The 72089-nt window shown below is 38.1% G+C and overlaps 2 long non-coding RNA genes and 1 other non-coding gene across 3 annotated transcripts; 1 reads left to right on the plus strand and 2 right to left on the minus strand.

Annotated features, from left to right (window-relative positions):
* Positions 1-7071: 7071 nt before the first annotated feature.
* Positions 7072-7176, minus strand: LOC112862958 (U6 spliceosomal RNA). The gene has a single exon (XR_003223818.1). It is a non-coding gene; the product is annotated as a U6 spliceosomal RNA (small nuclear RNA).
* Positions 7177-26146: 18970 nt separating this feature from the next.
* LOC147581005 (uncharacterized) lies at positions 26147-34541 on the minus strand. The gene is made up of 3 exons (XR_015251311.1): positions 34357-34541; positions 28369-28474; positions 26147-28250 (listed from the first exon to the last, which is right to left on the minus strand). It is a non-coding gene; the product is annotated as an uncharacterized LOC147581005 (long non-coding RNA).
* Positions 34225-48025, plus strand: LOC147581006 (uncharacterized). The gene is made up of 3 exons (XR_015251310.1): positions 34225-34557; positions 38948-39065; positions 47839-48025. It is a non-coding gene; the product is annotated as an uncharacterized LOC147581006 (long non-coding RNA).
* Positions 48026-72089: the final 24064 nt, after the last annotated feature.

A 72089-nucleotide genomic window follows, 5' to 3' on the forward strand; every position in this document is an offset into this window, starting at 1 on the left:
AGGGAGACACAGAATCGGAAACAGGCTCCAGGCTCTGAGCCATCAGCCCAGAGCCCGACGCGGGGCTCGAACTCCCGGACCGCGAGATCGTGACCTGGCTGAAGTCGGACGCTTAACCGACTGCGCCACCCAGGCGCCCCTGAGTTTTCGATTTCTTACACGAACTTTGGTAGTTTCTTACATCAAGAGAATTGGCCTAGTTCATCTAACTTTCCAAATTTATTGTCACAAAATTATTCATAATATTTCTTTATTATTCTTTTTAAAGCATCTGAAGGAACTGTTACAGTGTCTCTTATTTCATTCCTAATATTAGTAAGTAATCTTTTCTCTCTCTTGCTTTTTTTCCCCTCTGTTAGTCTGGCTACAGAATTATAAGTTTATTGACCTTTGTAAATAAGTGTTACATTCCATTGATTTTTTTCTTTATATTTTTCTGATCTCTATTTCACTAATTCTTTCTCTTATTTTTATTATTTCCTTAGGCTTACTTTGTACTTAATTTGCTTTATTTATTTATTTATTTATTTATTTATTTATTTATGTTTTTAAATATTGAAGCTTCTATCATTGATTTGACATCTTTCTTCTTTTTGAATATAAGAATTTAATGATAAAATTTTCTGACCAAGTACGGTATAGGTGTGTACCCACAAATCTTGATATGTTATATTTTCGTTTAATTTCGTTATTTCGTTAACTCAATTGTGATATTTGCTTTCTTTAGAGTATATTGCTTAATTTTCAAATATTTAAAGATTTTCCACATATTTCTGTTACTGAGTTCTATTTTAATTTCCTTATAGCCAGAGAACATAATCTGTATTATTCTATTTCAATCCAGTTAAACTAATCAAGATCCGTGTTATGGCCTAGAATATGGTCTATCTTGGTGAATGTTACATGTGCACTTGAAAAGAATATGTATTCTGATGCTGTTGCATAAAGTTTCCCATAAACAGTGAATAGTTCAAATTGGTTGACTGTGTTGGTGAAATCTTCTATATCTTTACTGATTTTCTATTTTGTTCTATTAATTACTAAGACAGAGGATTGAAATCTCCAATTAGGATTGTGAATTTACAGATTTCTCACTTCAGTTCCATCAATGTTTTTGTGTCAGGTATTTAAAAACTCCGTTTTTAGTGGCACCTGGGTGGTTTAGTTGGTTAAGCTTTGGACTTCAGCTCAGGTCATCTCACAGTTTGTAGGTTTGAGCCTTGTGTCGAGCTCTGTGCTGACAGCTCAGAGCCTGGAACTTGCTTCAGATTCTGTGTTTCCCTCTCTCTCTCTGCCCCCCTCCTTCTCATGCTCTGTCTCTCTGTCTCTCAAAAATAAACATTAAAAGAAATTTTTTTTAGTAAAAACTGTTTTTAGGTTCATGTACATTAAGGATTGTTAGATCTTCTTAATGATTTAACCCCTTTATCATTATAGAATATCTTTCTTTGCCCCTGATAATATGCTTTATCATAACATCTACTTTACCTGTTATTAATATAACCACCCCAGCTTTTTTGCTTTGTTTTGATTGTTTTGTTAGTGTTTGCATTGTATATTGTTTTCTGTCTTTTTATTTTTAACCAACATGTTATTATATTTAATGTCCAAAACAACTCTATGAATTAGGTACTATTATCATTCCCATGTGAGAAAATTAAGATAGCACATTCAACCCTACCTTGCACTGCCTCTCCACTCAGCCTGTTTCTAAAGCACCTGGTTGTCTTCTCCTGATGCAACTTCTCAAATATGTCTAGATCATAATATTTTCATTTACATTTCAATATAAATAAAATATGAAAATAATGTAGACATTTTTGTATAATCACCATGGAACCCAATAAGGTTATTACCATCTTGCATGAGGAAAATAAAAACATGGTTTAAAACATTTTTGTTCTCCTGAATCGGCTCTGGGGGAAAAATCGTGGTAAGTTTTCCTCACTGCAACTAATTTCTGTTTAAGTTAACTAATTATGTATTGGCAGATAATAAACTTAAGGCCAAGATCTAAACTAGAAGTTTCCACGGTTATTTTATTTAAGGAACTAAGCCAAAGCATCCCACGAATAACACCATCTGGATCTCAGTTACTAGTTTATGCCTCAGAAGAGAGTGACACTGTGAGCAGTGGCCCCCTGGAATATGCCACATTGCCCGACAAACTCAATGGAACCTCCTCATCTGGCAGGAGCTCCTTAGAGCTTGGGCTCCAATCTGTCATGCCACATTGCCTCTGCCCCTAAGAAACTGAAAGTATGATGGTGGGCCATTAGCTCTGGCACTAGCCAGGGAATAGGGGTTTGGAAATTGATATGTAGAGGCCCTTTTATCAAGCAGAGAAGGGAAGAAAAAGTTATTTTGCCACAAGATCAGGCCCTAGCCCATTGTTGTCCAATAAGATTTAACTAACACTTTTACATGCTGACCATAAACTAGGCAGTAGGTTGGAAACTTTTATTTATGTTAGAGTAGTAAAATGCCAAACTGATATTCTCACACTTCTTCCTATAGAGGCTATTAGTTAATTTTATCAAGTGACCAACTATAATAGCATTGGAAATAAAGGATAGCACCTATAATTTTCTAAATTTCTTCACTTTAGGTTCTATAACTATGACAATGTTGTTGTATTTCTATACATCTTTCAGATACTTCTTAGTATCTTAAGAAGAACCCTGAGTTGGGATCCTAAAGACCTTGGTCTTAGGAGGAGCTAAGGTTGGGTAGAGGACTCTGTGAAAGTCATTTAAGCATTCTTGGTCTCATTTTCACCACCCATGACATTAAAAATTAGACTGGGTGTTCACCAGGGACCTCTCTAAGAGTCTAAAAATCCTTCAGAGAAAGAATGTACTTTGGAAACAACCAACCAGGTATATGTTTTTTGAAGTGTTAATGATTGATAGGTTGTGACACTGAAATCAGTAAAACACGAATCAAATATTTACACATACCTCCCATGCAGTGTATTTTCCATTATGGGAAGGTATTGGGCAATGGAAAATTTCTCAAATACTTTTACTGGAAGAGACTAATTAGGCTCAGGTTCTTTGTTACTATTATGTAAAGTTCATACCAGAGCAATAATTATATGTGATGCCCTCTGTTTATTCACAGACTAAAATATTATATTAAGAATTATTTAGCAAGTTGCTCTCAGACTAAGAGGCTTATGATTTGCCAAAGAATGAAGTGCTTTACATAAGATGGTGATTTTACCTAAAAAATATATATCTCTTGTTGTTAATATTGTTAACAATTATAATTCAAAATATCAATAGTGTTCTCATGAATTATAGGCGCTATTCCCTAAGTCATCCTAAAATGGAAGTCAGATAACAGGGTTTATATTCTTAACTCAGCTACTGACTTAGGAGACTGTAAAGTGTCAAACCACTTGAATTTTCTCAAAAGATGGAAACAATGCCATTCAACCAAGTACCCCAATTCTGTCTGTAGACAGATAGAGACCATATTAATTGTTCCCCGTGTGTTAATATAGAAAGATTTGAAAAACACCAAGCTGCCTAAATGTTCACTAAAGTTTATTACAAATTGATTTTCATGCTCTTCTAAATTTTAAATTTGATATTTAAGTTTTCAACCTGTTCAGGATAAATTTTATATATATAGTACTCACTTTTTAAAATAGATTTTCCCTTTATTTGTCCTAAATTAAATTTTTTGAAGCTTTAATGATTATCTAATAATGCTGGAATTTTAGGGATTTGATGACCAAGTCCGCACTCTCCCCATCCACACCCTTTATTGTGCAATAGACTTTGATTCTATCTCCTGGGTCTTTGGGTCTTTTCCACATTAGACTCCAGTCTTTCAAATCTGCTTCTACGTGGAAGGTTTCCATTCTCTAATTTTCATTTCCTTCTCCCACCGACCTTTATTTATTTTTAGCTCTATTGTCTTCCTTGAGTATGTTGCCAAAAAAAAAACACACCATGGTTTTTTGAATAAAAGAAAACTATGCTTTATTTTCTCATTATAATAACTTCCCTAACTTCCCAATATTTCACTTGCCTTGTATTAAATGAACACATTGAGTGATTACTTGAAAATCTACCCTTGAATTCAAATTGATATCTCAGAATCCTTTACCTTGAAATCATACTTTGTATTATTCATTACTGGATGCTAACCATTACCCTTGCCTATACTGAATATTATTTGCCACTTTCTTGTTTGTTTCTATTATTCAGAGAAATCTTCTTACTTCCTTCCCTTCCACTATTACTTAAGTGGAAACTATGTTTCCCAGAACACACCAGCCCAAGGGAAAAAAATAATCACAATGGTAATCAAGCATCAGGATTTTTCTGGTTCTGTCCTAGCATGCTCTGGGGAAAGCTGAGCCACCAAAAAAATTAAGAATGTGTTCTTCTGAATATTGTATTGGCTGTACTCTTCTGTTCTAGCTTACTGAAGTGATGTCTCCTGTCGCCCTTGACATCCAATGCAGTAGCCAGAATGGGGTTTACTGAGGGGGTCTCTACTGTCCCACACAAAAGCATGCACACTATTGCAGCCCACTGAAGTTTACACTGAATGCCTGGTATTGAAGGGGCCAAGTGTTCCCCAATGGAGCTTGAACTTCTATAGCTATTGGCACCACTGCCACTGCCATCAGGAAGTATAGATACCTCTGCTTTTTTGACTTCCACTTGTCCTCCATTTGTACTCCCTCATCCTGGAATTTAAACCTGAATTCCAAGAACCTAAACTAGAGGATAATTCCTCCCTCAAAACATTGGCTGGCCATTCCCAACCCACACATAATCTAACCAACAGTGGTAACTTTTCCCACATAACAAGTTATTTTCCATAAAGTTCTTTGTTGCCAGAATGTGTTCTACATATACATGATCTAATTTAATCTTTATGACCACCCCCCAAGTTGGTGGTGCCACCAGTTTTACAAATGAAAACACAAAGGCATCAAGAAATTAAATTAATTACCCACATGTCACAGTTGGCAAGAGATAGAGCCCAGAATTAAATCTGGTCTCCAGACCCCAAAACCCCAAAGATTAATATGCGGACTTCTCTACTTTCTAGTGATTTGTATTCCAAATATGTTATTTCCTAAACATGACATTATACTCTCTCAATGTCAGGCAATCTTGGTAGCCCCACATCACTTCGTCATAAGACAAGCCCAAACATGATAGGCTCTTGAAGCAAACACAATTCTAGCTCCACCTCCAATTCTTAAGTGTAAAAGTCAAGGGAGTTTGAGCTGTGGAGACAAAAGATTCAACATGGACACATGTTCTGCATGTATTGGCATAGATCCCTTAGCTGCAATTTTTTTTTTTCCTCCGTGCGATTGACTAATGGCACTGTTAGGCTTTTCCCTTCTTACCCTTCTGCAAGATTCAAAGTCTTTCTTCCACATTTTCTCTAAAAGTCATAAATAAGCCACTTCTTATTCTCCCAGACAGAACATGAACACTTCTTACCCTACAAACTTACTATCTTTGCAAACCCTTCTCGAACTCCATATCACATTGCTCTAAAATATCTACAGATCTGTCTTGCCCAGTAGGCTCTGAGGTACTTGAGAACAAGGACTGTTATTCAGGGTGTTATCCCTAGTGTCAGGAAATAAGAACTCCTGAGAAACCCCATGACCAATATCCACTGTTTACAGATATGTATCCCTAGATTTTGTCTTTCGGGTTTTTTTTAATTTTTTTAACATTTATTCATTTTGAGAGACAGAGTGGGAGTGGGGGGAGGGGTGGAGAGAGAGAGAGAGAGAGAGAGAGAGAGAGAGAGAGAGGAAGACAAAGAATCTGAAACAGGCTCCAGGCTCTGAGCTGTCAGCACAGAGCCCAACGTGGGGCTAGAACTCACAAACCATGAGATCATGACCTGAGCCGAAATCAGACACTTAATTGACTGAGAAACCCAGGTGCCCCTGTTTTTTGTTTTCTAAGCCTCAGTCCCTAAGCAGCTTATTTCACACTTCTTACACACATTTCTGACAGCAGAATAATGTGCCTAGAAGGCCCAACTCTACACAACACACTTGCCATGAATTCAAATTTGCCACCTTAATTACCGATTTGTTTCAGTTTTGCTGCAGTCTATTCCATAATCCAATGCGTCCAAGATCATGATAAATGAGATCATCTGGAATGAAGTACATGTAAATATACAGGTGGCCCTTGAACAACACAGGTTTGAACTGCATGGGCTCACTTATATGCATATTTTTTACAGTACTGTAAATGTATTTTCTCTTCCTTATGATTTTTTCAATAACATTTTATTTTCTCTAGCTTATTTTATTGTTAAGAATACAGTATGTTGGGCACCTGGGTGGCTCAGTCAGTTAAGCATCCAACTTCAGCTCAGGTCATGATCTCATGGTTCGAGGGTTTGAGCCCCATGTCAGGCTCTGTGCTGACAGCTCAGAGCCTGGAGCCTGCTTTGGATTCTGTGTTTCCCTCTCTCCGTGTCCCTCCCCTGTTCACGCTCTGTCTCTCTATCTCTCTCCAAAATAAAAAAATAAACATTAAAAAATACATATTTTAAAAAAGGAACACAGTATGTCATATACAGACCAAACAAAATACGTGTTAATCTGGTTATATTATCAGTAAGGTGTCCAGTCAACAGCAGATTATTAATAGTTAAGTTTTGGGGAGTCCAAAGTAATACACAGATTTTCAACTGCATGGAGCCTGGTGCCCCTAACCTTCATCTTGTTCAAGGGTCACCTGTATTTCTTTTTATTTTAGTAAATATGAATTTATTTTCAAGTGTGTCTTAGAAGCAACTGACCAGTATGTGGATTTCCTGAATATTTTTTATGAATAAGAATTGCAAAGGGAGTACTTGAATACCTAGATGTTTGAAAGCCATTGCTTTATTGGTTCCTTTTTCCTTTCTCTTTCTTCTGCTTCGTCTTCTTTTTTTTTTTTTTTTTTATTTACCCAAAGTCGTTTATTTAGTAAACCATGATATATGACCTCTCACCCAAATATTCTAACTTAACAGCGGAGCATGACTACCACAAATACCCTGAACTTGGCATCAATCCAGAAAAATACGGAATGCTTCATGAATTTGCGTGTGATCCTTGCACAGGGCCCATGCTAATCTTCTGTGTAGTTCCAATTTTAGTATAGGTGCTGCTGAAGTGAGCCCTCCTTTTTTTTTTGATAGGAGAAATAGCACAGCAGCAGAAGCTGCTCTAAAGCAGACACCTGAATTTAAATGATGGCTTCCCCACTACCTGCTCTCTGACACTGACAAATTTCTTAACCTCGTTGTACCTCTGTTTCCCCAACCGCGATGGAGATAATTGCATCTACCTCATAGAGTTGTGAGTGTTAAATGAACTAATATTTAAAAACATTTACAACAGTACTGGACACATATTAAGAACTCTAAAAGTGTATGTTGATATGATTATTATTATTTAAAAGAATGTTTTATGTTATTTATGATGGAATACAATTGAGGCTCCATGAAGGTGTGCCTCTCATTTTGTTCTGTCTCTCATCCTTGTACAATGTTACATACATTTAGACTCTTATTTGGGAAGCAAGTTGTGATAGATTCTTGTAAATATTTATGATGCTCAGCAGCTTTTCTTTATTATAATATAAAAGTAATACTTTATTGTTTTCTCTTAAGGCTTTGCAGTCTTGTAAGGACTGATACATTCCATGTAACTGCTGACTCTCTGTAAGAACTCTGGCGTATTTATGAGGCATGATGTTATTTGAGAAACCACATTGCTGGGAAAAAGCAGGTCATGCTTGTCTGTACTCAGCCAACCTAGGCTTTGATGTAGAGCCTTTAAGTGTGTGAATAGCACAATGTGGGTAATGACATAGGAGTTGAAAACCCAACCTTTATATAATGTTTTGTAGTTGAACGAAGTGTTTTGAATATATTGCTTTAATCAATATTCAAAAAAAAATCTGAGAAAAAATAGTGCATCCATTTTGCAGATGAGGAAACTTTATTTCAGAAAAAAATTAAATAGCACCCACAAACACTAGGCCAAAAATGGATAGTACAAAATTTCCAACCAGAATGTGGATTAGTATTTATTTTTTAGAGATAAACATGGAAATATTAATAAAATGATTATTTGGATTACTTTCAAAATAATCTAGTCAGGAAAAGGAGTGTAGATGAAAAGAAATTGGCCATGAGTTGATAAATGTTAAAGTTGGATGATGGATATTTGAATTTCATTATTCTATTCCATCTACTTCTGTACATTTTTAAATTTTTCAACAATTAAAAAAAAAAAAAAAACCTTTTTCTTTATTGTGTTGTTTCTGGAACCAAAATGTCAGAGTGTGAATCCTGGCTGTGTTATCTGCTATTTGTCATTGGGCAAAGCTGTGCCCTGTTGCCTCATCTGTAAATGGTAATAATAATAATACTTCCCTCATAGGGAAGTTGTGAGAGTAACTGTTGCATGCAGCGACTGCACAGAATAGTATTCTGATTCCCAGTTCTTTGCTTTTTTCCATAACAAGCTAATATCCATTTTGAACAAAATATTAATAAACTCATCCATTCTTTCAATACATAAGCACCTAAGGGCTGTGCAAGACCTGTTCTAAGCACTGGGGATACAGAAATGAACAAAATAAACAAATTTTACATCCCTCAAGTTTCAGTGCCAAGAAAAAAAAAATGTGTGTGTGTGTGTGTGTGTTAAATACTAATGGAGAAAAATATAGCAGGATAAGGAGGATAAAGAGTGATTGGAAGGGGATAGCCATTTGATACAGGATAATAAGCAAAATTGCCAGTATTGTACCAGAGCCCACTCTTGCCAGCTCACAAAAGCAATTATTTAAGTTTCCAGGAATTTTGCAAGCCAGTTGTAAAACAGTCGTCACTAAAAATTAAATTCTATCAACCTAAAATTAAATTAATTTTATAAAAACAAAGGTAATAAATATTTAAAACTAATCACTTCCTAACTATTTGGCTATATTTTATTATTATCCATGCTTTTGAGGTTATGCATGCCTCCTGAATCTGAATGGTAGAAATGCTGTGTAAGGGAGTGCTACTGCTGTAGTGTCTTCCCAACTCCATCTTAAATAACAGCACTCACTGTAGGGGTGTCTGGATGGCTCCCTTGGGTGAGCCTCAGACTCAGGCTCAGGTCACAATCTCACTTCATGAGTTGGAGCCCCACATTAGGTTCACTGCTGTCTGCGCAGAGGGACAGAGGATCTATGTCCCTCTCTCTCACAAAAATAAATAAAACATTTTTTAAAATTAAAAAATAATAAATAAATAAATAAATAAATAAATAGGAGCACTTTAGAAGTCTGAAATTGGTTGGCCATGGTGGGAATATTTACACCAGGAAATTTGATAAATGCATCAAATCAGGACTTGATTTATTGTTTGTTGATGGACATCCTAAACTTCAGACGATGATGAGTAAAATGTCAACAGTTCAGATGAAACTTAAAATTGGAGATGAAAGAAAGGAAAGTCAAAGTTGACTCCAAGGTTTTAGGTTTAGACAACTGGAAGGATGAGTCGCTGTTTACTGGGATGGACAAGACCAAGATGGCGTTTATCAAAACCCTAGGGAGGGATGAGAAGAATTAGGAGCTTGGCTTGGCTTTGGACAGATTAAATATGAGATGCCTGTTAGACATCCAGGTGAAGATATTGAATAAACAGTTGGATATTTGTGTGAGGAGTTCAGGGGAACAGTTTAGGCTGAATGTATATATAGCTGGTACTTAAAGTTTCCGGAGACTGACCGAGATCCTGCAGGAAGCCGGTTTACACAGGACAAAGTTAAGTTTGAGCCCTGCAGAACTCCAACATTAAAGGGTCTAGAAAATGAAAAGGGACCAGCACAGGACACTGAGAAGGTAAGCCTGTAAAAGAGGAGAACTTACAAGGACAAAGAATTCATTTAAAGTGTTATTTATTTCTTTGTCCTGGTTCTGTCCTGCAAGGCTTTCAGGCAGTAAACAATGAAAACAAATAATAAGCTAATAAAATTTAAATAGAAAAAATCTGTGTCACAAAAGAAAGGCCAAAAACATGTGAACAATGAGAAACAACAGTATGGTTTATATGAAATTCATGTTTGGTTCTGAGTTTTGTAGAACACACAGCAAAAAGGAAACACAATCAATGTATTAGTTTGCAAGAGTTGCCATAAAAAAAAAAAAAAACACATATATTGAGTACCTTCAACAAGAGGAATACATTTTCTCACATTTCTGGAGGCTGGAAGTCCAAGATCAAGGTGTCAGCGGGTTTGATTTTTCCTCTGACCTCTCTCTCCTTGGCTGGCAGACCGCCACCCTCTTCCAGTGTCCTCAAGTGGCTTCTTCTCTGTGCATGAACCACCCTAGTGTCTCTCCCTCTTCTTAAAAGGACAGCAGTCCTCTTGGATTAAGGCCCCACACTTATGACCTCATTCACCTTAATTACCTTTTTTTTTGAGTCCCTATCTCCAAATAAAGTCACATTGGAGGTTAGGAATTCAACACATGAATTTGGGATGGGGGTGGGGCCGGGAGACACACAAATATTATATTACTCCTTTTAAGTCAATATTATTATAGAATTCTTGGTTTGCCCTACTATCACTTTTCAATGATTTTATTGAATGTACATGTGAGAAAGTGTCCAGAAGGAATGTTCCTGAGCTGAGCAGAGGAACTAGGAACTTGGTATGCACCAGTGTGCTGTCTTCAGAAGTGCAAATGTCCTAAGAAATAAAGGCTGCTGTTTTTCTGATTTGATTGCATCTTTAGGCTTTGATACTGAGAAGAGGGGTAATCAGGAAGGAAAAACTCTACATAATCCTCACTAAAAGCCAAGCCAGATGCTGGGAGGTAATGCTGCAAATATCACTGTCAGAAATAAAAGTAAAAATCAAAGACCTAGAAAAAGTCTGTGGAGCAGGAACACTAAGATTTAAGATATGATGGGGAGTCATAAAATGTATTAAGAAAATTATCTGTTGAAAACATGACTCCTTTATTCTTTAGGAGATGTTTAAACACATGTATTTATTTTAACCCCCAAAATAAATGTGTAAAGATGCTAGAGACCTGTGACATCTTGTGCTGTACTAGGGCATTTTTATTTCCTTGCTCTGATAAGCCATAAACCTTAAAAAAAAAAAAAAAAATGAGCTTGATGTTTCTAATTTGCATTAGCATATTTATCGTTCAAAAAAATACTTGAGAGGCTCCTGGGTGGCACAATTGGTTAAATGTCCAACTTTGGCTCAGGTCATGATTTCGCAGTTCATGGATTCGAGCCCTGCATCAGGCCCTATGCTGAAGCTTGAAGCCTGAAGCCTGCTTCAGATTCTGCGTCTCCCTCTCTCTCTGTCCTTCCCCTGCTCACACTGTCTCTCTCTATCTCTCAGGAATAAATAAATATTAAAAATATTTTTTTAATTTAAAAAAAGAAAAAATACTTGTTAAAATTGTTAAAAGACTTTAAATTTGTTTACAGGGTCAAATTTACTTAACCAAGGAACAGTTTTACTTAAACTAAAAAAAATTTTAGAATAGTGACTTAATTTTCTAGCACAATCCACAGTAAATATGTTATACATTATAACCCATTGCAATCACCTCATATAACAAAATCTTCACAAAAAATGCTAAAAATGTGAATTTTTTAATTTATTTCTCTTTTTTTTCCAACACGAGTAACAATGGCCTTAAATGGTTTCATGTACTGTTAAACCATTGTAACTCACTGTTTAAAAAGTACCACTTTTGGTGATGATGCTCACTCATTGATGTAAGCACAGACTGATGCAATGACACAATGATATTAATGGATATACAAAATGTTTCATTCCTTGGGGTGCCTGGGTGGCCCGGTCGGTTAAGCGTCCGACTTCAGCTCAGGTCATGATCTCACGGTCCGTGTGTTCGAGCCCCATGTCAGGCTTTGTGCTGACAGCTCGGAGCATGGAGCCTGCTTCAGATTCTGTGTCTCCCTCTCTCTGACCCTCCCCCATTCATGCTCTGTCTCTCTCTGTCTCAAAAATAACTAAATGTTAAAAAAAATTTTTTTAATTAAAAAAAAAAAAAAACGTTTCATTCCTTGACCTTTAAAATCATCTGATCCATCCACATGACCATGCACCTACTGCCCATTAGAGGAAGCCTAGACCACTCTTTGATGTTCCTCCCTTGACTCTCAGACTTTCCCACTGAAATATCCTTTATAATAACAAAGGAGAGAGACTGGGCATGCCACCCTGATGGCTTTAGCACAACCCAAAGCAGCCTAGGCAAGGGTAAATTGTCTTTGAAGTCCTATGTTTTGGCTTAAAAATTCATGCAAAATTTGCATTTGACTCTGTAATGTGGGAAGTAATGTAATGTAAACTACCATTAAACAACTGACATTCTAAAAAAGTGCTCCAGGAAGGTTTTTCTAGCAGATTTTCTTGCAGTGCCCACCGACAGGTTTTGTCACACTCTTCTAAGCAATTGATCAGAATTATTCTTACTCTTCCACTCAATCACACCCCAATTTGATCCAGGATTTTTTCTGTTTCTCCATCTCTAATCCTCAAATTCCAACTTATTTCCTGCCTCTGCAGCCACAGATTTAGCAATCTTCCTAATTCACCTCCTCTTTGTAATTTTTTACAGCTTTGATGGTGCACAATCTTATCAATTCTTGTGTCCAGTGAGAAACCTTATTCTAGTTCCCTAAGAAACCTATTCCAAACACCAGCCCATTAGTTCACACTTGACTCAATCAGGCTTGACCCCTTTTTGGTTGAGAATTTGTTAAAAACTGGAGTTGGAGGCAGCACCCAGTTAAGCAACTGACTCTTGATTTCAATTCAGGTCATGATTCAACCAACAGTCAGTGAGATCAAGCCCCTCATTGAGATAGAGCCTCTCATAGAGTTCCCTGGTGAGCGTGAAGACTGCTTAAGACTCTCTCTCTCTCCTTCTGCCCCTTCCCCGCTTATGCACATGCATGTGCATGTGCCTTCTCTCTTTCTCTCTCTCAAAAAAAAAAAAAAAAAAAGTAGAGATGGCGGTGGGGACAGCTGGTAGAGAAATGTATCAAGATTCTAAAGTTCCTCAGGAAAAAATAGACTGGATTTTAGTGATGCCTGAAGTACTTCAACATTAGGTGCTTAATAGAGGCACTCAAAACTACCATCTTCATGAATCAGTGGAATCTCTTACCTCTGTCAGGTTCCCAGAGAGATTCAAGGATAAATTTATGGAACACCCATAGATACTAGTGCAAGACCACATATATATCTACAACCCACTATTTTAGGAGAAGCCTCTTATTCCACCAACCAGTAAAGGCAAAAAGGCAGCTCTCTCCTTGAAAATTATGTTCAATTCCAGACTATCTTTTCAAAGTGTTGGTATTTCTACCAGTCAGGATGTGGTAGAGGATGGGACCTCCCAGTTTAGCCAAGTCCACCAATTAGCTGTGCTCCGGGAAAGATAGTTTGACACATTGTCCTGGACTCAATTTAGGGGAGGCCACGTTAGACCTTCCATCACAAGATCTCTTACTGAGACTCCCAACTCCAGCTCATGCTTAAGTTTAGTCTTTGACCAACATCTCATCTGCAGTATCTCTGCTCTCCTGCCCCAACCACATACCCCCTACATACATAATTTTCTGAGAGAAATAGACCACAACAGATTTCATATCAATTTTTAATTTCTCATCACCATGTAACAAATGAAAAGACCCTTGGCCAATGTGGTTGAATGGAGTCTCTTATTGTCTTTCAGACTGGGGTCCAGGTCCTTCTCATTCCATTTATTCCTCTGCATATGCCACATGGATTTCTTTCACACAAGTCCTTAGGATGTCACTTCCCTATTTGAGTCTCATTCTGTCTCTGGAAAATTTTCCTTGGTTATAATTGCTCAGTGTTAGCTGAAAATAACAATATGCATCATAATTATGTAGAAAAGCTAAGAACTAAAATTCTGTCTCATAACCTTCCATATTCAGATATAGATACATGCTCTAAGCCAAGATCCCCAATAGGCAGCCCTCATCCATATATTGCCTGCACTGTGTTTCGTTTGACCCATACATTTGTTTATAAGTTGACTTGGTAGCCCATATTTGGATCAGAAGATTTTTATCCAAATATCTAACCTTTTATGAAAAATCAGAAGATCTGGCAAAGCTTGGCCCATATTCTGACATTCCCACATGACACATCCAGAGCTAAGTGGCAATGCCTCCTTTAGATGCTGCTTCCTTTCTCCAATTCAATCCAATAATAACCACTTTCCATTTTCTCTCTAACTCACAAACCCAGTGTGAACTGCCATTTATCATTTATACTTGTGCGGCTGATTTTCTTAGAATACAGAAATATGTTTTTGCATTCATGCCTACATCAAAGGCAGAAAAATGAAACATAGGATTCCTCATAGATTTTGTAAAAAATGAGATAAAAGTATATACTTTGGTGGAAGTAAAAAATCATCCCTATGGGTTTATTCTCTCTCTCTCTCTCTCTCTCTCTTTTAATGTTTATTTATTTTTGAGAGAAAGAGAGAGTGAGAGAGAGAGAGAGAGAGAGCAAGTCGGGGAGGGGTAGAGAGAACACAGAATCCGAAGCAGGCTCCAGGCTCTGAGCTGTCAGCACAGAGCCCAATGTGGGGCTCAACTCCACAAACTGGGAGATCATGACCTGAGCTGAAGTTGGATGCTTAACCAACTGAGCCACCTAGGCATCCCTATCTCTATAGGTTTAATAAAAAGCATGTTTTAAGTTGAAGGCATTCAACTTAGGACATTATTAGAAACCACTATAAGAACTATGACATCTACAAGGAAAAATCAATTGTGATGAAATAGAAATAAATAATAATAAAAGGAACTGAGGTTTCAGGGTTTGTTTGGGGTTATAATAATGCTGCTATGATATACATTTACAAAGCGGGCTGTCTTCATTCGTATACCTCATCATACAGCTCCCTACACCCTAAACTCCCACCTTCATTCCCATCCTACCACACTGACTTTTCAGTTTGCAACTTCTGCTCTAAAAGAATAAACCTAGAGGCACCTGGGCGGTTCAGTCAGTTAAGCATCCAACTCTTGATTTCATCTCAGGTCATGATCTCACAGTCCTGAGTTCTGTGCTCTGCTCAGAGTTGGGCTCTATACTGACAGTGTGGATCCTGCTTGGGATTCTTCCCCTCTCTCTGCCCCTCCCCCACTTGCAGTGTCTCTCTCTCTCTCTCTTTCAAAATAAATAAATAAAATCTTTAAATTCATTAATCAACTGATCTATAAAATGAAGTGACACCCAACTACCTCCTATTAACCCCATGGACCCACCATACTTCTCATCTAAAGATACCATAACAACGTGGTATTTTTCAGGTTACTAATGATTACAAATCATGGAGAAGTCACATGTGTATACTTTCAGATGCCTGGAAAAGCTCAGTGACTTAATGGTGAAACAAAACCTGAGGCATTTATACAACTGGATGCTTCAAATAGGTTGGTGGTGAATTTTATCTCTTGTCCTAGACAAGTGAAGAAGCATATGGAAATAAGGACTGAAATATGCTTCAAACTTGGTATAGAGTATTTCAGACTTGATACAGAATATAGACAAAGGCTGGTTGATATGGCAGCAACACATTTCTAACATTTGGGCTAATGATAGTGAAATAAATCCTTTAAGCACTGATTAGGCAATAAGGAGGAGGAGGAAGAGGCAGTGGCAGTGTAGGCGGCCTGGGAGAAAGTCAAAAAATGTTTTGGGCAGATCAACATGTAGTCACACACAGTGTTGGGATGCCAGCAGGTCATGCTAAGAACAGTCTGCCCTGGAATCAACTATGAGCCGGGGCTGCCGAAATCCTGGCAGGCCCAAGGAGTGCCGTAATCAAAAGCAGCCCTTCCCAGGACGGAGAGAACAGGTGGTCTGGAGCAAAGTTCAAGCAGGTAGAGTACTAACTACTTCTGGCTAGCATCATTCAGATAAAGAACATAGTGAAGATCATGGACATTGTTATGTAGATTTATTTATTTATTTATTTATTTATGCTGTTAGATGTAATGAAGACATAAGAGATAGAGGCTTAAGGAGAGATACTTCACCTAGCAACAAAATCATTAAAAGTTCACTTTGGTGTTATAGTACCAGCTCATAATTATATGATTTGTCTGTTGCAAGTTTCCAAACCCGGTTTCTCCTATTCTTGGAAACCCAAGAAGCTCATCATCAAGCCGATGTGACAGAAGTCGCTAGAGCAGTCTGACAAAACCAGGACAGCTCTGGTTAAATCTTAGGGCATAATAAATCACCCCAAAATGTAGCAGCTTAAAACAACCATTTATTGGTTACAATGTGAGGTGTCAGTAATTCAAGCAGGGCTCAGTTGGGTAGTTCTCCTTAGAGACCCTCATACAGTTGAGGTCCAGATATTGGCTGGACTACAATTATTTGAAGGTTCGGCTGGATAGGATGTCCAAGACAGCCAGCAGTTTGCTCTGGCCATCCGCTGAGAATCAAAGACTTTGGCACTATCTTTAATCCACCATAAATGCCTTCCCATCATGCTTCTGTAAATCTTCCATAATTGCTTTTTCTACCTTTCTTATGTTATCCATTCCCATTTAAATTTGTAAATGGATATCATTTACATTAAAGCCATGGTCTTTAATTGAAACCCTTCCTACTAGTCAAGCCTGAAGATACAGAAAACATGTTCTAGATATGTTTTGTTTGTTTCCAACATTCAATTTGCTGTGTTAAAATACCAAAATTTTTAGAAGCAACATTTCCCATCCACAGTTTGTGACAGGAATGGTATTTTTGAGTTAAATTTAATGTATAGAATTTCAGTTAATCTCCCTTGAAGAAATAATACAAACCGAAGTTTCTTAAGCTTGGGAATCAGGAAAGACAGGCAGTAGACTTGTCTTTGTTACATGTTGTTCTAGTACACTTGGTGTTATGTAGTCTGTTCCTCATTCATCTCAAATTACCTTTATACAATAAAAGCTTATCATATCACTTTTAATCAAATTCTTTGTCTTTTGTTCTCATGTAAAAAGATGTTTCTGATCTCCAAAACCTTAAAAAGAGGAAAAGGATGTTCTTATTTTCCCCCAAATGATGAAACTGCTGTATCTTCTTTCCTCGTGGCTAATAAAGCACTCAAAATCCACACCACAAATCAGATGCCTTATTGAAAGGAATTAGAGCTTAACATGGAAATGGAGACTTCCTTTCAAATATGCCTTGGGGGCCCCTGACCTAGACTGTGAAACAAAAAATGTTTTTCATCATGTATGATCTCGTTGTCTTTTTTCATCCTTTTTTGTTTGTTTTTGGTCTTGGGGTGGTAAAAGATTTTTTTTTTTTTTTTAAGAATCAGTCAGCGGCTGTTTCTCAAGTTTCTTCAGTATAATTTCTTTTCTACGTTACTGTCATATCCCTCCACCTCCTCCCCCTTCCTCCTCCTCCTCTTCCTCCTCCTCCTCCATATGCTTCTCACATTTTCTTTTCCCTTTTTTTCGTATCCTGTATCCTTGAATTGGATTTCTATTAAAGGTAAATCAAAATAAAAGAGGAAAAACAAAACGTGAAGCTTTGTATATCTTTCACTGTAAGGATTTGTGGAATCAAATGTATGGTTCTTCACTAAACCTTAAATTAGGAGAGTTTCAGCTTAGTAGACAGTCATTTAAATTAAACTAAAAAGACTATTTAGGGCAAAGAGAGAGGATTTTAAAAGGTTAGCAGAGTATTAAGCCAAAAGAGATTTAAAATATGTAGTAGGCAATAGGCAAAGCTATAGTCACAGAAAATAGATCAGTGGTTGTCAGGGACTGGGGGAGGGACAATGGGGAATGACTGTTAACGGGTCAGCATTTCTTTTTTGGGTGATGAAAATGTTCTGGTAACAAAGTTCAACTCTTCATCTATTGTTTTTCCTAATACTCCCATGGACCGTAGGACTTGTTCTAATTTGACAAAATCCTAAATTTCTATCATCAATCTTAAATAGGTTGTGTTACACCATCCTGGTGGGTTTGTGAAAGGCAAGTAGGAAAGAAGTGTCTGAGGAACAAAGAGCCAAAAATAATCCCAAACTGAAAGTGCTCATTTTGTTTAGTCATATAAAATTCAAACTGTGTGTAATTTTCATGCAAACCTTTTCCCTGTGTCCTATGTAAATAAAGAGAAGACACTGTTGGAATTATTTCCCTTTGTAAAGAAAATTTGGTTCTTTAACCATCTTCTCTTTGAGCTTGTTTCAAGGCATTGTGCTTCATTTTGTTCTGCGGGCAGGGGGATGAGGTTGAGGGAGTGTTGCTTGTTTTCTACGGTTAACTTCTATAACCTCTCTATAACTATAGCATTTCTGAAGCTCTAACAGATTGATTAGTGTCCTAGTCTAGACAAAGCTATTTCCTTCCTCAGAGTCCTCAGAGGACTCTGGTCCTCCTCAGAGTCCCAGAAGTCTCAAAGAAGCCTGCCTGTTGGATTTACATCAATTCAAAGTCAAAACCGTCTCCATTTCTGTCTCCTTTTTACTTTCTCCTCCCTAGGAAGTTTTTGACTACCCCCTGCAAGACATTTGCTACCTAACACCTTTCTTGGCCATCTCTGTCCCATCTTGGTCCCTCTGGGATGGCCTCACAAAGCCAAGCAGATTTGTTCTGTCCTTCCTTGTGTAGCCATGTCATTACCATATGAGTGATAGTTTGGTGAACTTTGCACTTACTATTTCTTCTGCAGGGAAATGTCCTTCCTCAGATTTCCACATGGATGCCTCCACGTAACAGACTGGGTTCTCCAAGAAGCTTACTCTGAAACAGCCTTCTGCACACAGGGTGCTTAGGAGGGAATATGTTTGGAATCAACTGTGGAAAGGAGGGAAAGGAAGCTATATAGGCTTAAACTGCCCCAGGGGGAGACTCTGAAACTAAAATAGCCCATCAGGTAGGTCTTGTTTGGGTTTTTATTTTGAGGCTTTTATACCTCCACACCTTGATCAGTCATTAAACATGGGCCATCCACAGGAAGGATGTGCCCTTGAAAAAGTGGCTTTTTGCAGCTGAAGCAATCCCTGAAAGTTCTGATATTAAAGGCTGTCTGGTGAAAGCTCACTAACAACAGAGGTAGAAATCCTTCCTTGAAGGGGAATCTGGGTGACACATCTCCGCATCCACACATCCCCCGCTTCATGTAGACTCTGTGTGCACCTTAACCTTACCTCCTCCTAGAGGCTTTTCTGCCCATCCTTTGTAAAATATCCCCATTCCTAGCCCCTAAACACAACCACAGACTTCTTTTCCCCTTGCCCTGCTTTATTTCCGGTTAACATATTATACATTTAAGTATATATTATCTACACATCACACACACACGCACACACACACACACACACACACACACACACACCACATGCAAGCCTGAACTTTGTTTAATTCAAATTGTTAGGATCCCAGTACCTATAACATACAACAATTCTTGGCACAGAGTAGGCAGCCAGGAAATATTTATTGAGCAAGTAAATCAAATCTGGCTGCCACCTAGATCCATTATTTGAGGGAAATACCCACTGAGACAATATAGCAATTTAGTTGTTTAAGGCTAGGATTCTTAGGTACTATCCAAAAAGACTTAGTGACCAGAGTAAAACAAGAACATTAATGTAACTTCAGTATTGTCTAAAGTTTGACTTCATGAAGATGCCCTCTCCTGCTGGTAGAAGAAATGCAAGCAAACTTACTCTAATGTAGGAGGGACCTGCCCTGAGAGACCTTTAAAGAAAACACAATGTATTCAGTTTCCAGGGCTTTTGCAACAAAGTACCACAGACTGGTGGCTTAAACAACAGAAACTTCTTTGCTCACAGTTCTGAAGGCTAGAAGGGTGTATGGTGTGGATTTCTTCTGAGGCCTTTCCTTGGCTTGTAGATGCCTGTCTTCTCCCTGTCTTCACATGGTCTTCTGATACGTCTGTGCCCAAATTTCTTCTTATAAGGGCACCAGTCCTATTGGCTGAGGGCCCACCCTAATGACCTCATTTTAACTTAATTACCCCTTGAAAGACTTTATATCCAAATACAGTCACATTCTGAGGTACTAGGGGTTCCAGCTTCAACATGAACTTGGGAGGAGCACAGGAAACAAAGCAATCCTTAACATACAACCAAGTTTCTACAAATCAAGTAGGATAAATAACAAAATAGATGTTAAATTAATTCATATACCATACACCGACCCTAAAATAAATGAGCATCAACCACATAGAAAATCCCAGAGGACTGCCCACATATGAAAGCTAATTGACAGCATATAAATAAAGGAACTAGAGAGCCAAAGGGCCCCTGGGTGGCTCAGTCGGTTAAGTGCGACTTCAGCTCATGTCATGATCTCACGGTTCATGGGTTCAAGTCCCGTGTCAGGCTCTGTGCTGACAGCTCAGAGCCAGGAGGCTGCCTCAGATTCTGCATCTCCCTCTCTGCCCCTCCCTGCTCACACTGTCTCTCTCTAAAAAATAAATAAACATTTGGGGCGCCTGGGTGGCGCAGTCGGTTAAGCATCCGACTTCAGCCAGGTCACGATCTCGCGGTCCGTGAGTTCGAGCCCCGCGTCGGGCTCTGGGCTGATGGCTCAGAGCCTGGAGCCTGTTTCTGATTCTGTGTCTCCCTCTCTCTCTGCCCCTCCCCCGTTCATGCTCTGTCTCTCTCTGTCCCAAAAATAAATAAAAAACGTTGAAAAAAAATTTAAAAAATAAATAAATAAATAAATAAATAAAAATAAAAAATAAATAAACATTTAAAAAAAGTTTTTAGGGGGGGCTGGGTGGCTCAGTCTGTTAAGCATCTGACTTTGGCTCATGTCAAGATCTCACAGTTTATGAGTTCAAGTCCTGCATTGGGTTCTGTGCTGACAGCTCAGAGCCTGGACACTGTTTCGGATTCTGTGTCTCCCTCTCTCTCTGCCCCTCCTCCACTTGCACTCTGTCTCTCTCTCTCAAAAAAAAAAAATAAACATTAAAAATTTTTTTTAATTTTTTTTAAGTATTTCAAAGGAACTAGAGAGCCTTTCTGGACTGCTTTCAGTTATTTGGCAAATGGACAGGCTTAATTTAGCTTCAAATTAGTACTGCAAACCTGAATTCTACACCAAGGCATATACTAAAGGATGATTTACTAATACATCATACTGTAGAAGGACTTGGCCAAAGGTGAATAACTTTTGGACCAGTTGTGTCAGTAATACCTGCTATTATTGTTGAAAAAAAAAAATAGCAGGCTCCTTACAAAAGAAATGCTGAAGTGGTTTCAGTATGTTAGAGCTAAAGTAAAAGTAAAGTGCTAAGTTAATGCACAAGAGTATGTGAGCACCCTGCTTCTCCTTATCTGCCTTGCCCATCAGGCCTTCAGGATTTGAAGGAAATTGTGAATTTCATCCACTTCTTTTTACTTATAAAAAGATACTATTGGTATTTTAAAATCTTGTTTCTTAAAATGTAACCTTCTTCGGCAAAATCAGAATCACTTGGGGTCTTATTATTAGCAGACAGTGTGGCTCTCCAGACCCATAGAAGGTGATTCCCTAGGGATAGGACCCAGTAATCTGCTTTCGTAATAAGTTCTCAAGATTCTTATGTATAATAAAACTTCAGGAACATTGTTTTTAGAAGGTGACCAAGAACTCATACCCAAAATACTTACTTTTTATTACAGGGTCGTTTGGTTTTTGTCCCAGATGGACCAAAGAATTGGAGACCCGAGACCAGAATGGAGAGAGAGAATTTACCGAATAGAAAAGTATAGAACACTTCCAAGAGAGAAAGCAGGCCACTGCCAGGGCAAGAGTGGCAATGATACCCAGAAGTTCTAGCTGCGTCCCTTTAAGCTTGCTTTCTATGCATGCAAATTTAGATTTGATTGACATTTTTGATTGACAGCTGGTGATTATAACACTTTGGCTCCTGCGCATGCGCCTACGTGATGCATTCTGTTACAATTGTATGTATTTATGTATGGTATATTTACGAGTTTTCAATGAGCTTTTGCTGTGACCTTAAAGGCAACTTGCACCTTTTGTGCACATGCTCAACTCTTCCAAGTCCCCTTGTGGCTTTTATGCCAGAGCCTTTCTATGGCTAGGCCTTTCTTGTTCTGTTAGCCCTTAGACGTGGCTCTGAACGTGTGACTGTTAACCCTGGGTGGGGTGGGGCAGGGGGCTGGGTCCGGGGGGGGGGGGGGGTCTGGGGCTCTGAGGGTGTGGCCAGCTTCTGCTTTATCCCTCCTCCCTCATGACTAATTAACTGCCTAACATTCCCCCTTCAAGTGATTGGACGCCAAATCCAGACTGCTCTGGCTTCTTCAAGGTGTTAGGGGGCGTTGTGAAGATTCTGGGAGTCCATCATTTGATGACTATCAAGGAGGGTGGCGGTTGCCAGTATCCGTTCAAGGGACTTCCAAAAGGGAAAAAGTTGTAGGTATCTAAAGGTTGATATCCTTCGCTGAGGATCAATTGGAAATTGATGGCCTGTACCCAGGAGAAGCCAAAGGATACCAACATATTGATTAGTTGTAGTCCAAGAAGTACCATTAAAAGAGTCCCTAGAACAAGGGGAATAAAGGGAGTAAGGGTATAATTGTAAGTAGTTACAAACATTACCCAGGAAGATAGGTGTTACCTGGTATTAAAATTTTTTAAGACACAGAGGGAAGTGAAGGGTTTGTAGGAGAAATGATTCCATAGTGGGGGAAGGAGACAACCGAGTTGTAAGAAAGGAAAAAAATGGCTATAGCAAGCCTTATTCCTAATGGAATGTTTCAGAAAAAGATGGGAGACCTATCTGTAATGAGGGATATTTCTGAAGAGTAACTTTAGGCTTTTGAGGGGTTCACAGGAGTAGGCATCTGTGATGTCTGCTGGGGTTGATTCCAGGGTTTGACTCTGGAGTGATGGATCCAGCCAGGGATATCTGGTACCTAGATGGCTGTAGAAGGAGACAAAAGAATCAGGAAAGGCACTTTCCAAGTCCGTTCTAGTTAGGACTTAGGGGAGCTGTCTTTCCAGACTTTGATTAGAACCTGGTCATCAGGTTCACATAGACAAGGTGACTCCTGTTTGGTAGTGGAAACCGTTAGGCCATATTTCTTTAAAGCCCGTTGAAATTTGGATAGAGAGATAATGTGAGTTTGTATTCTTAGAGTCTCTAAATCTAGCAAGAAGTCTGTAGTTAGGAGGGGTCACCCATGGGGGACCGCGAAAGGATTTAAACCCAGGGCTTCCTTAGGAGCAGCATAACTACGGAGAAGGGCAATTGGCAAGGCTTTTTTCCAATTTAATGATGTTTCTTATGTGAGTTTTTTAAGTACCTTTTAGGTATCAGTTGGCCCTTTCCACCTTCCTGGAGGACTGTGGCCTCCAAGCACAATGGAGGTGGTATTTGACATCCAGTGCTTAGGGGACAGTTTGAACTATAGTGGCCACAAAGGGTGGGGGGTGGGGGGGTCCATTGTCAGTCTGAAGTGAGTTTGGAAGGCCAAATTGGGAGATGACTTCATATAGAAGTTTGTTGACTATTGCAATTGCCCTTTCAGTCCCTGTGGGGTATGCCTCTATCCATCCTGTAAGGGTGTCAACAAGCTCAAGGAGGTATTTGTATCCTCCTCAGGGTGTCCTCTGAGTAAAATCCATCTGCCAGTCTTTCCCAGGGTAGGATCCATGCCTCGGTATTGGTTGGATTAATTGAGGCCAACAGATGCCCTGGGGGTTGATATATGTGCAGGTGGGGCAAGAGAGGGTTATTTGTTGAACCACTTGAGAAAGCCTTTTACTTTTGAATGTTCTGGAAATGAGAGTTTGTAAGGCATCTCATCCTAAATGAGTGGAGTTGTAAAGGGCCTTGCCTAGTTTCCATAGAAGATTTTAAGGAATGGCCAACTCTTGAGTAGGGGAGCAAATGAGCAAATTGCCCACATACTGGAGGATAGTCCCCCCCCCTCAATTAGTAAGTTTTGCAAATCCTTAGAGAGTGCTTGGCCAAACAGATGGAGGTTATTCTGAATCCCTGTGGGAGTACTGTCCAGGTAAGCTGTTGGGAACTGTCGAATATAAACAGAACACAAACAGAAATTGGGATTGTTGAGCCAATGGAATGCAGAAGAAAGTATCTTCAAGGTCCAGGACCATAAAGCAGAGGCTCTTTGGAGATATGGTACTCAGTATGACATATGGATTCGGTACAGTTGTGTGTAAAGGTATAACAGCCTCATTAACAGCTCATTGGTCTTGTACTAGGTGATAGCTGTTGTCCTTTTTCTTAACTGCTGGGATGGGAGTGCTGTAGAGTGGAGTTGTGGGAACAAGAAGCCCATGTTTTAAAACTTGGTGATTATGGGCTATAGTCCCTGTCTAGCTTCAGGTCTGAGAGGGTATTTTTGTGAAGGTAGTAATAGGGGTCCTTAAGTTGAATTATAATGGGTGTGGTTTATTGCCCTTCCAAGGATTTCCTGATCCCAGACACCTGGGATGACTAGGGAATCCCAGTCTTTTAGTACTTTTGTGGATAGATGGGGGTGGGGGAGGGATGCTCCATAGGATAGCAGGAAAAGAAATATTAACAGCAATAGTTTTGTTTTGAACACAGTTGTACATAGGGAGCACATTAACTCAAATGTCATCAGGAAGGCTGTTACTAAAGTCTATCACATGACGAAGGGCTCTCATACAAAGTGAAAATCACGGGAAAGAGTGGGAACTTATCTTTCAGGTAAGGTATTCCTGGTCAAGATTCTAAGATAAGGGCGAAAGTCCTACCTGTCCAGCCACCAAGCAGTTCCTGAACAGCTGCCACAACTGCAACTGCTAGGTCAATTCGCCAAACTTCCTTAGATTCATCCAGTAGTGAGGCAATGAGACCAAATGGATCTGTACAGTTTAGTACACGTGGTACAGAAGACTGCATGAGCTCCATGTTCACTTTGGTTGCTCTTGCACCCCAAATTCCATGGCAGCCATGCAGAGATAGGCCCAGGTAGACACTGCACACGCAATGGGTTTGTGTCATAGTAAGGAGACTTGAGCTTAGAAAAACCCCCGTCTATTCAAGGAACTACTGATAAACCTGTCCATCCATCCCTGCAAAGAGAGACATTATCTTTATTATTCTGATCAGGAAACAAATCTGCCTACTGACTCAGAGGGAGATATTATCCTTATCACCCTGGACTATCTCCAGGGAGGGTGGGAAATGAGCTTCATTATCCTGGAGAATAAGCAAACCTGCTCCCTGCCTGGAGCAACTTTGCAAATATCCTTGAACAAAGTTGTCAGTGCTCTTTGCTCTGAAAGCCATCCAGAAGTGCCAGAATTATCTCTCAACACTACCTTTTAATATGTCTTGCCTTGATGACTCAAATTTAGCCTGAATGTCAGAACAACTCAAGCCAGTCTTCGTCCGTTGACTTCAGAAGATAGATCTTTCTGTTTAATACTTCACACAGTCATGAACTCAGGCTTCAAACTTTTTTAGTGGTGTATCCTAATCTCAAGCAGGTTCTTTCATACAGCTTCAATATATAAAACAGATCAAAACAGAACTGCTCCCTCCGAGGGGATGAGGTGATGCTGTCATGAGCTGGGACTTCTCCAAAGCCCCCTTGCCTTCACCTTCCCTGCATTAGATTCTGTCCCCCTCCCCCTTGGCCTCTAAGCATCCTCAAAACCTCATCCTCCATATAAAAAAAAAAAAAAAAAAAAAAAAAAACTGGTGAAAACCATCACTGTACTGTACATCACAGTGATTGATGTTTTATAATTACCAGCCCCCCCCCCTTATCAGGCAATGATAGAAGGGATCATACAGGTATGAATAAATAAAAGATAGTTCTTCCTGGCATTAGTGGAGACAGAGGAAAACTGGTATTTTTAATTAGTCACTAAGGTGTGGAGGCAAATTGCATTGTTTCTGTTAATAGGAAATATGTCTAAGGGTGGCCTTAGAGGATAGTATTCACCTCTGTACCCATTTACCTACTTACTCATTTATTTAATTCAGCAGGAATAATTTTTTTAATTTTTTTTTCAATATTTATTTTTGAGAGACAGAGAGAGACAGAGTGTGAGTAGGGAAGGGGCAGAAAGACAGGGAGACACAGAATTCAAAGCAGGCTCCAGGCTCTGAGCTGTCAGCACAGAGCCCAATGCAGGGCTCGAACCCACGAACATGAGATCCTGACCTGGGCCAAAGTTGGACGCCCAACTGACTGAGCCACCCAGGCGCCCCTCAGCAAGAATATTAATATTGATAATCATTATTATTACACAAAAGTTAATAAGACATGATCCCAAAGAAGGGATAAATGGATGCAAGTATTACCTAAGTAAAAATATTTTATTATTTTTATAATTACAAAACTTACACACATGTGCCCTAAGAGGGTATGATGTGTTTCTATGATGTTTTCTGCTAGTTGACTTTTTCTGCCTAAGATGGTCACCAAGAATATGCACAATTCTTCATGTTGGAGAAAATAGAAAGGCTTGAGGGACACTTTTTTTTTTTTAATCTACTGGCTTTGAACGCACTGAATCTTATGAACTCTAAATACTCTTATTATCCTTAAATTTTCCCAGCAGCTAACCAAACTGTGCTATAGGAAGGATTATCCATATTAATAATATCCAGCTGCTTTTCTAACAAGATAAACTGATAATTATAAATAACCTAAGCAGAAAATAATTTCTTCTTAGGGAAGGGTCTAGAAGCTTGCTTTTGATTATATTCACCTACTGTCAAAAATGATAAGATCTAATAAGTTCTCTAGATATAGTATATCATTTAGCTTAATTTTCAGAACTACTTGATGAGTTAAGTACTATCCTACTACTGCAAGTAAAAAAAGGGAGGGTCAGGGGTGCTGGGTACTTGCCCAACATGCTACAGGAAGTAGGAAGCAGAATTGAAGTCTGTCCAGTTCCATTCCTGGGCTACTCAAAACTGTTCCATGCTTGATGAGCAAGAGGCCATTGCCAGCACCTCTTTACTCAATCATCCTTTGAGCATTCACCATAAAAGGAAATTCATCTGTTTCCAGCTTCTCTGAACAATAAGCTCCTTGCATCTTTCTTTTCTCAATAATGTCAAAAGAAATATGAGAATATAAGTGAATTGAGACATGAATTTCCCTTTTTCTTATTCAAAAAGACTCTTGTGCAATAAAGAAAGCAAATAAATTGATAGAAATTCGGAGTATTAAATCTTGACAAAACTTTGAACAGATGAAATCATTTTTGTTTTTATTAATGACAAAAACCTTTTAAGAAGTCTCTTGGAGATGAATTCTCTTTCAATTTTGAACTAAAAGCAAATAGCAAATAAATGTAACAGATACTAGAGTAGGTAATATTATTTTTAATTTTTTGCTAAGAGTCATTAAAATAATGTTGACATACCACTCAACAAAAATGCGTGTCTTTGAATCATTTTTAAAATACAGGTTTTACAAGGGTGCCTGGGTGGCTCAGTCGGTTAAGCGTCCGACTTCGGCTCAGGTCATGATCTCACGGTTAGTGAGTTGGAGCCCGGCATCGGGCTCTGTGTTGACAGCTGGGAGCCTGGAGCCTGCTTCAGATTCTGTGTCTCCCACTCTCTCTGCCCTTCCCCCGCTCATACTCTGTCTCTGTATCTCTCAAAAAATAAATAAACGTTAAAAAAATAAAATAAAATACAGGTTTCCCCCAGTATTTGAAAACAGAGCATGCCTAATGAACGCTTTTGTAGGCTGAAATGGCATAAACTGAAGAAGCGATTACCATTAATTTATACGGAAATTTTTCCAAGTGTTCCCAGACACAAAAAAATAATCTCTGAGGCTTTTCTGAAACCTTGGGACACGTCTTGCTAGTAGATACACACAGTAAGTCGAGATAGAGTGTGGATGCTCACAGAGTTCAGAGCTATGGTGGCTTGATGCAAAGATGCTGGGTGTCGTTCCAGGGAAAGAGCTTAGCAAGGCCACTCTCGCTGTTGGGGTTCGCGCTGCCTCTATAACCATTCACTGCAAAACAAACGCTGAAAGCAATTTTTGCTTTGCACCCTTTTTTTTGGAAAAGTGAAAATCCTCTTTAGATTTCTTTCAGTTAGCAAAAACAGGTACCAATGTAGATCTTTCGTGAAAGTGAAGCGGCATAAGGCAAACTTTAAAAAAGCAGAGGGTGGACACCTGAATAACAAAGTCAGGAATGAAAATGGATTATAAAAACAATTCATAGAATAGTTTAATCCAAATGAGTATCTTGTGCTACAAAATTAATTTTTCATAGAACGTATTCAATAGTTACATCATGCTTGAAGGCGTGAGAGCTTTGGAGCGCCTGGCTGGCTCAGCCAGTGGAGAGTGAGATTCTTGTGTAGTGAGTTCGAGCCCCATGTTAGGTACAGAGATTCCTTAAAAATAAAAAAAAAAAAATAATCTTAAAAAAAAGACAAGAACTTTATTTACCATATTTACACAATTTAAGATTCTGCTGCAAGTATGTCTAACTAGCCAGGAATTAACATTTCTCTTTAATTCAAAAACTAAGCCTATATTTTACTTTTAAAATATAAAAATAATCAAGAAAATACCACCTGACCTACAGTCCCTTTTACTGTTGCACTAGCCACTGGGTTTCACCTCAGTGGAAAACCTTGATATGACCCTTTGTTGCATATGCTCTGTTACATAGGAAAATACTCCAACACATGTGCAGAAGGTTCGACCAAAAGTAAAATACATGATGTGAAGTCTTCACACAGCTGCCTGAAGAGTATACGGCCTGTCTCACTTGCAGTTAGACAGCAAGTCGTACCTTTTCCCCATCTGCTTTCACTAGTAATCTGTGTAAGGTTGACGGTGGGCAGTCGGAGGAAAGTTAAGAAGGGGCAATTTCTAAATAAAAATGTAGGATACCCACCTCCACGACAGACCATTTCCTAGAGAGAGGTTGCTGGCAGATGTTGAGATAAGGTATATAATCATAGGATTTCCAGTCAAGAAGCAATATAGGGAAAGAAAATTCTTCCATCCAGTTATTAAGCCTAACCTTTAACTATACCCCAACCAGAGTCAGGAACTTTGTCACATGGCAGAGGGGCCCCTCCTCCTCCCTGACATTAACATGCCAGCAGAGTGCCCCTGGCTGGAAGCTGAGAGAGCTCAGAATTCTAGGCCTGGACATTTCAGGGCTGAGCACTGCAAAGTCAGCCGTCCGCTTCCAGCAATTCCTACCAAAAGTGGGAGACACTAGATCTTTTCCTGAAAACACATCAACACTGAATTCTAAAACAGGCCCAAAAGTGACCAATAAATTCCTTCAGAACCCTCTCAAACCCTCCACTGAAAAATGAATTTGAGGACTATCTCCTCTTTTTCAACCAAATCTAGGCCAATTATTATTCAATCTGAATGGGCAGAAGACATAAAAGAGGAGCTAACCTGCTTTTTACCTCATTGTGAATAATCCGAAACCTCCTGAGCACGGTACGAGAACGCCTTTCCAATTGCAATAGATGTGTCCCTGATAAGTGGCCTTTAACATGAGTTTCTGAATTTACTCACAGTATAGGTCCTGTTCCATGTCAACTCCAAGTTAGTGTCTAACGCTTTAACATCATTTCGCTACATTTTCCTCCCTCTTCATTCCAACCTCACCTTCTCTCCCCTGACCAAGTGTGTTCAAACTTCCCAAAATAGCTGTTGAGTGGATGTGGGCCTGTGTCTAACTTCCCTAAAGCAGGACACACCTATCTCTGCATTGAGTACAGAGGCGAGTGAGTTCAAAGTGATCTCAATAAACGCATCGCCAGCCAGTCCCTCCTTTCCAGCAGCTGCTATATGGGCTTATGCTACACTTAATTTATTAGCCTAAGACAAGTTAATTGCATAGTTTCCACAAAATAGAACATGTTGTTCATAGTAACTACATGCTAATTCCTTTGAAAACGTCAGTAATTATACAGTGACTTTGCATCTCCCAACAATTGTGTGATTAACTGGTGTTACATGTTTGAAGCTATTAGCAAGCTCAGCACCGAGGCAGACAGAGTTCTGACAGGGTTTGTGCGTTAAAAGGACATTTTACTATCCTAGCTTTGTTCCCCAAGAACTTTGCCTTTTTATTAACGCTAGTGGGTTTGCACACAGCCCTGCTGAGGCAGGAGGGCTCTTGCAGCACCAACAGCCTTGACATTTAAGGCAACCACACAGAAGACAATATCAATGGTTGCCCAGTAAATACACATCTATAAAAAGTTCAGTAAACACACAGGTTTAGTGACTTGAGTTTTATGTCTAAATACAGCTTGAAGATCACACTTCAGGCCGACTACTTGTGAGAAATGATTGTGGTTTTAAAGGTGTTTGAAGGTATGTGGCCTTAGGATTCTGTCTCGTAAAGCCAAGAAAGAAGTGTCATTTTTGCCTGACATGCTGATTTGGCTTTGAACCTCACGTTTTACCGAATATTCTGCTTTGGGTTACGTTTATGATGCACTCTTAATTTCTCCAATGTCTTCTGGGCTTCTCTTTCTTCTCCCAAACTCCTTTTCAACCTCTCCAGGTTTGATGAGAAAACTTTTGTCATCACATTATTTTTTTTTCCAAATATCCACTTTGGTTGGTGGCTTCAACAGAAGTGAGTCTTAGGAAAATGAGGTCACAAAGACTCCCCGTGAGTTTAAGTAAAAAAGTGTTTCCATTATAAAACTAAGGGGAAGTAAAGGAAATGCAAAAGTGTAGAAAGCAATGATTTTACAGAATATACATTTCTTACCCAACTTCAGTAAAATGCAATCAGCAGTCTGATTCAGCTACAAAACCCTTTTTCCCCGCCTCTTTTTTTCACAGCGCTTCACAGTGGATGGGAGAAATATTCTTTAGATTTCAACCCTGGTCGTTTGGGGTTGGCAGCTCTATAGCACCCTCCCGGTTTTCAGTCTAGTAACTTGGCTTCTGGTATTTAATCCAAGTGTGGAAGCATTCAGGCCATGCCCTGGGGCACTAAATCATTCTGTGCATCCAATCTCAGGTCTCTCTTGAGGAAGGCAACTCCTGCCCAGAGAGGGAGACTCCACCCTTGACCTTGCCTGTACGACATGAACCCCTCAGCCATCTCTTTCTGCCCTCTGTTTCTTGTAAAGCAAGATCATGAGCCTGCTGGCCTGACGTGCCTGAGCTTCATGAATGATCATTCTTTCTGATTCAAATATCAGTTCTTTGATGATTCATTTTCAAATGGCCCCTGGGAATGATATCTGAAGTTCTATAAACTGTGGCTTTATAAAACCAAAATTGCTTTTCAGAGGCGGATTGAATTTCCAATGATGGAAAAGTTGAGCCATTACATTTCAGCCTCCCTTGGAGTAGGGAGAGTGAAGAAATCATCTCCATGTTTCCTTGGATCCCTATATTTACCCCCAAAGCAGCAGCCTATAGCAATTTATCATTATCAATTTTATGTATTCACTAAAACTCAATGTAAAATTTGTAGTGTAAGCAGAATATATATATGAAAGCAATAGGGGAGTAAAACAATCATATGAAGAGAATAATAAAACAATCAAAATGAAGAGAAATAGTAGAACATATCAAGAACATATGTTTCTATGGTTCAAATTTCTGATTTTAATTATAGATCCACATTTGAAGTTATTTGAGGATTGGCATCCCACCAATTACTAAAAGGCCCATCATCTAATTTCTAAAAAGAAATAGTATTGGAGAAATTTTAAATCTTCTGCTCTACTTCTTTTTTTTTTTTTTTTTATGGGGAGGGGTAGATGGAGAGAGGCAGAGGGGGAGAGAGGTGGGAAGAGAGAGAGGGAGAGAGAGACAGAGACAGAGAGAGAATCCCAAGCCGACTCCATGCTTAGCACAGAGCCTGACAGCAGGGTTCAATCCCATGACCCTGGGTTCATGACCTGACCCAAAATGAAGAGTTGGATGTTCAACCGAATGAGCCACCCAGGCACCCCACAAAGTTTATTGTTTGATAAGTAGGTTCCAGGCCCAGCATGGAGTCCAATGTGAGGCTTGAACACATGACTCTGAGATGAAGACCTGAGCTGAGATCAAGAGTTGGAGACTTAACCAACTGAGCCACCCTGGCACCCCTCTTCTGCTCTGCTTCTATAGAAAACCTGTGTTATAGGCAAAAACTTTTACCTTGCTTTATCTTTTTAAATGTTATACAGTCTGATAAGTTAGTTTATTATTTCACTTAGAGTCTGGTAACAAATACTTGACATTCCATTGTATTTGTTAATATCAGTAGAACAATGATCTGAAACAAGATACTTGAGAAGAGAACAATGGCTACTGGTTTCAATATCAATAATTCCTATATTTACTAGTTTTCTTCTTATTTTAGTAAATATTAAAAGGGCACTTTAAGCTTTTGAGGGTGAAGGCAGAGTTTGCATGGTTGATAACCTATATAATAACAAAATGAATTCATTGCCTACTATTTTACAAAGCACTGTACTAGGCACCATGTGAACTATACCGAATTTTCACTTATTGCAAGTTCTATAAAAAACAGTTATGAGTATAGCTTGTGTTTATCAAGCACTTACAAATACCAGGCTTGGCATTAAGAATTTACATGGATTATATCATTCAATCTTCATATCAACCCACATCAACATTTTATCCCCATTTCATAGAGAGGAAATCAGGTTCAGAGAAACTGGGCTACTTTCCCAACATCTCACAGTTAGCAAGGAGCAGAGCAGAGCCCCTGGAGCTTATGCACTAACAACTCTGGTGTAGATCTTCTCCCTCTTGTCAAGGGTACTTGAGTGTGAGAGGATTAATATAAGGATCAAAGGGAAAATCAAATAAATACTGCATACACCTGAGAACATGCATGTAAATTATTAAGCCAATAAAGGATTGCATGCATATTTGCAAAGTAGGAAACACAAAGTAGGTAATGTTATGTGACTGCCCTTATATTCGTTTTATGGCTATTTGACACATATTGTTGTTTGGCATTTTACATGTATATGAATCCCTCCCTCAGCTAGATTCTGACCTTACCAATGAAGGACCATGTTTTCTATTTTAGGAATCTGCCATAGCACTTAGTACAATGACATTCACATAGTAAGTGCTTTACAAATATTTGTGGAAGGAAGGAAGGAAGGAATAATAGGCAATTAAGACAATTTTGCATATGGTTGTGTGGAGTGGCTATATGCAAGGGATAGCAACAGCTTAAAGTGAGATAGCAAAAGCCTGGATAAGGCAGATTAGAAAAAATGGATAGAGTCAGGAAGTGGGTTATAAAATAAGCAACCTTTATGAAACACTTACTATTTGAAGTGCTTTTGAGGTAATAAACCATTTACTCTTTACAATAACAATCCTGTGAGGTAGGTACTATCCTTATTCCCACTTTATAGATGAAACACACAAGGATAAGTAATTTAACATCACCCAGGCAGGAAGTGGTTGCATAAAGAACCCATGCAGTTTTGTTCTGCCCTTGGCCAAATAGAGGATCTGAGAGTACTTTGAGCATCCACATGGATGCTAAGACTCAAGGAGAACAATGATTCAAAGGTTACAACAAAAATTCAGGGCTGGAATGTCAGAAAGTTATACAGTATTACCTAACACTGAGAGAAAGTTGGAATGGGAAAAGCAAAAAGGGAAAATGAGCAGGCGTGCCATTTTTTTCACATTCAGCTTAAGTAATGTTCAGAACATTCCCTGGAAGCCATCTTAGGAAAGGAGCCTGACCTGGAAGAAAGGGGAGGGAGCTTAACAATAAGAAGAACCACAACAACAGACCTTTGCATAGCCCTTTATATTTTGTGGGAATTGTGTTTAGTGAGGTAATTAACATACATTCTAAATTCAGTAACTGAACTCATATACAAGGTTATTTGACAAATTATTTCATTGTTCTTCACAGTTTTATAAAAGTCATTATGTTTCTTGGTTTGGAGAAGAAAAAACTGAGACAGAGTTTTAGGGACTTGCCAGTGGTTTCTCCCCTAAATAGACCCGCAAGCAGGTCAAAGCCTGATCTGGCTCACTGTCATGCAGATTTCAGTTAACAGGAAACCCAGTCTGAGCAGCCGTCCCTACCTGGCAGCACAAACTAAAGCCACCCCCACTCAAACCCCATCGCTCTTTATCTCATCTTTTATTGTCTTGGGCAACACAGCATTCATCCTTCCCATGGCTTACCTCTACATTGTGTTTATTTTCTATTTGCTCCCCCTGGAATATAAACTCTATGAAAGCAGGGTCGGGGTCAGTCTCATTCTGTAATCTTTACCTATAAAATGTCCTGCAAGCAGTAGGCCTTCACTCAAGGTTTTTTGCAGAAGTGAATGAAGCCCAAATCCCCAAGCCTGTAGTCTCATCACTGGCAGAGGACACGTTGGCTGAAACCGGGCAGGACAGCGGAGCAATGCATTCCTGCGGTTTCTCCCCCTCCCACTGTTCCAGCTCTGAGATAACTGCTCATTTACAAGAGGTAATGTGGGCAGGGAATGAAAGAAAACAGGAATTAATTGGGGGACTTTATGGGAAACTCTTCCCAACAATGAAAAGTGGTTTTGGATTGAGTAATGCTGGGAAGATTGTAGGGTAACCGAGACGTACGGAGAAAGCAAACGGGATAGAAGCAGTATACCAAAAGGTCATTCGGGACTTCTCTGGTTTACACTGAGTTTACATTAATTCATTAAGTAATTTATTATCAGGTCCTACCTAAAACACACACTTTATCAAAATTTTCACATTAAATATAACATCCTTAGAGTTTCTTTCCCATATCCTATATTCTTTTAGGGCTGTATTTTTTTTTAACGTGTAAAAGTCAAATGAATCTCCTTTGTGCACATATTGTTTCTGGTTTTTGTTTTGTTTTGTTTTGTTTTTCTTGCCACATCCAAAGATAAATAAGTTCTGGTTTAGGGCGCCTAGGTGGCTCAGTCAGTTAAGCATCTGACTTCAGCTCAGGTCATGATCTCACGGTTAGTGGGTTCAAACCCCACGTCAGGCTGTGCTGACAGCTAAGAGCCTGGAGCCTTCTTTGGATTCTGTGTTTCCCTCTCTCTCTGCCCCTCCCTCACTTGTGCTCTCTCTGCCTCTCTCTGTCTCTCTCTGTCTCTCTCTCTCTCTCAAAAGTAAATATACTTAAAAATAAAATAAAATAAAAAAATAGAGACCTAAAGAGTGAGAAGGAATCAGATGGGCAAAGGATGGAAAGAATATCTCTCCATGCAGAACAACATTCTTCCTTTCTTCTTTCCAATTTTGTGTTTTGGTAATCAGTGCACATAAAATCCCTTTATGTAGGGATTGTTGATTCCCTGGAACCTTCTTCCTCCTCCATGATTGGTTTTAGCCAATCATGGTAATGCTATGCCCCTTCACCAGTGATTGGTTTCAGGGTGGGTGTGAAACTATATTCTGGCAAGTGGATATGATAGAAGGCTTCTGTAAGAGTTTTGCTTCTTTTTAAAGCAGAAAACTAGAAAGGAGAGCTTACTGTTACTGCCCCTTCCCTCTTCTCGCCTTCAGTGTAGAAGTGATGCCTGGAGTTGTGGCAGCTATTTTAAGACTATGAAGCAACAAGCAAACATGCTATGTGTAGCTGAATAAAAAAATGCAAACAAGATGTATCCTTGATGAACTTATTGAGTCATTGGACAGCCCTGAAGTCTGCTGCCTGCCAGACTTTGTCTCATGTGAGAAAAAAAAAGCACTATTTTTAAGTAACTTTAGATTTTTCTATTATTTGCAGCTGAAAACATTCCTGATATAGCAAAGTAGTGGTGTGATCATATTTTAAAGATCTTTTCTTTTTTTTTTGGGGGGGGGGGGGTAGAGGGAGAGAGAATCCCAATCAGGTTCCATGCTGAGTCCCTGGTTCTATCTCACTGTTAGGGTGGTGGGGTGCTCTATCTCATCACTGTGACATTGGGAAGTGAGCCAAAATCAAGAGTCCAATGAGGCTTAACAAATTGAGCCACCCAGGCACTCCTTAAAGAAAGTCATTCTTAAGGAAGATCCTGCTGTTTGAGAGACCTTTTAAGGAAGCTCTCTATACAATATGGAAAATTGACCACTAACTAGACGTTACTATAAATTTTCTATGCTGGGTACAGTTCATGTGACAAATTCATAATCACACAGACATCAGATAAAGGGAGATTTATCACTGTAAGATGAGAACAAAGACTTTAGAACCTTTTCTCCTTAGATAGAGGTGTCTTTTGAAGAAGGCTTTTCTGAGAAAAAGCAGAGTTAAGTCTAGGTGGAATTGTCACATCAGACTCCATTCAGTCTTTTCTTTACGCTAACTGGTTACCTGTTAGGGCAATAATTCTCAAAGTCCTGTAATAAAAAGATTATGATATTTGATATTCTATGGCTCATTCTATTCTATTTTACATAATTTCTGTGAGAATGAAATTCAGATACAGGATACAAATAAGCTTTCATTGCCATTGCCAGAAAAAAGTACATGGAAAACAAAGAAAGGTAATAAAATACATTAAGTCTGTTGATAAAGAGGATTATACCTGATGACCCTTAACAATAATGGTACAGATGGAATGTGACAGGCAATCAGGCCTCCACATTTTTTTTAATATGATACATCAAGAGATTCTTCCCTCATAAAATCATCAATGCTGCTGACCATTTCAAACAGAAAAAGAAATAAATCCTGAACTCTGGAGCCTATTAAATCCCATCTGACTAAACTCACTATTCAATTCTCACTTCTAGGAGGCTTTGAGTCAAATCAAGTTCCATTGCTTTGAAATTTTATACCTCTATACCTAATGATACAGAGCTACCTAAAAAAATGTGTGTGGGATTTAAATAAAGAGGAATGAGGGGCGCCTGGGTGGCGCAGTCGGTTAAGCGTCCGGCTTCAGCGAGGTCACGATCTCGCGGTCCGGGAGTTCGAGCCCCGCGTCAGGCTCTGGGCTGATGGCTCAGAGCCTGGAGCCTGTTTCCGATTCTGTGTCTCCCTCTCTCTCTGCCCCTCCCCCGTTCATGCTCTGTCTCTCTCTGTCCCAAAAATAAATGAACGTTGAAAAAAAAATTAAAAAAAAAAAAAATAAAATAAAATAAAATAAAATAAATAAAGAGGAATGAGTGGTAATGAGGAAATCACTCCAGCTAGAATAAGACCTATGCTCTAATCTGTCAATGGCAACCAATCAATGTCAGATATTTTTTAAAACCTATTGTCATCTATTTCATATTTTTGCCATGAGATAATTGTTGAAATGTATTTCCTGGTTTTTGTTCAATATTGCATAATTTTCCACTCTGTTTTTTTTCTCTATGAAATTGTTATATTATTAATAAGTATTTTCTAAAGCTTTTAAAAAATTGTTTAAATAATTAAGTATAAATAATTAAGTATTACTTCTGGCTATAGTCACATACTACTTATCTTATAGCAATAAATTCAACTTTTCTTTAACCTGCCTAATTGCTAAGGTACACTTTCTGAATGAGTCAGAGTCCTATAGATGCAAACAACAGAAATAGGCTCCCAGTTGATTTACACAAAGAAAACACTGAAAGATATCAGCCCTCATTATCAGACAGTAAGGCTAAAGAACCAGACCCAAGGTATCCCTATTAGTCCAGGATCTGGGGATGACAGGAATAGTGTCATCGTGGCAAAAATCTAGACTCTCACTCCTGGATTAGATGAATTCCTACCATTTTCTGTCTTTAATCTTCCTCCAAGATTTAAGTTCCAGGCAATAAGTTTCATTAACCTATTTTCAATCATATACTCAAATATTGGTTAAGAAACTGTAGGCATCCTGGAGTACAATCCTACCAGGCTAAACTAATAATAATAGTAATAATAATTATAATTATAATTCCTCTAAAAGGAATGTGGTGTCAAGAAGGGGAAATGAGGGGCACCTTGATGGCTCATTCAGTTCAGTGTCTGACTCTTGATTTCGGCCCAGGTCATGATGAGATTAAGCCCCATGTTGGAGTCTGTGCTGACAGCTCAGAGCCTGCTTGGGATTCTCTCTCCCTCTCTCTCTGCCCCTCCCTCCCACTCATGCATGTGCACATGCGTGTGCACTTTCTCTCTCTCTCTCTCAAAATAAATAAACAAACATTTAAAGAATAAGAAGGGGAAATGAATGCTTGGCAGTCACAGATTTAAGATGCCCAACACACTATTCTTAACCATTTTCTGTAAACTGCCTTTCCAATTTTCAACTCATGGCTAAATGAAATAATTTTTTGCAGCCATTCTAAAAAATCAGGAAGCTCCTTATCATTTGCTTGATGGCCTCAGTAACTGAAGTATGGGAGGAGCTAAGTGGCTTTTATTCAAGCTGGAGTTCTGATCATGGAAAGCTCTAGGGTTCATGATACAGTCAGTTCACTAATGGAGTTTTCTCCCCATTGCTGAGTGGCAACACAATCAGTTGATTTGATGAAGTGGCTTGTTGTGCATCATGTTGAGTGTGAAAGGTATGAATGATGTCACCCAAAACAATATGATCAGCTATGCTTCATTCCTCTTTCATATCACCAGCTGACCAGTCGTCACCATGGACATGGCCTTCCTTCTCTTCTTTGCTGTCCTGTATTAATCCAGAATGTCCAGTTCATCCCACATTTTGATTCCCTCTGTTGCTTCCTTGTTCCTGCTGGTAACTTGCTTTCTCCACTTTGTTAATATCTACTCCTTCTCCTTCCTCTCCTCCTCTTCCTTCTTCTTCTTTAAGTAGGCTCCACACCCAACATAGGGCTTGAACTCATGACCCTGAGATCAAGAGTCACATGCTCTATGGACTGGGCCAGCTATGTGCCCCTTAACTATCTTCTTAGTAAGGAAATCCTGCCATCCTTTATTTTTATAGGGGGAACAGAAAACCTTAGAAAGGAGATGTGTGTGCAAAACGCTAAACTCAGGAGAACGCTGGCCAGTTAACAGTTTCAGACTCATCAAGGAGCAGAATGGGAGAAATACTTTAAAAGGTAATTACATTCTTTGCTTAGGTTTTTGGCAGAGTTGACAGTATTGAGAAATAGTCAAATTCAACCTGTGGAATAGTTTTAAGAAAAAAATAAAAATTTTGATTACATATTGATTTTTCTTAGGATAAGGAGAATGAGGTAGCCTCTTGTTTTGTTGATGAGCCAATTTTCTTATCCAGTCTGTTCATTGATACGATTCTATTGCTGATTGCTAACCCAATTATTTCATAAATGGTTAAGTTAGATTTTCAGAGGAGTATACTTGAAAGTTATCAGAAATAATCTGGACAAGCTTCTCTTCATTTTCTTTCTCAGTTCAAGTGCTAAGAAATAGTCCTAACAATAGTTTGAGGCATCATTAGATATGTATCTTTGTTTGGGCAGAGCATGTATGATTTGGTCTGGGAGTCTGAATTGCCCACAAATACTTCACTGAACTTTTCAGAGAGGTTAGCTACCCTCAAAGCTGAAGCAAAAGTTCATGTCATACTACCTTTATTAGTATCCCTGCAATCCCAGAAAGAGAAAACAGAAGAATGAGGACAGAAATATGGGAGAGCCAGTCCAAGGATGACCTACCAGGACAACCTTCCAGTTTTGCTTCTTCCAAGACCCTGACAAAGCAGCCAAGCCATTCCCACCGGCCCCAGAGTCCCTGTATACCTACAACTCAGTACACTTTTCTCTCTCCATACTAGTCAATGACCATTGGTACTGCTCATGACACTGCCTACAGGGAGAATTTCCTTTCAAGCCTGTCCTTCCATCCCTGGGTGGGGCTGTAATGAGTAATCTATTTTTCTGCTGGCACTAATGTATGGTGAGAATTCATGTGTAAACTGGGCCTGTCATCTCTTCTTCTCTCACTTGGTCACAGGGGATCACTCCTTCTCTCTCACACCTCATGAGGCCCCAGATGTGAGTTGAGGGAAGTCCATTGATACAGCAGTGGCAGGTGCCATGAGAGTTTGAAATACATGGATATGTAATTTACTTGTGCCTTCTGGGCATGTTCAGGCTGGACCCCAATTTTTCATTTCTATCATAAGTCTGCTGATACATCTACCAAACTTATCACTCATTGTGTCTGATAATAGCATAACAGCAGTTCTAGTTGTTTAGTCACCTGACGTTCCGTGATCGGGCACACAATTTCTACCAGCATCTAGTAAAATATCCAAAACCAATTTAATACCATTTGCGACCACTGTTGTTATCTCCTCTTCCTGAACCTCCTAAGTTGTATTGGCTCTGCCCATTTCAAAGCCTGATTCTCCAGCCTTTCTCCTAAACAATGAGTACCTGAATCCTTCTAGCAAATTCCTTTTATTTAAATTAAGCAGTCTGCTTTTGTTTCTTGCAACCAAAAATCTCTGACATATGAAAATTGTGTACTGGTCAGGCAGGTTAGGTAGTTATGTAGTGATTAGTTCCTTCGTTCTGAATTATGTATTTTCACATTAGCATATGTTATCATCATGACATTATTTATTGATCTGCTACAGCAAAACATAAGAAAACTGAGTTCCCATTGTTCCAAAGAGAAAAAGCAGCTTGGGTCTCTTGCCTCTACAATAAAGCAAAGTAAAACACAACAACACTGTTTACATCTAATTTGATCCTAGACTTCCTTCTGTGGTTATTTCACATCCAATTCACACAACATTCAATGCTATGCATTTAACTAACCTAAGTGTGAAACTACATATCCACTCCTGAAATTCTGTTAATTTCATATAAAAGAATCAATTACAGGGGCCCCTGGGTGGCTGATTCAGTTGAGCAACTGACTCTTGATTTCAGCTTAAGTCATGATCTCATGGTTCGTGAGTTCAAGCCCCACATTGGGCTCCACCACTGACAATGCAGAGCCTGCTTGGGATTCTCTTTCTCTCTCTCTCTCTCTCTCTGCCTCTCCCCTGCTTTTGTGTGTGTGCACTCTATCTCTCTCTCTCTCCCTCTCTCAAAATAAATAAATAAACTTTAAAAAAAAAGAATCAATTACAGGGATTTTTTATGCTTTAGTGAGAATTATATTTTTTGTAGCTACTTAGATTAGGACATTAAAACTGAAAAAATATCAATATCATTCTTAAACTCCTTTTTCCTTAAAACAACTTCCTGTAAACTAGTCAAAGAGATAGCCAGGTTGCTGGAGAACAGAAGTGAGAGGAGCACTTTTCAATGCATTCCTTTGAGGCTTTAAAATTTGGCATTATGTTGGGGCACCTGGCTGGCTCAGTCGGTTAACTCACAGTTTGTGAGTTTGAGCCCCGTATTGGGCTCTGTGCTGACTGCTCAGAGTCTGAAGCCTGCTTCAAATTCTGTGTCTCCCTCTCTCTGACCCTCCCCCATTCATGCTCTGTCTGTCTCTCTGTCTCAAAAATACATACACATTAAAAGAATTATAATAAAATAAAAATAAATAAAATTTGGCATTGTGTTAACAGATGTCAATTCAAAACATAAAATAAAACCATCAGCTTTCAGAAAAGCAAGTAAATAATCCAATAAACTGTGCTGATGTATCTTTGTATGAAAGAATAATAAATATTTGGTAAAAATTATGTTTATAGGCAACACTAAATGATAACATTTAGGGATGTACACCGGGTGGTAAAAATACAAACAAAAATAAATTATTACCATAAAAGTCATTGGGGCAATAAAATTTCAGCAGCAGTGGAGAGGGTTATGTTGAGGTAGAGAGAGGTGGCTGAGAGAGGTGGTTCCTACAAGAGTGCTTACCTTACACTAATTGATTCTTTTATACAGTTTTCTGTATCTGTGTTGTATTTCACAATAGAAAACATTCTCAAGAAAACTCTTGTTTTTTGAAGGATTTTTTAATGGGTTGGGAAAATGCTCACAATATAAAATTCAGTGGAAAAAGGGCAGGTACACAATCTGTAGATTCCAGGTATGCATATGCACAGTGGATATTTGCAGAAATAGACATTACAATAAATATACCAAACGTGAATTGTATTTCATTTTTTTCTTATTTCATATAGCTGCTCTCTTGGCTTAAATGTACAACATCATAATTTGTAAGATAATATTACAGAAGTGAGGTGATAAATCTAACTTGCCAGGTAAGCACTGTGTTAACCCTTCTCCTTCTTCAGTTCCTATCAAGGTAGGCATTTAATAGGTTATAATCATAACATTTTAGAGCTAGAGAAAAATCATGAGATCATCTTCTCACATACCTCTATTTCTCAGAGGCAGAAACCAAACAGCAGATAGGCTAACTTGGCCAAGGTCCAAGATTAGGTAGTCTTGGACCTGGGACAGGGCCCAGTTTCTCTGCTCCCTCTCACACTGATGTATGCGTTGCATGGAGGGTGAACACAAAGCCTTGCTCTTTAAGAAAAGTTTTACTGACTTTCCCCAGAACGTGAGTATTATGAGAATTATCATTGAGCAATATTACCAATAAAATGTAAATTTGTAATGCAACAGCAAATGCTGAAAATTAACATTGGAGAGATTTTATTTTTGAATTTTTTAAAGAAAGCAACAACAATAACACATTCTGTGACTTCTAGAAGACCTGCTTGAATTCACTTATCTAACATGGTAATGGTAGCTTGTGACTGCAATAAAGTCCATCATTACTGCTTTTATTGCTATAAAAATGATAAAGCCTACACGGCAACTGCTTTCGAAAATGCTTGTTTGGACAGGCTGCTTCTGACTTCCACCTCATTCGTACTTTAGCCCCACTTCTGTGCCATGTAGACCCAAGCAGTTTGCACAAACACCACATGACCTCAACTGTACCTCCCAGAGAGAAGGAAAAAATAAATAAATAAAAGAGACAAATTACTAATTAATAGATTAAATAAATAAATAAATAAATAAGATAAATGCTAATTGCCACTCTGTTTCACCTAGTCTTCATTTTTTAAATTAGTTTTCAAAACGCTTCAAGTTTTAGTTCCTTGATATATAATATTCTAACTTTCCTCCCCACATTTTATTACTTTGTGAAAGATAATCTGTAACCTCTAACCTTCACTGAGCACCTACTACATGCCAGACACCATCCTCAGGGGTAGGAATATAGAAATAAATAAACGTCTCTTCCCTCAAGAAGCTCGTTATATAGTGAAGAGGCAGCTACACAAATAAGCTGATGATGGCAACAAGATGTGGGTGGTACTATGTGGAAACCAGCGAATGTTCTGCTGATACTTAACACAAGTGGGTGGCTCTACATTTCTATCCCTCTGTATAACATCTTAGAGCCACAGGATGAAACCAAGTGAAGCCCTACGGGTCCCAATCCCCAGTTCCTGTCAAGCTCATATAAGCAAACAGCTTTTCTGTCTGAATGTAGAAAACAAACACTATACTATACAAAAAAAAAAAAAAAAAAAAAAAAAACACTAAATAAATCCCTCAGATAGAATTTCAAAGACTAGAGTGTAAAAAATATACATGTTTTATCTCTACCTTTCCACGAAGTGGACAGAGAACTAATTCCATAAAGAAGGGGACTGTGGAAGACATTGTAATACACTAACCATCATCCACGTCATTCCTTATGAACAGATTCTCAATTTTATTTGGGGCAATAATGTGTACAGCCCATAGTACTTTGTAAGATAATTACTATTCCAGACCCTTTTGCTGTTAAACATACCAATGTGGCACAGTTCTGCCAATGAGATTTCATGGAAATCTGTTAGGAGGCTTCTGAGACTTTTTCAATGCTTGTAAAAATAGCAATAAGAGAAGAACTTCCTTTTACTACTTCTTTCTGATTTGAAATCAGATGAGATGTTTGGAGCTGTGGCAACCACGGAGCAATGAGGTGGCAAGAATAAAGACAAAAGCCAGCATGCTAACGACACAGAGAAGAAAGAATCTGTATCCTTGGTAACATTTTAGGGGGGTTGGACTGTGGACTGCCTGCCCTCAATTTCTGTTAGGTAAACATTACATGTGTCTATGAGTTAAGCCATTTTAAAATGTTTATTATGTTACTTGCTGCTGAAAGCATTGCTAATACAGATAAATATCTAACTTGTTCATCTCTCTAACTTTAGTACTGAGAACAGCGGCTGACATGTAATAAGTGGTCAAAGAATAGTTAATGAAAGAATAAAGAATGAATGGATTTTAGATCAGGTACCAAGCACCATACCTAAACTTGTGGGTGGTAAAGATATTGTACTTATTTTATATTGAATTTCTATCTTGAGTATAATTTCTCTAAAAATAAAATGTGCAATGCAAATTTTGTTTGCCTTACACTGCTTTATCCTTCCTAACAAAAGCTCAAATTTTTTTATCCTTCAGCACATTATTCAAGGGAGGACAGACCCTTCTTTGGTCCCAGGAAAATCAGTCTTATTTGATTCAAGCCAATTGTGCTTGTCTCATATCCTTTGCCTATGCCTGGGCATCGGAGACACCTGGAGCCAATGGGGCTGTTGAGTTTGTGCTGAAAAATCAGCTGGTAGCCTTATGGGGTTTCCCTTGTGCATAACAGTTGATTTTCTCTTGCTGCTCTTAAGATTCTGTCTTTATCTGGAATCTTTGACATCTTAATTATATGTATCTTGGTGTGGACCTACTTGGGTTTGGGGTTTTTGGGGGGGTTTCCTTGTTTTTTCTTTTTATAGTATTTCTGCACTACCTGGACCTGGATTTGGTTTACTTCCCCAGGTTAGGGAAGTTTTTAGCTATTATTTCTTCAAATGACTTCTGCTACTTTCTCTCTCTCTTCTCTCTCTCTTCCTTCTGGAACCCCTATAAGGACAATGTTAGTAGACTTGATTTTGTCCCAGAGATCTTTTAATCTATCCTCATTTTCTTAATTCTTTTCTCTTCTCGCTGTTTAGCTTGGTTGCTTTCCAATACCCTGTCTTTCAGATCACTGGTCCATTCTTCTGTATCTTCTAATCTGCTGTTATTTCCCTCTCGTGTATTTTCCATTTCAATTATTGTATTCTTCAACCCTGAGTATCTTTATGATCATTATTTTGAAGCTTTTCTCAGGTAGATTGTTTATCTTCATTTTGTTGAGTTCTTTTTCTGGACTTTTGTTTTGTTCTTTCATTTGGAGCACAGTCTTCTTATTTTGATTGACTTTCTGTGTTTGTTTCTATGAATTAAATGGAAAAGCACTTTTTCCTGTCTCAAAGGAATGGCTTTGTGTAGGAATTTCCTTGGGTAGACTGCATATTCCTTGCTTTGGCTGGCTAGCTCGAGCTATAGCAGGCACAGGCTAAGGACCACAGGGCACTCTACACAGAGATGCCCTGGCAAGACAGATGAAGCTGAAGCAGGTACAGGCTAGAGCAAGGGGAGATCTCAGGGTATTCCATGCAGAGAGCTCCCTGGCAGGATGACTGAAACTGAAATAGGTGCAGACTGGATGGTCCTGGGGTGCTCCAAAGAGGGTTATCCTAGCAGGACACCTGGAGCTGAGATAAAGGGTCATGGGGGTATGAGATACAGAGGGTATCGGGAGACTGGTAGGATAGCTAGAGCTGCAGTGGGTGGGTGATAGGAGGTTGCAGGGCACTCCATACAGAGGGTGCCCTGGTGGAGCTGAAGCAGACGTGGGCTAGGTATGTCTCAGGGTGCTTTGCACCTGTTGCCTTGGCCAGACAACTGGAGCTCCAGGGGTACTGTCCAGGGGTGTTCTGGTATGCACCATGCTAAGACAACCTTAGTATTATGGCTGGAGCTTGGGCAGGTGTGTGGCCCTGGGGGGCCAGCTGGGGTGATATGGGCTAGGGGCCCAGGACTCACTGAAGTGGCAGGCAGGCTAGGATGCCCAGGCCCTGGTTCTGTCTATGCTATCAAGGTGGAGAAGTAGCATAAACAATGGTGCTTACCAGTCCCTCTGACTCTCAAGAGCAGTCCTCATGTCCCCTGCCATTTTAGACACTCAAGGGCTGGTGAGACCTTTAAATCATGGCTCTTTTTCTGTGCCCCAAGGAAGATGAATCTGCAAAGAGATTCCTCCATTACCATCTTGGACCCAAATTTTGTTTCTTCATACTGAAATGTCTTTTCTGCAAATTGTCACAGCAGTGGAAATGTCACTTTACTTCTAGGTAAACCACTGAATCATTAATCTTGTCCTTAGTCACTCAGTATCCCTAGTATTTTTGTAACTAATTAAGTGAAAAACTTCGGTTGAATAATATATATAATATAATATAATATAATATAATATAATATAATATAATATAATATAATATAATATAATATATATAATTTATTTTAATAGTATTCTTGAGAAGATTGATCTTAGACACTTGATCTTAGACAAAAGGCCGAGGAGCGATGAGAGAAGTATTGATAAATGTGTAGAGATTCTGTAAAATGTTGAAAAGTTTAAGCAACAAAGTAACATTAAGTTGTGACATTTATAAAACATGGTATTTACTTGTTTGTTGATGTATTCATTCACATGCAGATGCTCTCGCTAGAAAAGCAGAGGGATAGGCAGACATAAGAAAGATTAAAAACCCTCACAAACTAGGCAGAGACAAGAAGCTGAATAAAACTGGAGCCAAAAAACAAAACAAAACAAAAAACTATGAAATTGAAGGAAGGAAGAGAGCCTTAGTTCATAATATGTTGTATGATTTAGATTTTTACTCAAGTGAGATATTAGAGAATCACAGGTTAACCACCTAAATGCGATAATTTTCAAATAACTTAGAAAAAGTATGGTTTGATTTATTCTAAGAATTGCTATCATTAACTTAAAATTTTATCTTTGAAGAATAAATCATAATAATACTGTTTTTTTCATACAGTAAATATTCCTTCTATTTATTCTTATTGATCCTATTGGAAACCTTGTTTTTTATTGCCTTGTTTAAAATCTAAACCATCAATAAGATAGCAAAGCATATTTTAATGACACTTAAACCTTTTGCAACCTTGAACAAGTAGAAGACTGGCAATAAGACTTTAATCTGTCAGCTCGGCAATTTTCTAAACCTGTCACTAAATTCTGTGAATCCACTTACCCAAAAGGTCAGCAGAAGTAAAGTCTTCATTGCACAAGTTGATACCAGTACTATGTTGTTTGCCAAGAACACTTAGTAAAATAAAGAATTCCATTGTTTCAATAGGTTGACCTAGCAACTTAGTCAGAAAGGTGGGTTTTTTTGGTTTTTGGTTTTAAGTCTATTTATTTATTTTGAGAGAGAGAGAGAGAGAGAGAGAGAGAGAGAGAATCCCAAGCAGGCTCCACGCTACCAGCACAGAGCCTCACATGGGACTCAAAACCATGAACTGTGAGATCATGACCTGAGCCAAAAATCAAGAGTTGAATGCTTAACCAACTGAGCCACAGGTGCCCCAGAAAGGTTTTCTTTATACTAATTTAGATGAAGAGAGAATAAAGTCAAATAACTGTTTTAAGGTAGAGGTACTCCAAAGTAGTGCTTAAGGGCTCTGAAGTTTGATAGATCTGGGTTTGAATCTTGGCTGTACCAGCTGTGAGATCTTAGCTTACTTTCTCTATGATTCAGTGTCTCCATTTGTGAGATGGGGATAATAATAGTTCAAATGCAACAGATACTGCTGTCTCTCAATATCTATTCTCCCCTTCTTCCTCAGCAAAAGAATCTTAATTTTTTAGCTAGACACATAAATGATTGAAAAAAAAAATCTTTTACAACTAGGTGTGGTCTAAGTTCTGGGATATATGTGGAAATGGTATGTGCTACTTCTGGGAAGTGTCTTTAAAGAAAGAGGGTGTGACCTCTTGCACCCTTCCTTTTTCCAACAGCTGGAAAATGACGTAATGGCAGGGCTATAACAGCCTGCTTTGTCCTTGAGGTAGCCTTGTGAATGAAAGCTACGTATGCCAGAAGTATAAAACAAAGATTGAATCCCTGCCACTACGTCATATCATCCCTGGACTGTTTCTGGAATACTGGAACAGGAAAGAGAAATAAACCATCTACTTAAGCCATTGTTTAGTGGTATATAATTCTTCTCTCTCTGTCAACCTTAATCCTAATTGATAATACTACCACAAAGAAAGGTTTTGAGAATTAAATGAGATCATGTGTGAGCTATATAGTAGGTGCACAATAAATGATGCCTATTATCATTATCATTAGTAATATTCAAAGATAATATTATGGACTAAAAACACATAAGAACAAAATATATCTATAAAAACATACCTTTCAGACCAGTGGCATTAAGGAATCATAAAGACACTTATCAAAGAGTAAACTCTATCCTGGGAAGCAACTTTTGATGTGATAAAATAAATTACCTGCAGTAAAGAAAAGAGGTCAAATATCTAGAATAGCTCCAAATCTCCATGGTAACCATATGATTTCTTATACCGAGTGTCATCCAATGTTCCCAGTCTGAAAGACCTTGAATATTAATGAGTAATTGAAAATGGAGTATGTACATGTGGTTTGCTGTAAAGCAAAACCTTCTGACTGGTGATGGATCTCCTAATGGTAACCTCAACTGTCAACAAAAGCACTATGCAAGAAAAGAAACAATTTTCAAAAGATAAACATTAAAAACTCAAAACAAAGACCATTAGTAGGAAAATATATATATATAATAAATAAACAATTTAAATACATATTTGATTTCTGCACCATAATTTGTCATGAATCCTTTGAAGCTACATACTATGCATCAGAGATATTGATGGAAAATTTGAAGATTCCAGAGCACCCTCCCTCCACCCCTAATCAGAAATTATGTCCAAAATAATGTCATAAAAGATTTTTTATTAATGCAACCCAATAATTTTTCAAAGTATCCGTTGTCATGATTTTTACCTCTTTCCCATAATTCTGCTGCCAGAGCACACCTTAGATGACTAGTTTGTTTTCCCTAATAATTCCAATGTCAATTCTGTTTATTTTATTTACTTTTCTAGTTTTTTATACCTAAACTAGGTTTCTTGAAGCCCCAGCAGAAAAGGCAGGAGTAAATTTTACAGCTGTTATGCATGCATACAATTAGCATTTTTAGGTATCCTCATCGCAAAGAACTAGCAATGGAATCTAACTGTGGTAAAGGCTAAGGACCGTACTCCACCTCACCAGGATTCATATTTTGAGACTGAGACCAAAAAAAAAAGAGGGTGGGAGGGGATGTAGGTATCACCATCAAAATTTTGCAAGTAAACAAAGGTAATGCTTAGAGGTATTAGATAACTTGACCAAGATCCCACACCTTGTTTGTGTATAGCCCAAACAAGATCTGATTTTAAATCTCTTTAACGCTATAGCTTGGGCTTTTTTCAGCAAGCCATTTGGCCTCCACCACAGAGAGGATAAAAGCAAGATTTTGCCTTTAACACTTGGAATAGTAATGCAATAATCATGAACGTACTTGGGAAGTTGCAGAAAAGATTTTTTGCAAAAGGGTGACTCAACATTGAGAAATAGTCATTAGGAGATTTCAGATCAAAGAAAAGATATTCTTGAGGCCCTATATGTTTTGGAATTCAGATTTTAGAAAGAAAAAAAGGGTACATATGTCATATATTATGACACATTCCAGCAGGATCTAGATAGCACCCCTTTATCAAACACATTAATATTTCTGTAGTAAACCACATGAGAAGCTATACAAGTCACATGTCAGTTCAGTAGTTTTTACTGCTAAATGAGTTCAGGTCAGATCAGGTTTTGCATTTCTAAAATACTTCCTCTTTTCAGAGCCTTTTGGATCTCATAATTACAGGTAAAGGACATGGACCTATACTATGTCCTGTCTCACCAGGTGAGGGAAATGCTTATGATAAACTGACTGATTATCAGAACTGACTTTCCACTAACAGAGTGAAGACATCACATATGCCAAGTCTGTCCCATATAGTTGGCACAAGCTTGTTTCCTGTTTTGTGACTCAATTACAGTCCATTATGTGACTCAATTGAATTTAAAAGTAGGCCATGAAAATGAAATACAGGTCAGTATACTAAAATCCAGGTAAGCTATTAAGTAATTCATGTGTGAGTGTTCTAATTCAATGTTAAAGCTATACTTAACTTCCAAGTTTTACATTTAACTTGCAAATAAACAATTGAGAAAATTAGGAACTACTGTAAATAGATTATTAGTCCCTGAAATTCAATCATTAATGTCTCGTTAAGATCCATCCTGTTCAGATTAAAGGCATTTGTTACCATTCTTTACTTTGACAAATAGATTTGAAATAAACATTCAGCACATTAAAATCCAACAAACGGGTGCCTGACTGGCTCAGTTGGTAGAGCATGCAACACTTGATCTGGGGGTTGTAAATTTAAGCCCCATGTTGGGGTGTAGAGATTACTTAAAAACAAAATCTCAAAAAAGTAAAAATAAAATAGCTGATATAATAAAATAAAATAAAATTTAGCAAATAACCTTTTCTACCCTGTAACTGTATAAACCTGTGGAGTGATTTAATGTGTTATCATTTGTCATTTGTTGAGGAGCCTCTATATCTGGATCCAACATATTCTAAAACTACAGATAAATTTTCAAGTAAGCATATACTCATCAAAAAAATTAACCACTAAATCTCTCTCATCATTTTACTCTAGTATTGCATTGATATTTTTCTCTCTTCTTCTGAGTCTCCTTTTATGTTCAGTCTTCCTAGGTTGTACAACTGAAACTATTTTCCCATTATTTTCAAATGTTGAAATATGTTGGCTTTGATCTTCAGGAGATTTATCAATCAATATTGATAAGAACTAGGAAAAATAGTAAAACAATGAAAATGTACATAAACATCTGAACAATGATTTTGGCATAATTATTTTTCTTAATAAACTTGTGACCTGTGCTAATGGCAGCATTGTCAATGTGACAATGGCTACTGCTGTTTTTGATTTTTTTGCCTTGTAAATAGACAGTAAAGAGACCACTTAATTAGACCATGTGCTGTAGAGAACATGCTGCATTAACAACCCATTTTGAAACAAAATAAGAAAATAAAATAATAAAATAAAAAATAACTGAACAAGAAAAGAAAAAATCAAAGTAATTTTTAATTATTGCCTAGAAAATAATTTCTGGCTTTGCCATATCCTAGCATAAAATCATTTTTTTAAATCAGCTCTCAATTCAATTTTTTCCCCCAATCTTATTCTACCAGAAGCTCATGTAGTATGACAGAGACAGCCACCCTCCTGTGTAGAAATACACAAAAGTAGCTAATTACATCAAAACCAGAAAAGATACAAACACCACCCGTAAAAAGGCTAAATGACAGATGGCTAAATGCCATAACTAAGTTTTATAAATATTATCATTAATCACATCAATCACCAAAATTATTTTTTCCTAAGGGAACAAAGTTCGGAAACAAGTAGCATATATTTTAGAAAGTGCCCCTTGACCTGTACAAATTGAAAGATAAGCAGTGAAATAGTGCCTACTATTTCACTGCCTCCCCTGAAGTAACTCATTAACAGTTTCAATTATGTCCTCCCACTTTCTAGCTCCACCAAGCACTTTGTTGCTTTTTCCAGTATCCATATGCAGAACAAATTCCAAATAATCTTCACCAAATAAGTAACTCTAAAATTTTCCTACATGGGTCTTACGTGGAGTACTTAAAGACCAATAGAAATCTTATAATAAAATATATTGACCCAGGGGCCCTGAGTGACTCAGTTAAGCATCCGACTCTTGATTTCAGCTCAGGTTATGATCTCAAGGGTCATGAGATCGAGGCTCACCTCAGACTCTGCACTGACAGCATGGAGCCTGCTTGGGATTCTCTCTCTCCCTCTCTCTCTCTGCCCCTCTTCTGCTCGTGCTCTCTCTCTCTCTCTCTCTCTTTCAAATTAAAGCAAAATGTGCTAATCTAATTCTCTGATTATTTAGATAAAATAAGTGGTGGCTGAAGAGTATTAATTTGTTCAAGGGCACATACTCATTGAGCAGCAGAGCCCAGACTAGAACTCAAGTCATCCAACTCCCTCTCCAGCAGTCTTTCCCACAGCCTCCCTCAGATCATGTTTCACATACTGGATCACAACATTTGAGTAGAACCTTTTGTTAAAGAAGTAGTGAAGTCTGTCTTCCACATTGGGCTCTTCAATTTCTTCATCTCAATGCAACATTTTTGCTTTTTTGATGTTATGGGGTTTTATATCATATTTTCTCCAAAGCATTTCAAGAGCTGTACTGCAAATTTAAACTATTGTTTCTGTTATTTATTTGAACTTAGCTGAATAATTTGCATAATTATGAGGAGGATAAGAGGTCCAGAAACCATATTCATGATATAAGTGGAATCATCACAGGATTCCAGTTATTTCCCTGATTGTAAAGGGGTATGTGCTCTTTGAAAAAAAAGTCATACCCTACAAGCTATACAAAGTAAAATGCGAGCTCCCATAAAAAAAAAATTTTTTTTAAAGTGGAATCATCACCACCTATCTGCTAAAAAAAAATTTTCATTGAAAAACAGTTGACACGTATAGTAGTTTCAGGTGTATAGATTACTGAGTCAACATTTATATGCATTATTAAATGATCACTACAATAAGCCTAGTTATCATCTGTAACCATACAAACTTGTTATAATATTATTGGCTATATTCCCTATGCTGTATTTTACATCTCCATGACTTATTTATTTTAAAACTGGAAGTTGTACCTGTTAATCCCATTCACCTATTTTGCCTATTCCCCACTCCTCCCTTCCCTCTGGAAACCGCCGATTTGTTCTCTGTATTTATAAGTCTATTTCTGTTTTGTTTGTTCATTTGTTTTGTTGTCTTTTCTTTTATTTGTTTTGTTTTGTTTTTTACCATCCACATGTAAGCAAAATCATACAGTATTTGTCTTTCTCTGTCTGACTTATTTCACCCAGCATAATACCTTCTAGGTCTATGCATACTGTTGCAAGTGGAAAATTTTCATTCCTTTTTATGACTGGCTAATAATACGTCATTGTGTTTATACATCACATCTTCCTTACCCATTCATCTTTTGATGGGCACTTAGGTTGCTACCATATCTTAGCAATCATAAATAGTCCTGCCAGTGAAAGGAAAAAATGATAAACAACAAATAAATAATCCTTAGAGTGGATCATTCTCACTAGAGATCCTAGTTACACCTCATATGAAATAGGCTGAGGTGTTGTCAAATGCCAGAGTTCTTTGTCACTCTCACCAAGACTGTTTCCATGACAAGTTTTTGATAAGCAAAGAGAACAGTGGGAAGTGCTTTCTCTTTGAGATAGAAAAAGACTCTGTAAGTTGAATATACCCCCAAATTATATCATTTGTATTAGTTAAAAGAACACAATAGTACTATAAAGTAAAATAGTGTAATAGCCAAAAAACAAGCATTTGTTCATACATATATTCAGAGTTGCTATTCCTTGGACAGTGGGGGCGATATCGTAATACCGTTTGCTATAGTAGAAAATGCAGTGCAATGGGTCTGCTTGAGTTGCCACAGAAAGGGGTTTAGACATAACGGTAGTTATGTGATCTCCTTTAGGAGAGAATCAACTTCGAGAACCATCAAGAAACAACCATAATATAAGGGTCCAGGGTATTTACTTTATCTCACTGTTGATTATATGTTTTCTCAGATATTAGACACAACATGTTTATAAATGAAATCCCATATCAATCAGCAGTAAGCCCCCTGAAAACAAGGCCAAGGTATCTTATTTACTTGGAGTATTCTTTGTCTGAATTTTTAGGGATCGTCTATATCTAGCATAAAAGTATTTTGTTGTCATTCCCAAGTTGCCAAGTTAGATTATAAAAATAGTAAAAATAAATTAAATGTAGAAAAGGTAGAATTTTACTAAATAGGTTTTAAATTTGGTTTATAGAGTGCACAGAGGCCTGGGGGACATATTTACATTCATGTGAAAAATTATTTCTTATTCAAGCCTAGGACCTTCTCAAAACTGCCACAGATGTTGCATTTCCTCTAAAAGGACATCAATTTTGGCTTTTGTTTCACTGTGAATTAATCAATGGGGAACTTTAACTTTTCACTTTTAATAAGTAAAAGTATTTGGAAGAAAACATAACAGGTATAATTTTTATTACACTTATTTATTTGTGTCCAACCCATCTCAAGAAAAGAAAATAGGTGAGGTAACTCATAACTTTAAAAAGTATAAAAACAAGGTGATCAAGCAGAAGCCTTGGAAACAATTACACTAAATGACTCTGAGATTCCTGGCAGCCAAAGCAAAAGAGAAATTCAAAGTGTTATTTTCTTTCTTTCCTTTTGCCTGATAAGAGAATGTATACAAATTCATATGAAAAGATATATTTATCTTTTCCTGGTATTAAATCAAGGGAAGAATTATATATAAATGCCAAAATAATAGATGTCAAATATTATAATGCACAAAACTCTCAAATGCAGTTGTTACTTACAGATGCTACAGGGGCACTTTCCATATTAACATTTCTTCAAGTGGAAACAGATAAGAAAGCAAAACTCATTTATGAGTGTAATCGTCTCAGAGAACTAAATTAGTGGAATTTAACATTTCACAATCTCTTGTCCTAACTTGATTCAAGGATTTAGCTCAGAAAAAGTAGAGCAGCACTTCTAAAAGTGTGACTTGAAGATTCCCTGAGCCAGATTATCCCAGGTTCTTCTTCAAACGTGGAGATTTCTGGCCCACACTCTAAAGCTACAGAATCAAAATTTTAGGTGTGGACCTTAGGAATCTCAACTGTAAGTAAGTATTCCTTTTGAATTGTGTGCTTGTAGTGTTTGGTTATTAAACACCGTCAGGATCAAACCCACTTGTCTATATTTGGCTTTGTGATGCTGAAGCGGAGTCTCTGTAACCAAATCTCTTTGCCACCTGGCTCACTGTTCACTTCTGCCAATAGGGGGCACTTAGAGGGAGCATGGAAACTAGGTGCAAGGAGGTGGACCATGCTCCTGGTTTGCTTGCTGTTCCTGTCAGTGTCACCCAGCTATAGCCTTCACCTTGGTAGGTCTTACTGTTTCCAGTAGCACTTGGTTCCATTTTCCATTTCATTTCCATCTTACAAAAGCAAGGCCCATGGTGCTCATTTGGAGCACCAGCATCTTCTGAAGTCTGGGTTCCAGCTCTACCAGGCTCTCCTCTGAGTTCCTGAGACACCAGCACCATCCAGGCAGCTTCCTCACCTCAGACGTCTGGATTCCTTCTCCAAGCTTATAGGTTCTAGCAACCCAACCTTTTCCCCTTCTCTCCTCCCAGGCCTAGTGGTGGCAACTGCTTTCTGCAATTACTCTGTGTGAGATTGGTTCCTTTTTGCCCTTTCAGTCCTCCAGTACCTATATAACCAATTCCCTATATAAATTCTCTCTTAAAATAACTGGCAGGGTTTGTTTTTCCTGAGTTGCCCCTGATGATACAAATGTTAAGATTTGAGTTCTACCCTGCCACCCAATAATTGCACTACCAGCTATTTACCCAAAGGTTAAAAAGTACTGATTCAAAGGAACAAATGCACCCCAATGTTTATAGCAGCACTATCAACAATAGCCAAATTATGAAAATAGCTCAAACGTCCATCAACAGATGAATGCACAAAGAAGATACATATATATTTATGTACTTTTATTACTCAGTACTTTATATTACTCAGCCATCAAAAGGAATGAAGTCTTGCCATTGGCAATGATATGAATGGAGCTAAGAGTGTATGATGCTGAGTGAAATAAGCCAGTCAGAGAAAGACAAATACCATATGATTTCACTCGTATGTGGAATTTAAGAAACAAAACAGATGAACATAGGGAAAGGAAAAAAAGAGAGAGAGACAAGCCTTAAGAGACTCTTAACTATAGAGAACAAACTGAGAGTTGCTGGAGGGGAGGTGGGTTGGAAGATGTGTTAGATGGGTGATGGGCATTAAAGAGGGCACTTGTGATGAGCACTGGGTGTTGTATGTAAATAATGAATCACTAAATTCTACTCCTGAAACCAATATTACATTATATGTTAAGTAACTAGAATTCAAATTAAAATTTGAAACAAAATAAAAATTGAGTTCTAATGACTTGAAGGATTAAGGAGGTGACAACATATCTCTTAGCCAAGGGCCCTCTCACTTATCAATTATTTAAACTCCTATTTTGGTAGCAGTATATAAAAGCCTGGCACTGAGAGCTTCAACTACGACATATTATTGCCTTAAGAAACTTCCAAAAGCTTTGAGTTCCAGATAAGCACATAAGAAAGTTGAAATTCTGTTATTGAAAATGAAAATTTCTCACATAGTCTTTCCCAGACTCAGAGCTAACCAGTTTTATATAGGAGTAGCCCACTTATCAGTCTGGGAGCAGAACAAAAATTTTTATCAAAAAAGATATTTATTCTTCCTAAGGGCTTTCATAGGAAGCATTACTTGCATTATCTGCAAGACAAAGTCCAAACCTTGGCCTTATATTTAAAAGCCACCCATGAAGTTATACCTGCAAAATTTTTCAAACTCATTTCAATCATCTTTATTAGGATGCTGCTTCCTCCTGGGCTAGTTGTTCCCTGACACATCTTATATATGGATTCCTGCCTCCCCACGTTGGCTCAGGCAGTTTTCTCTGCCTAGGAGTCCTCACTGAATATATATATATATATCTAGAGTAGTGCACATAATGGGAACTCAACACATGTTAGAACTGGTTTTCATTGCCTTCTTTCTACATTAAGCCTTCCTCAGGGTTATTCTGTTTTGAACTGCCATGCAGCAAAGGTTATCTTCCAAATTGCTTGTAGACACTTCCAATCTATAAATTCTTTAAGAACAAGCCATAGATCATACATCTGTGTATTCTCACAGTGCCCCCACAGACCTCGCATAGAATAGTGACTGCTAAAATTTGTTGAGTGAATAAATGACCTATGAAGAGTCATCTACTTTTTTTAGGAGTCCATCATTTCTCCTGTACTCTATTGCAGATATCTCAAATTCTTCTACAAATGTAGAAGATATGAATAATATCCAATATGTCTTATACTATGTCCACAGTGTTATAAAATAAATTTTTTCATTTGTCTAAATCTACAGAATACTTGCCATACATTAACTGTTTAAACTTTGGTGCCAAGTCTGTGGAACTATTTCCCACTTTGATCAAGGAAACTAAGGCTCTGAGAACTTAAGTGACCTTGTCCGAGGTCACATAATGAGACAGTGATGTTCTTGGAACTTGGCAAGTGTTCTTTTCACACACATTACATGGTCTCTCGGGAAGTTGGTGCTTAGACAATCATGATGACAGTGATGAGCTCACCTGACAGATTGCTTGCTCTTCTTCCTCTGCAGAGACTCGCTTCAACACCAGGAACAACTCGAAAGGAATGACTCACAATTCCCAGCAGCAGTGCCAGTTCATGTGCTAGGATTCTGACCACAAGTGTAATGATCAGGCCAGGGAGTCAGATTTCTGCTGGATTTAGAAAAGCATCTATGTGTTTATGAAAGGAACCCAATGAGCTGGTGATAGTACAGCGGCCCTTGGAGGATCCCCATCCACCTCTTCACCCCAGCCAGGAGCATGACTATGGGAGGAGGAAGGCAGGCAGCAGAGAGGTAAGTGCGGCTTCCCATGTCCTCCTCCTTCCCATCTTAAGTTAGAGTGGTCGCTGGGTAACCCAGTCCTATGTACTGTTTCATAAAGTCTAGTGAGCCACTGGAATTCTTGTCCACAAAATTTCAAACACACTAACAACATAGAGGGACATAGTGCATATAGTGCACACTGAATATTTTCCTCTCCTGTGGAACTGTCTGAAAAATAGGGTTAATATACACCTTTGGGGCTATTCTCAACAGACTTGTAGTAAAGAACATGTTTTAGAAAAACATCTGTTAATAATTTCACAGAGCTTTCAGATAATTTCAAAAGGTAGCCAGCTTCTTTTGAGTCTTAAGAAAAACATTATAATTAGTGTCTACTTTTCTTCTATAATATATTTGATACATAAGATGGCCTTATTGCAAGGCAAATGTTAGATTAGAACAAACATCAAACCTGGTAAAACTTAACTTCCTGCATTATCAGATCAAGTAGATAATGTCTCTCAAAATTGTCAGTGTAAATTGCCCAGATGGCCTTACCTTTCTCACTCCTGCCCCTCCTTCAGCCACTCTTGCCTCTCCTACCTCTCTTCCTAACCTCCTGGTCTTTCCCTTCTACTTCTCACCCTTCTGATTCTCCCCACTTCCTTTCATTTTCAGAGTAGAGACTTAACCTTGAGGAAATTGCTTTGTTTGCTGCACTTTCTATAAAGCCTGGTCTAAGCAGTCAATCTTGTTTGCAGAAAATAAAAGTTAGAAAGCTAGGTTTTGTGAACCAAGGGTGGAGGGTAGAGTTTTGAATGTTAGCACACAGTCCATCGTCCCTGAGTTCATGCCATCAGCAGAGAACTAGGTACGGTTTTTCTGAGTAATCCCTCATCCACACATATCCTCTGTGGGTGAAATATGTGCTTGAGAGGAGCAAGCAGGAACTATCAGAGGACTAAAAATTATAAGTTAGGTGTAAAAATATGTTTGCAATTATCAACAAGTTAGTATTTCCATTACTAGAGAAATATTATATTTTGCCATTATAAATAATTATGTACTTTGGCTTTTCACCATTATTTAGATGCCTTTATAAGATTATGAGCAATATTTCATTTTCTGACAAAAAGAAAATTAGAATCATGAAGATTAACTGTTGCCAGAGATTGGGCAAGGATAATAACAGTATAGATTCCTGAAAATATGTAGATAGAAAATCAATCCAAACAAACTGGCAGAAGGAAGTCAAATTGGAACCATGCGAAATGAGGAACGATGAAATGCAATCATTAAAATAGCCGTGAGGTTAATTTACTTAACACTCCTTTTCATCCATGGGAGTCAGCAGATTATCCCAAGGTGAAGAAAAGATATAGGTGTAACCTTGTAAGAGGAGAGCTGTGGGACACAGCTACAGACAAAGCCAGCCTGAGGAAAAGGGCCAAAGGCTAAATATTGAATTTATATAGTGTTACTGGAAGGCAGCCAGGAAAGGTTTGCCCTGACTTTTATTACCAAGCCTATGGTTTAAATGGATGGCCCAAGAAGATACTATAGGTTACCTTGAAGACAGGCACCCAGACATAGGATTGCTTCATATGGGTACATGGGCTATTCACTGTACAATGACAGGGAGTGCCATTCACATAGACTACAGTGTGAAAGGAGACCCCTATATCTGTGGAGGGCCTTCTGTGGTAACTTGCTGGAGTCATATAGAAAAAGAGAAAAAGCAGGATATCAAATCATATATAAAATCTGATAGTGATTTTTTTTTCAAATAAAACATATACATAGAAAAATGACCAGAAGCTATGTCAAAATAATAAAATTTCTGGAAGTATGCATGAATTCACTTTTTATTTTTCCTAATTTTCTGTATTTTTACATTGACTAAATTAGCTTTTTAATCAATTAACAGCATTTAATAAATTAGTAGCTTAAAATACCCAAATTGATACTATTTATAGCTTCAATGTTATAAAGTGTCAAAGATGTAAGGATTAGAATGGTTTCTACCACAGATGTAAAATCCTTTAGAAAAGTTGGGCACTATTTTTCTACATGTGTTTACATTTTAACTAGCTTGGCATTTTAAACTATTCAATAAAATTTAAGGATTAGCTTTGCTTTTGAAAGTTCTGATTTTAAATACTAAAGAGCTGGAATACTGCACATCCGAAAGTAAAAGATTTCAACTACAGTTTCCTCAACTCCAGTGTTCTCTCAATGCTGCTTACCTCTTGGGTTGGCTTCAGTTTAGACCTCAGACCTCCCCCAGCAACTGGGACGACATGATTCCTGGTTCACAGCCAATGGAAAGAAAGCCTGTCCATAAACCAATGACAACCAAGAGGAAGGGATTGGCTTAGATTAATCAGGATTTATCCTGGACCAGAGATGGTTACATCACTGCTACAGAGGGAAACAGGTGGAATCAAGGACAAATACAGGTTTTGTGAGGGCTGGAATTTATACAATCCAGGTGTTCTTTTTTAGTAAAACAATTTTTAAAAATACAAATTCATTATGAAAATGAACTTTTAGAATAAAAAATATATATTTTTGAAAATGCAAGGTGCTGTGGGCATCATGAAATCTAGAAAAGAGAATATAATATTTTCATTAACTTCCTGACACACTTCCATCACATCCCTTTTACAATTTTTTTGGTCCCATACTCTTTGCCTCTTCCTATGAAAATTGTGTAATCGTTCATAAAGAAAAAATATAAATAGATTTTAATATTTCCTCTAGCAAAAAATAATTTGAGTTTTTTGTATTGATAATTTCAGTAACTTTCTTTTAGCATCACAATTAGTTATCAGTGATGTTGTACACATTTTCAGGAATGTTATCAGATTTGGGTAGGCTTCTATTAAGTTGTCTTTTTTTTTTAACATGTGGCTATGTGGCTATTGGAAAAATCTTTCTTCACCAATTAGCTTCTGGATCAATAGTTCTCAAATTTTAAATCTCCTCTACTGTCCACACATTCCCAACACCAGGCACTACAGGACCTGCTCATGGTTCCATACATCCCACGCCTTGGTTGGTACAGCACAATGAATGATTTCTGGAAGCCATTTTTACACCAAGGCAGCTGACTATACATGGGAGTAATTGCAAACCAGGTTAAATATGATCCATTAAACCCAAACAAAAATATTCTATATTCACCATTCCCTCAGTTGGATCTCAAAAATTCCCTATACCACTGCACATCACCCAACTGAAGGGCAAGTGTGATGGAGAGGAAGTTGGAGAGTGAATGAAAAATCAGTCCTAACCAATGAGAGTTAACATGACCATGTTAAATCAGTATCTAGGTCCCATGACAATGCAATCTATTTGAGAAGTGATCAAAATTATTGTCTAGAAAGAAAAAAAAAGTACACAATATAGTTTTTGTTATAATGATTAATTTACATGTGTTTCTTTGTTAACTAGTTAAGTGGTTAATGTATCACATTCCTGGTGTGATCCCACATCCAATGGCATGAGGCAGGAGGGGATAGATATAGAAATATATCACCAGACCTTAATTTTGAAGAACTAATGACCTGTTATGGGCATCAAAATTTATAGGCATTCATTTTCTGCTTTAAAATACTTGGCAGAGGGGCGCCTGGGTGGCGCAGTCGGTTAAGCGTCCGACTTCAGCCAGGTCACGATCTCGCGGTCCGTGAGTTCAAGCCCCGCGTCAGGCTCTGGGCTGATGGCTCGGAGCCTGGAGCCTGTTTCTGATTCTGTGTCTCCCTCTCTCTCTGCCCCTCCCCCGTTCATGCTCTGTCTCTCTCTATCCCAAAAATAAATAAACGTTGAAAAAAAAAATTTTTTTTTAAATAAATAAAATAAAATACTTGGCAGATTAAAAAGTAAACAATAAAGTAAATATAGGTTGGCATTGTGAACATCTTAATTTTGTATTATACATGTTAATTGCATGAAAAAATAAAGGCTACTCTAAAACTATTTGAAAATGAGTTTGGTTGGTTGCATACTGATGTTGTGCAAGGAATAGTGCCTACCCAACTTTAGTGTGCATTGTTTCATCTTGGATTCAAAGCTATTTAACATTTTCATCACTTGTGTGGTTGATGGACTAGAGCGCACGATGATTAAATTTACAGATAATAGCAAATTGGAATAAGTGGTTATTACTTTGGAGGACAGGATTAGAATTCTAAATGACCTTGCAAAGCTGGAAAAAGAGTCATATAAATAGACTGATGAGCAATTGTGTTGAGAAATGTGTGAGGAAGTACACTTAGGATTTTTTTTTAACTACACAAACAAAATGTACCAATTTCTTGAACAAACATTTTTTAAACGCAGAAACCACCATCCATCACAAATTGAATACACATCAGTAAGTATAGCCATTACATTTTTTAAATGCTTCATTTTGGAGGTGGTTTAACAACAGTGTAATTGGAAGGAAACAGAAAATAATATATTTTCTCACTATGTCTGGTTCCATGCAATCTCTCATGGATCAGGTTTACTTTAACTCAGGAGAAAATGATTTTCTCAAGGCATTTGACTACAGAGTTTCTGCATCTGTTAGATTTCTGGAAGGAATGTCAGAGTAGTGTCAAAGGGGCCTAAAATTGGGGTCTGTTCAACCAGTACTTGTAAAACATTTATATATAACTTTGTATCAAGTACTACAGCCAATAAGGTACAAAGGGCATGCTCTCTGTGGGCAAAAGAGGTTTTGAAAGGATTAAAAACACAGTAATAGGGGCACCAGGGTAGCTCCGTCGGTTAAGTGTCTGACTCTTGATTTCACCTCAGGTCATGATCTCACAGTTCGTGAGATGGATCCCTGCCTTGGGCTCTGTGCTGACAGCATGGAGCCTGCTTGGGATTTTCTCTCTCCTCTCTCCGTCCATCCCCACCTCACCCTCTCTCTCTCTCAAAATAAACAAATAAACTTTAAAAACCCAGTAATAATATGCATTTTCTTCCTTATTAAATAGAAAATAAATTTCACTTTTTCCATAACTAAAACTGGTGACATTTGTCAATTATACCTGTCAATACGATTTTTCCCAAGGTTAATATTATGAGATAAGTTGAATGTTAATACAAATAAATATAGAAATATTTATAAAAATAAGTGTGATACCCAGAGCAATATTACAAACACACTGAGAGTAACTTTGATGAATTAGTTACAAGGACTATGCCCCACACATATCAAAGGATCAGAAAGCTGACAGCCTTCCAAAACATTGGGCTAGTTAAAAATCAATACATGTTTATTTTTGGCACAAGTCATTTTATTACTATGCTTTGCTGGTATTTGAAAGCCAGGCACAAAAGTTTAAAGATGTCTCATTAGCTTTGCTGAGAGAGTAAAATACAAAAAAAAATTTTGGTTTAAAATAGAGGAATTAGAAAACATCTGAACCCAGAAACCCCATAGGAAACAAATCATTGTTTATATTTTATCCACATCATTTTATCCATTTTTAAACTATGAATGATTTACAATGTCTTCCCAATGTAACATACATGTTTACTGTGTTTATTCTTACATATAATAAATGCTCTAAAGAAATTTTCTGCTCTATACAAAATAAGTATCAAGAAAACCAACTACAAAAAAAAAAGCAACTGTGGGGCGCTTAGGTAGCTCAGTGAGTTAAGCACCAACTCTTGATTTTGGCTCAGGTCATGATCTCACTGTTCATGAGTTCGAGCCCCACATCGGTCTTTGCGTTGACAGTGCGGAGTCTGCTTGGGATTCTCTCTTTTCCCCTCTCTCTGCCCCACCTACTCACGCTCTCTCATCTCTCAAAATAAATAAATTAACCAAAAGGAAAAAAAAGAAACTGTAATTTTTATTATATTATTTATATACCTTTTTAAATTAATAATAATGAATTTAAAGTTTGGGGGTGTACAGTTTTTACCAGTCAGCAAATAGTACACTTCTCTAACTTGAAATGCCCCCTAAAGCACTCTAGATTTTAAATTCTCCTCTGAGCAAATTCTGTGACTGTAACTCTCAGGATTGGTGTTACTACTTCAAGCGGGATTTTTAAAGATTGTATTTCTACATTATTACAAAAGGGCACATATCAGTGACAGAGAGGGAATGTCTTTGGTAGAGGAGGAAGGAATGGGAGTAAGAATTGCAAATTAAGGTAAAAGTTTTCTAAAAAACTAAAATGAGAAGAGCTTTCATGGACTGATGATAAATGGAAGGAAGTAAGGAGAATAATGTTCTTAATTATTCTTAAGTTTAAAAAGTATCTTTTAAAGGGAGGGTGGTAACATTTCATGGCGAGGGGACAAAAGTCACCTGACAGTGGTATTCAAGTTTTCACTAGAACAGTGGTTCCTAAAATGTAGTCCTTGGACCAGCAGAATCAGCATCCCCTGGAAACTTGTTAGAATTGCAAATTATCGAGGCGCTTGTGTGGCTCAGCTGGTTAAGCGTCAGACTTTGGGTCAGGTCATGATCTCAAAGTTGGTGAGTTGCAGTCCAGCGTTGGGCTCTGTGCTGACAGCTCAGAGCTTAGAGCCTGTTTCAGATTCTGTCCCCCTCTTTCTCTCTGCACCTCCCCTGCTAGTGCTCTGTCTCTCTATCTCTCAAAACTAAACATTAAAAAAAAATTTAGAATTGCAAATTACAGAGCCCCATCCCAGACCTACTGAACCAGCCACTAAGGGGTGGGACCCGGTAATCAAGTTTTAACAAAGCTCTACAGGTAATTCTATGCATGATAAAGGTGGAGAACCATATTAGTAACTCCTGAGAGCTTTTAGAACTACCAATGCTCAGGCCCCATCTCAGACCAATTATATCAGAATTTTTAGGGATGGGGCCTGCCATCAATACGGTTTTCAACACTCCCCAGGTGCTTCAAATGTTGGGTAGAGAATCACTGTCTTGGGTTTTCTTCACCCCCAGAGAAAGAAGCCAACTGGCTGAGCTCCAAAACTAATCTCTTAAAACAGGATTAGTTGAATCTTGAACCCATTTACTTCTTTTTCAATGATAGATGTTCCTAAAAGAGATTTGAAAACCACAGACTGAGCACAGCCAGGATTGATTCATTCTACATAAATCCATTAACACCTTTATCAGTAGATCCTAACCCTGAGGTAATAAGGACTCTACAGGTTCATTTGATGAAAGGAAGAGGGGAAGATGACCATCCTGACCCAAGGGGCACAGTGAGGACACCTCAACCGAGAATCTGGAGAAAGGGCCACAGCCCTAGTGGAGGGGAATGAGGGAGAGTCCTACCGTAAGAGTACAGGCAGGCCCAGACAGGGATTTAAACGAATAAAAAGCGGATATGGTGTCACAGACAAATCTCTTCTGCATCATGCAGAATTTACCTGAGGCTAGCCTTGTACAGCCAAATGGAGATTAGTCAGATACAAAGATAAATTATCTCTGAAATTATTTTGCAGATAGTGGGGAAACTTTTAAAAATTTGCTGACATTAGATGTACATGCAAATTCCAGGCACTACCTCTGCAGAACTGTGCCCTATCATCCCCATTAAAGGTTCCTCAGAATAGGAGCTGGGGTGTTTACTAGCAAAATGATAGGTTGTTGAAGAGATAGTGTTTCCTGGGTTTCTGGTTGGAAGCTGGCATCAAGGGAAAGAAACAGAAACTCCCAGATAGTTTCTCTATCACCCAGATTTCAAGAAATTGTACTGAAAGTTTAACAAGCATTGTTGGATCTCCGTTCTTCATAAAAAAGAAAAGACATACAAACACTGAGACAATAACTTACCGATTCGATTATAAAAGATGTGTGTCGACTATTCTGAGTTAAAAGAGATTAGATAGAAATTAAATTGGTTTAACGTTCAGTTGAGGACACTTGGTGATGAAGTTACATGTCCCAGTCTTTAAGCTGTGGCATTACAGAAGCAATAAATGATTTAAAAGTTTTGAAAAATGGACCAGGCATATAAAATCCTGCAGGTACCAAGATATGGCATTCAAAAAATAAAAAAAGAAAAAGAATAGTTGGGGGTTTCAAGAGGAAAATTTCTTATTTTTAAGATAACATCAAAATGTGCTTTAGTTTTTCCCTACAACAATAATTCAAAAACTTTAACTGCTGAGAATCATCTGGGAGCCTTGATAAAACAGAATGCTGGGCCTCACCTCCAAGAGTTTCTGAGTCCAGAGTTCTGCAGTGCAGGTCAATTTTGCATTTCTGAGTTCTCTGGTGATGCTGTACTGCTGTCGGGACCACACTTTGAGAATTACTGATTTAAAATACTGATTAAATTCTAGCATGTACGATTTGTTTAAAATGGCATAACACATAAGATTTACAAGACATAAAGAATAAGTCAATACATATCCTTGAACCACCACCTACTCTAAGAAATTAAACATTACAATGCCATTGAGTTTCCCCTATATATCTTTTCTGGATTCTATTCCTCTTCCAACTTACCTAGGGATAATCATTATCCTCCATGTTTAATTGTGATTTTTTTTTTTTTCATTTTTGAGGGGGAGGGAAGAGAAGGGCAGAGGGAGAGAGAAAGAGACAGATAATTTTAAGTAGGCTCCATGCTCAGCACAGAGCCCAATGTGGGGCTTGATTCCATGACCCTGGGATCATGGAATCAAGAGTCGAACGCACAACCAACTGAGCCACCCAGGCGCCCCTAATCGTGATTCTTTATGGTTTGCAAAGAACTACAAATTGACAAGAAACAGGAAAGTTTTTTTTAAAGACAAAGAATCTAAATAGTCTATTTTCAGAAGAAATTCAAAAGATTATCCACAAACATATAATGTTCAAACTTATTAATAATTAGAGGAATACAGAATTTTTTAAAACTATGAAATAACACTTTACATCCATTTAATGGTCAAGAATTAGGAAGCTGGGGGTGCCTGGGTGGCTCAGTTGGTTGAGCATCTGACCTCAGCTCGGGTCATGGTCTCATGGTTTGTGGGTTCGAGCCCCACGTCTGGCTCTGTGCTGGCAGCTCAGAGCCTGGAGCCTTCTTCAGATTCTGTGTCTCCGTCTCCCTCTGTCCCTCCCCCTGCTCACACTCTGTCTGTCTGTCTCTCTCTCTTCTCCTCTCTCTCTCTCAAAAATAAATAAATAAATAATTTTAAAAAAAAGAATTAGGAAGCTGGCTAGTGCCAAGTGCTGGAGGGTTTGAGATACAGAGGGAGACAGGAATGTCTGTGTCTACAGGTGGAAGAGTATATTGATGTAACCTTCTAGAAAACAATCCAGTTTCTTGGTCAAATCAATATAGGTATACACTGTGCCCCCTGCAATTTAGCTCCTGACTATCATTCCCTAAGAAAAAAGGAGACCTGTTTAAAGATTGTGATGAAAGTCAGAGGCAATCTAGTATCCATGACTGGGGAGTGCATAAACACAATGTGGTAGAAGCAATTACTCCTTGAAATACCATCATGCGTTCAGAAGAAACAGAAGCCTAGATGTACACATAGAAACATAGATAGTTCTTAAAATCTAGTCTTGGTTTTGAAAAAAAGTTAGACACAAAATGAGATTTCTATCACAATACTATATGTATGTATACATATCATTTTATTCTCTAAACTACAAGTAAACTGCAAACATTATGCCCTTAACCCCTTATTGTACTAAAACCCCAGAGTCCTGAAAAGGAGAATGAGAACATTCTCTTACTTGCAGTGCAATTATCAAGATCAGGAAACTAGCCCTGATACAATAATATTAGCTAACTCACAGACATTCATATTTTTCCAATAGTTCCAATAACATTTATAGCAAAAGAAGATCCTGGATCGTAGACTGTATTCAGTTGTCATGTCATGTTTGCTTTAATCTTGACAGTGCTTCAGTTATTCCTAATCCTTCATGACCTTGGTTTTTCTAATAGGTACTATCTCTAGTTCCCACTTACCCACAGTTTCACTTGCTGCATTTTCAGTGTCCCACGTTCAACTGAGTTCCAGAAGAAGATGATCCTCCTTCTGATGTATTGTCAGAAGGACCATCATAGCCTAATACCACATCACAATGCCTACATCATTCACTTCAGTTCATCTCATCACATAGGCATTTTATCATCTCACATTATCACAAGAAGAGTGCGTACTGTATAATAAGATATTTTGAGAGACCATATTCACATAACTTTTATTACATGATGGTATTATAATTCTTCTATTTTATTATTAATTATTGTTGCTAATTTCTTACTGTGCCTAATTTATAAAGGAAAAACATTGTATACAAGGTTGAGTACTATCTGCAGTTTCATGCATCAACTAAGGGGCTTGGATGATATACCCCACAGATAAGTGGGGACTACTATATAAGCAGATGTTTTTAGGACATGCCTCAGTTTGGGTTTGTCTAATGTTTTCCTAGGATTAGATTTGGGTTATGCATATTTTGCAAGAATACCCCTGAAGTGGCATTGTTTTTTTCTCTGTGCACCCTACCGGGAGGCACTTGTGAGTTTTCCCATTATTTAAGATACTAATCTTGCTCATTTTGTCAAGGGAAACTATCAGGTTTCCCTCGCTAAAGTAACTACTTTTTCCTTTGGAATTAATAAGTGTCTCCAGCGGGATACTTTGAGACTATATACCCTATACACATCAAACATTCACTCACTAGATTTAGCATTGGTGATTATTTTCTGAATTATTACCATGATAGTTGCCAAATGATGATTTGCTAATTCCACTTCTTCCACATATACTAATTGGCGTTGTACAATAAGGAAGATCTTTCTCTTCTCCCTCAAATGTGTATTTCAATATGGACACATGGATTCTCATTTTATTCAATGGTTTATAATAGATTATCATCCTTACTTATTTTGATACCAAATTATCCCAGATTTGGCCAGTAGGAGCCCATTCAAGCTGGTTTCTAACTCCTTTACATAGGTTTCCTTTAATCTCTGAGCACTTTTTAAATTTCTAGCTCAAGTTGTTCTGGACTCGTTTGGTATTTTCCCAGACTCAGCCCAGGAACCATTCATTTCTCCAAAGAGGCTTGATTTCCTTTAGAGAAGAATGCTTTTCAGAAACCAAAATCTGGACATTCGGTGAGTTCAAAACCCAATCCAATGTCCCAGCCTCCCATGTTCCACATTTGTAACTCCCCTTTTCTGGCATGAAAAACCTGATTCCATTACGCAAAATACATTTACTTATTTTCTTAATTCAAGAAATTCAGAAAGTAGTTTCAGAGTTCTGAGATAATCAAGGCTTCAGTATTCTAGAGTTCTTTTTTTTTTTCTGTCTTTGAGAAGCGTTCTTGAATAAGGAATGACACAAAGATAGTAGGCTCCCTGAACCAGAAGGTGGTCTCATATCACCCTATTTCCCCTTCTGTCACAAGATCCATACACCTAATTGACTCTTGATAATGATTTATTTAACGAGCAAGTAAGTGATCTCAATAGGTTTTTAAGACTCATAAGCATTATGGATTGAAATAAAGAGTTATTAAAGAAAGATTATTCAAAAAGATGTTGCCAGAAATAAGGGTTTTTTTTGTTTTGTTTTTTAAATGTTTATTTTTGAGAGAGAGCAAGTGACCCGGGGAGGGGCAGAGAGAGAAGAGGACAGAGGATCCAAAGCGGGCTCTGCGCTGACAGCAGTGAGCTGGATGCGGGGTTCTAATTCATGAACCATGAGATCATGACCTGAGCCAAAGTCAGACGCTCAACCGACTGAGCCACCCAGGTGCCCTGCCAGAAACAAGGGCTTTTAGAAGATTTGGTTTAAAATGGTAATCGTTGACCTTCACTTATTTTCTGTCAAAAATTTTTATTTGAGGGACCTGCTTGGTATTCTCTCCCTCTCCCTCTGCCCCACCCCTACTCAACACTTGTGCTCTCTTTCTCTCAACAAATAAATAAACTTAAAAAAAAAAAAACCTTTTATTGAGAACTGTCCTTTCATATACATCATTGAGTATAGTTGACACACAATGACATTAGTTTCAGGTGTACAACACAGTGATTCAACTTCTCTATACATTCTACTATGCTCACCACAAGTACATCACAAGTATAACTACATATCTTCATACAATGCTATTATAATATCATTTTCTATACTCCCTATGCTGTATCTTTTAGTCCCGTGACTTATTTCTGGGCCAGTTATGAAACTGGTAACCTGTATGTCCCATTCCCTTTCACCCATTTTGCCCATACCTTGACAGACACACCCCCTTCCCTCGGGCAACCAGAGACAAATGTTAACAAGATTTGAAGGATTAAAAAAACTTATTGGGAAGTAGGAACCACACAGCAAGCATATAACCCACAGTGTTTGCTTTTTGAATCTATATAATAAATTCAAAACAAAGAGCTCTGTGTGCCTCTTCAAGCAGAGCTATCAACAGAGGTGTGAAAATAAGTTCCTTTAGAGATAATTTAATCTCTGAGGAGGAGAAGTTTGCCCACTCCTTCAGGATTATAAAAGGAGTTGGAAGAGGCTTGGGTGATCCACCTGGAGAGCTGAGAGAAAAGCCACAAAGTGTGGAACTTTCTCCTGATAACTGACTGAACCGACCCCAAGAGAACACTTTAGAGACAAGGTGAGTGGACCCACACCAACAGGTGTGTTAAGAGGGCCCCAAAGTCAAGCTCCTCAGCCTTTAGAACAGCGGTTCTCTCTAAGAAGTAGATCTGTGGGTTGGGGGGTTTGTTTCTAAGCATCTCTATCGTGTTTGATTTGTAGAACTGTGTACATGATTACTTTTCTATCAAAAAAAGTTTCAATTTATAAAGAAGTAATCTAATCTCCAGATTACACATGTGTTCAATCATATTTTACGGCCCAAATATAAGGTCAGTCAGTAAGACAAATATGTGACATCGGACCTATCCCAGATAATTGGAGAAACTATGGTCACAAAATTTATATTTTGATTAACCTAAGATTATCAAACTTTGAAACCAGGTCCAGTAAGAGCTGTGCTATGTAATAATGTAATATCTCATCACTGGAAGTTTAAAAATCAGTATTTTTTATAATTTAAAAAAAGCAATCAATCTGATAACTGAAAAGTGAACCACAATTTATTTTTTATAACCTGAAATTAATTTTTCTTTGGGAATCTAATTGAACATACTTGACCATAATTACCTAGACCTTTAAAAAAATGTTGATAGTGTTCTTGTTATGTATAAAAACAATATAAGCCACTGTAGGTAATTTGAAAGATAAAGAAAAATAGAAAATAGAAAATAAAATGTCCATAATTTATTCAACTTCAGAAATAGTCACTATATACATTTTCATGTATCTCTTTCCAGACGCTTTTTTTTCTATGTTTATACAAATATTTTGTTTCAAAAGCAGGATTATGTGACATAAATAGTTGTATAGAACTTTTCATACAAATTTACCAGATTGTATTTAACTGGTCTGCAAAGTTTAAAGTAGTAAAGAAAAGATGTATATCTTAGAATATTGACTAAACTCAAACTATCTTTTCCTTAAAGTATTCTATTCAACTTTAAACTACATATTTTGCCTAATCAAATAGGTCCCCAATAGTCGTGTGCTATAACTTTACTGAATGCAACCTCTTGATATCAAAGTTCCGTTTTAAAAGGTAGTTTGTTATTCAAATTTGAATAGAACCTGCTGTAATAACTGAATGGTTTGCACACACAGTTTTGGTCTCCATGCTCCATAGTGAAAACCAAATGTCAATGTGCTTCCTCCTTATAAATAACCAATTACATGGGTAACCTAAAAATAGAGTTCTTGTTGGCTAAGATGGGTTAATGACAGCCAGCTTGGAATCCTGTCATGTAGTACAGCTATTTTAGTGTCACAGTGTAGCTAGATTTGTCAATCTTCTTTGGCCTTTAGTACATATTTTAGATCTAGATGCCCCAATGAGGAGTCACAGCTAAGGAATGTATAGTTTACTGGTGAAGAATTGATTGCATTATTTCTAATTAGATCAGAAGGGAATCTGAATTCAGTGCTTTTTTTTTTTTTTTTAATTTTTTTTTTCAACGTTTATTTATTTTGGGGACAGAGAGAGACAGAGCATGAACGGGGGAGGGGCAGAGAGAGAGGGAGACACACAATCGGAAACAGGCTCCAGGCTCCGAGCCATCAGCCCAGAGCCTGACGCGGGGCTCAAACTCACGGACCGCGAGATCGTGACCTGGCTGAAGTCGGACGCTTAACCGACTGCACCACCCAGGCGCCCCTGAATTCAGTGCTTTTGTGTAAAGGAGCAAGAAAAGGCAAAGCATGATCTAAAATTCACAAAGGGCGGGGCACCTAGGTGGCTCTGTTGGTTGTCTGACTCTTGATTTCAGCTCAGGTCATGATCTCACAGTTTGTGGGTCTGAGTTCCATGTCCAGGCTCTGCCCTGACAGCTCAGAGCCTGCTCGGGATTCTCTCTCTCCCTTGCACTCTGCCCCCACCCCTCAAAAATAAATAAATAAATATTTTTAAAAAGTAAAATAAAAATCACGAGGGATAGTAGGACAAGGGA

This window comes from Puma concolor, chromosome B2, assembly GCF_028749965.1.
Source record: "Puma concolor isolate L17-30 chromosome B2, mPumCon1.1.hap2, whole genome shotgun sequence".
NCBI lineage: Eukaryota > Metazoa > Chordata > Mammalia > Carnivora > Felidae > Puma > Puma concolor.